This window comes from Pithys albifrons, chromosome 9 (genome assembly GCF_047495875.1).
Source record: "Pithys albifrons albifrons isolate INPA30051 chromosome 9, PitAlb_v1, whole genome shotgun sequence".
Classification (NCBI taxonomy): domain Eukaryota; kingdom Metazoa; phylum Chordata; class Aves; order Passeriformes; family Thamnophilidae; genus Pithys; species Pithys albifrons.
In genome coordinates this window covers 1,841,857-1,913,945 of record NC_092466.1, presented here as the reverse complement: position 1 = coordinate 1,913,945, position 72,089 = coordinate 1,841,857, and positions in this window count along the sequence as shown.

The following is a 72,089-nucleotide window of genomic DNA, read 5'->3' as shown; positions in this document are numbered from 1 at the left end:
TTCCTGTGTGAACTCAAAACACGCTTTCCCTTTTCCTTGGCAGTGACAGCTCTTCTGATCTTTGCCCCCCAAAAATGCAGAGAATGGTAAATGAGAACAAGAAGAGTCATGTTGAAATAACATAATATCAGGTGGGAGTAGCTTCCTGAGGAACCATGGGGAAAATGCCCCTGGAGCAGGACTCCAAGCTGTGCCTCAGCCCCAAGCCCCCACGTGAGTGTTCTCAGTCATGTAGAAAATTATCCCCAGCAAAGCTGGTCACGTCTGGAACAGCACAGGAGCTGCTTCAGGAGCCTGACACGCGGGAAGGTGGACATGGCAGGAGACAGAGCGAGAGCAGATCATTACAGGGACCACAGAGGGCGAAGCTGTGAGTGATGGCGCCCTAATGGAATGGAAAGGCGGGAGGGTGACAGCGGGGACTGAGCCACTGCTCGGGGACACCCAGCCTGGGGCAACTAGCCCAGCCCAGCCCAGCCTGGGGAAACCAGCCCAGCCCAGGACAACCAGACTGAGGAAACCAGCCCAGCCCAGCCCAGCCCAGACTGGGAAAACCAGCCCAGCCCAGCCCAGCCCAGCCCAGCCCAGACTGAGAAAACCAGCCCAGCCCAGGGAAACCAGCCCAGCCCAGTGCAGCCCAGCCCAGGGAAACCAGTCCATCTGAACCAGCCCAGCCCAGCCCAGCCCAGCTCAGTCCAGCTCAGCCCAGCCCAGCTCAGCTCAGCCCAGCCCAACCCAGCCCAACCCAGCCCAGCCCAGCCCAGCCCAGCCCAGCCCAACCCAGCCCAGCCCAGCCCAGACGGGGGAAACCAGCTCAGCCCAGCCAAATCAGCCCAGCCCACCCAAATCAGCCCAGCCCAGTCCAGGGAAACCAGCCCAGGGAAACCAGCCCAGCCCAGAACTTGGTGCTGCTGCCACTTCTGAGCCTACCCTTTTTAGGCTCATTGCCTGTGACATTTATTGGAAGTTAAGGGGACAAGGTGAAAGTGGAAACCGACAAAAAAAAAACACATAAGGATTAAAAACCCCTCTGTGTTTTGTGGATCCATGTCCACCTTCCCCTGCAAACACCTCCCTCTATATCATTATCTATTATCTATATTTCCAGAGCATTAGAGCTCAAAACTGAGATCAAAGCTCTACTGTGACAAGCACTGGCTCAACACCATCAGAGAAGCCAATTTGTGCCTCACAAGGAACCCAAAGCAAGGCTTGGAGGTGAAATGTGGGGATGGGGGTGAGTTGCCCAAGGTGTCATCGTGCCTGGGCACAGATCTGGATGGCACCGGGCTGAGGGCACGGTAATACTTTCTATTCTTTTCAGCCATACAAGTAAAGGAAACCATCCTGCTTTATTTTATTAAAGTCATATGTTACTCTGGAATTCTGTGTTGCTGTTATTCTGCCTGCTTAGTCTGGCAGTCTAAGTATATTTGAAAACCAATAAAATAAAATATTACCAAAAAACATAATACTCTAGAAATCCACTCCCTTCTGTAATTACAGTTTAATGTCTAACATACTTTGTGCTTCACATTCAGCAAACTTTGATTCAGTACTTAGACTGAAATTATGGTGCACCAGAGTAACATACATTTGCTGGCAATGAAAATGGGAAATAATTTCTCTTTTATAATTAGGGGATGTCTGCAGGATGGAGGTGCTATTTGTTTGTCATCACAGAATATGCCTGCCTTGTGTCAGGCAATCAGTTTGACATGTGGAGTTAACTTTAGGTTACCCAGACCAGGCACATGCATTTGTTCTCCATTTTCTCTACTGTCTCCCAGCAAGTCAAAACCTTTCCTGGGCATGTTATAAGGAAGGGCAATGTTTTCTTATAAGGAATTTTTGTTTGCTGCTTTTTCAATCTCTTATTCTCAAAATACTCTCATAGCAAAACCACAAAGAGACATATTCCTCATCCACATGAAGTAGGAGACCACAAGCTTTAACAATCAAAATGATAAAAATTGCTGCTGTATAATGATGGGGGGAATCTTGGGGTTTTGCTCTTTTGCCAGCATTTGTGGCATATTTCTAGACATGATGTTGGGAATATAGACCGTGTGAACCAAGTTTGGAAGGCAACATCCTTTAATTGAATGGCTCCAGCAGTAATTATTATTTGCCCTCTTGTTAATTAACAATTTACAAATGGCAGCCAGCACAGTATGGTTAAATTACTTCTTCAAGATGACTTAAAGCTGGAAAAGGGTTGCAATTATGCTCTATCAGAATTTTGTCTTTTTTTTTTACTTGCAGTTGCTCTTTGACCCTGTAAGAGAAGTCAGAGATTGAAATGAGAAAAAAAGAAAAGAAACTGTGTCATTCCTGTCCTTCCCATCAAAGTTTCCCAGTCTGCTCACAGGCAATTTCCTATCTCCAGGAGCAGACAGTAATCACAGCTGAGCAGTGGGTTAGAATCCAGTCTCCTGTACTTGTGGATGTCCAGGAAAATAAGTTTAACTCTCATGTTTCACTTCTTTACACAGCCTGGGTAGACAGTGCACACCTTCCCTCAGCACAGCCATTCCCACCAATTCCAGTAACAGGCCAGGACCAGCACAGCTGGTCAACCCCCTGCTCTTCTCCTGCTGAATTCAGTCAACAATTCAGTTATGAATTCATAAGATCATTGAATCATAAAAGGTCCAGGTTGGAAGGAGCCTTAAAGCTCATCTCACCCAACCAGTGCCATGGGCAGGGACACCTCCCACCGGCCCAGGGTGCTCCAAGCCCTGTCCAACCTGGCCTGGGACACTCCCAGGGATGGGGCAGCCACAGCTTCTCTGGGCACCTGTGCCCACCCTCCCAGCCAGGAATTCCTTCCTAACATCCCAACTAAACCTACTCTTTTTCAGTTTGCAGCCATTCCCTCTTAACCTGTCACTGCATGTTCTTGTAAATAGTCTCTCTCTGGATGTTTCAGCTCTTTGCATCATTGGGAATTTCTCAGCTCCAGTGCTCTGGTGAGGCCAAATTTTCAAAAGTGACCTCAAAAGTGGTCTCTCCAGGGACATGGTGGAGGAGCTACTGCTTGGGACAGAGACAAACCAGTGGTCATTATCCCTCTGTGAACATTCTTTCTGGGAAGGAAATGTTTAGGGAGAGGAGTAGGTCTTGCCCAGCTCCAGCTGCTGAGATCACAGGGAAAACCCAGAAGGAAGAACTGGAGCTCACTGTCTACTTAGATATGCAAATTGTCTCCATCGTGCCTGCATTAAACAAGAGCCCGTGGAGGAGTGAACTGGACAGGTAATTATCTAGAAATGTGCTCGTGGTCTTGCACATGGAGATGTGATGAGATGAGAACATGCACATATTTAGTGTACACCCTGTTAGGGGCTGCTTTTGAAAGCTTGATCCTTAGACAGGTATACAAAGAGGTGGTCATGATTATCTGGCATTTCCTCGAGATCAAGGAACACAGTCACAAGAATCATGTGTTCCCCTTTGTAATTCAGGGGTATGATCACAACACAAATGGCATTTACCAAAGTAATACAAGAAGCAGCACAGCTTCCTGCCATCCCTCCTCACATCTGTGGAGCAGGAGATCATTGTCCTTTTACCCCACACACACTATATGTGGAAAAATAAAAGTTGTTTTATTTTCCAAATGATCTCATTAATTCTTCTGCAGGATATTTTCTATTTCACACACACCAACAATTTCTTCCCAGGAAAAGAAGGGACTGGCAAGCAGAGGGAGATGCTTTGGTCAGGGTGCAGCTGCAGTTCACTGCTCCTTTTTGAGGGTATTTTCTGTAGTTTCTCCCATTTTTCTCCAAGGATTAAAGCAAAAAAAAAAAATTAAAAAGTCCAATTTCACTATTGTAACAAGCTCAGAGAGAAGTAAATGGGAGATGAGACTATGTCCTGCCTTGAAGGTTGGGCCAGGTTTCAAGGACTTCCCAAGAAGGCCTCCAATCCTCGATTTATTGGGACTGACCAAATTTATTCCTTTACTTATTTATTAAATTTTTATAAAGGTGCTGGAAATAGCTGTGCTGTCCTAGAAAATCAGGACAGTTAATCCTGGCAGTGGTCTCCCACATGCTGGTGACAGTGGCTTGTCCCTGGGAGCAGCACACCAGTCTGGGTCTATTTCCACTGGAAAAGAAAATACTGGAGACTGGCAAATTTTTTGCAGATGACACAGCATGATTATGTGCTAGAAAGAGCAATCCAAGCAGCAAAGTTTAGGGCAACATCCAAAATAACTGGCAAGGGAAGAATGCTCATTTCATTGCTTTCAGCACCCTAAAATCAGGTTCTAACTCAATGAATTCCACCAGAAAGAAATGAAGGACACAGAGCAGCAAAGAGCAGCTGAGCTGAGAATGTCACACCATGCTCCTGGTTTGGGGGGCGAGAGCTCCAAATATTTAAGGGATCTTTGGGTGAAGTTTCCATGGGATGAAGTAGAGTCTGGCTCCCCCATCCTGCCACAGAGCTTAACTCTAAATGCCAATTAAGCACCTCCTTGTGGTGCCCTGCCAAGGGATGCAGATGTTCAGGCTCCCTCCCTCCCGTCTCTCCCTTTTCCAGCATGTGAACAGCCTGGGAAAAGCGTTACCCTGACCATGCTGAAGGGTGAAGTTGTCACTTTTTCCTGCAGCACAGATGTGAAATAAGAAATCAGATGTCCCTAAATGGTGTTGGCAGCCACTCTGGTCAGAGCTCTCTGGTTTGCTAGTCTTCTTTAATTTTTTAATAATTTAATATTTTTAATTTTTTCCTCCTTAAAATTTTGACAAATTACTCATTTTTTATTTATAATGTTTTTACATGGCTACCAATGTCACATGGCACTGAGGATGTTGTAGGACATATTTATTGAGGTGCACAGAATATGTCCCATCTTCTTGTGGGATCACAGGAGAGACATCCCTGGCTAACAGGTACTGTAAGAATCGTGAAATACAGACAATGAAATTCCCAACTCTCAGCTAAAGCCAGGGACAAGGTCTCCTGTTCAGCATGGGCTTGCAAGAACAAACTAGAAAACTTCCCAGCAGAAAGATATATTTAAAAGCTTTTCTCTCTGGCAGAGGGTTAAACAGTTGCCATGCTGGACAGGAGTTTCTCCCCAGAGCAGTGGGCAGAACCTGCCCCTTCACACCTGGGAGTGATGAACAAGGTGGGCCTTGCAGCTCGTCCCTGCATCAACCATTAGCTGCATGACAAGAATAAGCTGAGGGAACCACATCCTTCAAAGATCACTCAGTGCTGTGGAACTGGCAGCAAGAGGGGAGTGCTTAGAAATTCACACCAGGGTCTCATGTTTTATTTTCACTGAGAGACAAGGAATTGTGGCACTGGAGGAGATCAGTGGTGGAGCCCTCGCCACGCTGGTGGGCAGTGCCTGCCTCTTCAAAGGAAGGTGAACCCCCTGTAAGGCCCATCCTGCTGGCTTGGGGCAGCCAGGCTCCTTCCCAAGCCTCCAACACCATCTCACAGGCTGCAGCACGGGGTTTGATTACCCTTATCATTATCTGAGCTTCCAGGGCTACGTATTTTAATACCACACAAAAAATTATCCGGTCTGCTCTGAAACCCCAGCACAGCATTTGTTTCAATGACCCCCCGTGGTCGTGAATTCAGCAGATTGACTATGTATTGTATGAAGAAGGATTTCCTTTTGTTTGTTCACAAAGCATTGCCCTTTAATTTAATCATATGTCCCTTTGCTCTTGTACAGTTCGCTGTTCTCTGCCCATTCCCTCCTCCCCTCCTTTCTTTCTTTCCTACAATCTGGACATCTCCGACCATTCCAGTGCTAGCTGTAATTATTTCTCTTAATTCAGTTATTAAAAAATGTCTGCTCGTGGCAGAAGCATTGCAGATCTTTAGTAAAATTGATACAAATATTTTATTAGGATAATTAACAACATTCAGCACATCTTGTTTGGGAGAGCATTGGAGAAGCTGAGCGGGTCTGAAATTTGAAACAGATGCAGGACATATTCATAAATAAAACCAGACCAAGTCAAACTGTGGCCTGCATAATAAGACATCACTCACTCTGTTTGCTCTGTATTTGCAGACATGTTGTTAGCTGCATTTATAACAAAAGTTAGGTGCTTATTTGGGAGCTTTCACTTCTGTGAGCTTGTGATACTTTCTGTAAAACAAGAACCATAAATCATAGAGCGCCGGTTCGAAAACTGTGCACCTCCAGATAACCAGCACTTGTCAGGAGATTGTCTGAACCAGAGGATTAGCCAAAATACAGATGGAGAGGAAACACAGACTGTTTACGTTGAGTATTTTGGACAAGAGCCCAAGGAAATTACAATCGATATGGATATAGCATTTCTGAAGAGTTATGTAGCAAAAAGTGCAAGAAAATACCCTGACAGAGAAAATAAATAAAGCTGACAGAGGCTTAATTCTCTAGATCCTGGGCTGTGGATAAAAATTAGAAACATTAAGCCATTAAATCATTTCACCAGGACTTTAAACAATAGGAGCAGACTTGTATGTTCCTGCACAAGTTTAGAGCGGTCTCTTTTGTAGACTAGATAAATATTCAGCATTGTAACTCTAACACCTCTCACACTTCCCATACACTGCATGACCTATTTCCCAGTCCTTTTTCATGTGGGACAGGTTTTAAATAAAATAGAAATTCCTCTTGCTCCTTACAGATTGGACTTGATTAAATATTCTACTGATAAAGGGTAAGCAAATGTCAGATTCAATATAATAAAAAGAGAAATGAGAGTTCATACAAGCAGCAAAGCAAACAATCCATTTTCATACTTTATTAGAAACATTTATTGCCATAATGACTGCATTATACTAAGCAAGCAGGTGGAAAGGTGCTCTGTGCAAGATATTCTCAAATATCTTTATTTTGAGGGTTTTATATCTCCAATATTTAGACAGATGTTTTATTCCCTATAATATAGTCAGAGTATGAAATGCTGTAATTTCAGTTACTACATAAGGATCAAAATTGTACTTGGAGATCACGGCCTGTCATTGTGATTTCAACAATAATGGTAGACCATTAAATGCTCAATTTTTCTGCTTTGCCTTAATATTCCCAGTGGTGAGTGGCTTTAGACATAGATGGCAGAGCTCGGCGTGCCCGGCACATGCTCTGCCCAATCCCGCGGAACGCACTGCGAGCGCTCCCTGCCCGATTTCATGAACATGCCAGTCCCATCCAGGGCCTAAATGGGAATGCCAAAGATGGCCAGCGCTGCCCTGCCATCAAACAGCTGGCACTCGTTATCCCAGCAAACAGTGGGAACTGTAATTAAACAGCTCTGTGTTCAATAAGACACCAGTGCCACCAGCGCTACCCTCGGACACAAGAATGGGGACTTGTTTCAGAGCTTGACTCTCTCTTAATTTACCAAATCAGGAAGCCCAGTCAGCAAATAACGTAACAAAAGATTTCATTATTGCCCTTCATTTAATTTAAGAAAGAATGTAACCTATGTTCAGTGCTCAGGGCCCAGCTCACATTCCTCCTGCAGCCCAACTTCCTATCAGAAGCACAAGCAGGACTCGCTTCACTCCGGGATTTTCGTGATGAATTTTTTATATCCAAGCCATTTCATTCGCAAAGATGCTTCTGCTTTGCAACCAGTTTTGAAATATGTGTCAGTTCAAGTTTAGGATAAGAAAGAGAAAAAAGCCTGACATCTTAACCAAGAAAATTTACTACCCAGTTTCTTCTTTTTATTAACAGAGATCATTAAGACGTCGGGGTTTTTTTTTTTTTACTGGCAGCATTCCACAGCCAGAGTACTCACAATGTCTAGGACACTTTCATTTTGTAATCTGGAGGATACAGTATATTAATTTTCAGGATTTATCACAAGAAAAGTGAAGTCATACTAAGTACAGTAGGTGTAACTAACTTTCATGTCAAAAAAAGCTGTAAAGAGTGCCAGAAGCTCTGCAGGGCTAATAATAAGCTAAAAGGATATAAACTTGATTAGTCTCACTTAAGAAGCAAGAAGATAAAGTAAGCTTGAAAAGGCCTTTGCTCTTCCTTCAACTTCAGTGGGTTGAAGAGAATCATGAAGCTTATCACCATGAGATACTTGCTATAATGCCAGTATAGTTATTAGTTATATGTTAATTTATACTCCACTGTGCCCAGCCACAGCCACACCAGTAGAATTTGTAATTCTGTCCAAAATCTTTGCAGCATCTCAGCGCTGTCACACTGTGTCACATTCCCTTAAGTGCACCTTGCACGGTGATATAAAAGCTCCTTATTAAAAAATTCCAGCTACTAGAGGGAAATTGTTCCCCAAATGGAGGATCGAGAATGTCCTTTCCCTGCTCTTGAAGGCAGCAGACACGCTGGTGCTACAAGCCCTCCACATCCCCACTCCTATGACAGGAATTTGGAGAAGGGAAGGCTCCAGAGAAAACTTATTGTGGCATCCCAGCACTTAAAGTGGGCTCACAGTGAGGAGGGAGAGAGAATTTTTACAGAAGCAGATACGGATGGGAGAAATGGGAAATGGTTTCAAACTAAAGGAGGAGAGATTAGCTTGGACTTCAGGAACACATTCTTGGCTGTGAAGGTGGTGAGACCCTGGCATAGGTTGGCCAGAAAAGCTGTGGCTGCCCCATCCCAGGAAGTATCCAAGGCCAGGTTGGTCAGGGCTTGGAGCAGCCTGGGCTGGTGGAAGGTGTCCCTGCCCATGGCAGGGGGTGGCAGTGGATGGGCTTTGAGGTCCCTTCCAACTCAAGCCATTCTAGGACTCTGTGGTTTGGAGATTCTTTGTTGTTTCATGCCATTACACAGCCATACTTTTTTTGATCCTTGAGAATTAAAACTAGTTAAGGAATAATACACCTTAGTGTCTTTTATTAACCCTTCCCACAGTGTTTTCACCATCCTCACTTAACCTTTGCTCTCCAAGCACTAAAAGCTTCTTGAAGTTGATGATCACTGTCAGTTGGGCAGCTCCTTTCTCACCATTCTCTCAGAAACCACGAGTCTCACCCCCAAGTAAATTAGTAGTAATTGCATTGAAAAATGACTTCTGGTCACTCAAGAAGAAAATCAGTCCTGCTTGCCACCCAAGCCCAGGCAAGAGGACACAAACTGGGGTTTGGACTCCAGCAGAAATAATGTGGGCAATGACTTTCCATTCCCAAGTGTTTCCCAAGTAGGCACTTTGTGAAGGGAGCTGTATCCTAATGAAGAAAAACAGTATTTTATCAAATGTAAATTGTAGTTAATGGTGCATATGGTTCTGCAGGCTGGTATTGATTATTATGGATTAAGAGAAGGTTTGGGGTGGAATATAGCTGGTGTATGTGGTGACATCTGCAAACCAGGATCCTCCATCAGGTGTCACACTGGTGTGGCACCACAAGTGCTGGGAGGTGTGGAAGAGGCACCAGGAAGAAAATGGGAACTGGTGCAGGAAATGCTTCCAGAAAGGATGGGCCAGGCAGGCAGGAAGGAGAAGGGAATGAGACTGAGAATGGGAGGGCAAAGAGCAAGGAATATGAGAGGTGATGGAGCAAACAGACCAAAGGGTGCAGAGATGGGCTGAGAACATGCCTGGGTGAGCTGGTAGCAAATATTATTTCTTTAAAAATAGAAAATACATTTAAAATCATCAAAAGAGTGTTACTGATTGAGGTCATACCCTGGAAACCACCAGGGCTTGGGATTCCCCAGGAAAGGCAGAGAGGAGAAAACACATCTACAAGACCTGCACAGGCAGGTTAATGCATTTATGGGGTCCAAAAATTTCCATGCTTGCAACATTACAGGCACAGGTCCAAGATATTTTCTCCCCACCCCTTATTAAGACCTTAATTATCATATTGTATCCAATTTTTATATGTACATTTTTGCTAGAAAGTGATAAAACTGCTGCTGTGAATTAAGGCATGATCTGTAGAACAAGTCAAAGATCTCACTTTTAAGGGATATTTTAGTTTGTTTTGGACAGAACATAGAAATTGTATTTGTATAATAAATTACTCACTGCATAAACCACAAAACATGAAAAAAAATGTAAGGATGGTGGATCTTGGCAATTACCAGATTAAATGGTCTCAATAAAACCATATATAGAGTGCAAAGGTTACAACACTTCTCTATACAGTCAAAACTGCTAAAATAGTTTTTAAAGCTTTCTTTTTATTTTTTTTTCATTTATTACATAGATCTAATATTTTTATTGCATAGATCTAATATTTTTACCAGTAATTTGCATGATAATCTGTATGCAGAGCACCTGGGAGGTGCAGGAACTCCTTTAATCCCAATAACCTTGTCCAGCTTGCCTCCAAAATTCCTTTCAGTGTAAGGTGAGTGATTTGCACTCACAGCCCAACTCCCAAGTGACTAACTCTGCCTCCAACCTGTCTCTGCAATGAGATGGACCAGCACATGACATCCAATTCAACCCAACTCAGAAGGGTCCAGCTTGATCCAGACTTTAAACCACCCAATTCAGGAATGAAGAAGACAGTGATGATGAGGAGCTGTAGCTCCTATTTGTAGTTGACGATGGAAGAGTAACATTGCAGCACTTGCTGAAATGTGTGGGTGGTCAAAACCAGAACACAATGACCAAGGAAGTGGTGAAATCACCATCCCTTGAAGTGTTGAAAAAAATGTGTAGATGTGGCACTTGGGGACTTGGGTTAGTGGTGGGCCTGGCAGTGCTGGATTAATGATTGAACTCTATGGTCTTAGAGGGCTTTTCCAACCTTAGTGATCTGTTCACTCAATGCAGTGCAATAAAAACCCATGCTGAGTTCAGCAAGAAACCTCCTTGGAAGTCACAAGCTCAAGTTTCAGGATGCCAGGCAAGAAAGATTTAATAGTTAATTACCTGGAGTTTGTGCAAGGCAGTGTGTGTGTGCTTTCACAGCCCTCTCACCACCCAGCTCCTGATGCCTTTGAAATTCCAGCGTGTTTCAGCTGGAGGGATGCTGGAGGAAGGAAGGCTCACTCAACACCACAGAGAGCGTGGCCTGCAAAGCTCTTTTTTGTGGTTGGTTTGGCCCTAATTTGCCAGGAAAACACAGTAGGTCTGGCAGAGGGAAGAATAAGTCCCCCCTCCAGAGAGCTGAGAAATAGCTTTGAGAAGGTATAATATGAAAAGTTCTCAGAATCACAGAAACACAGAATGGTTTGGGTTGGAAGGGATCTTCAAGATCATTCAGTTCCACCCCTTGCAATGGACAGGGACACTTTTCACCAGACCATGTTACTCCAAGCCCTGTCCAATCCGGCCTTGGACACTTCCAGGAATGGGATAGCCACACCTTCTCTGGGCCAGGTTTGTCTGCTTGTAAGATTCAGCCAGACAGGGTGCTGGGCCACCTTGCGTAGACCTTGCTTTGCCAAGATAGGTCAGACCAGCTGATTCTTGAGGTCTCTTCCAGGCTGGAATTCTATGATCTCCTGAAAATGCCACTTGGAGATGCCATGCTGTGTGCCCCATAGAGAGGAGCCAAACCCAGATGGCCTTACATGCTTTGGAAACCCAACCATGACCTGGCCATTGGTGACTGAGTCCTGCCAGCCCTGTCCCTATCTGTCCCCAACATCTCACAATGATTTAAGCACCAACATTCAACCACATAATTAGCAGAAGAAACAGGTTTCTGCTGTAAGGCTGTGATTAAATTAGCCATTTATGGATTTCTGAGAGAAAGGAGACTAAAATGTTTTATAGTGTAGTTAAAAGAACCAGTGAATGATTCCCTCATGTTGAACATTTCCTAATGTCAGAAGCAGGGTGGATGACACAGAAATCATAAATCCAATTGAGAAGTGTTAAAAATCACTTTAATCTGCCAACTTACTAGAAATTCAATAAAATGGGATGGGAGAATTTATTTGTGTATGTGCAATAGATATGTGTGAAATTAAACCCACGGAGGTGTCCATGTGCAACACACACACGACAGGGTGAGGTTCTCCATCACTCACATATCACAAACAGGGGAGAAAAGGGAGTTGGGAAGACCATCCCTGATGCCCAACTTGGGGATGGAGGGGTGACAGGAGAGGGGTGTTTTTTGGGGGGGCTGGTGGCCCTGTTGCATTTGTATTCTGGGAATGGCCTCAGCTCTTCCAGTGAGCTGCTATTTATTTTTACATGTTTATTTTTCACTTCACTCATCCTATTTAATGTACATTAACTCACATTTTGTCTGCGTGAAGCAGGACTTTTAAGAGGCATGAAATGACAAAACAGGGCTTTGTTTTCCAGCCAGATTCCCTCCGTGTACGCTCCGCCGGTGTCTGCCTCCACTTCCAGCTCCATCATCACATCCAACACAGCCTGGGGCAAAGCTGGAGAAAAACACCCAGCGCATTCAATTTACAAACAGAAATAAACACCTTTCCGGCAGGTTCTACATAATCACTGAACAAAACCAGGGGAGTAAAAAAACCACTGGCAACACAACATTTTTTATGTAGTTCGTGCGTGGCAGTGACCCCTTATTTTCTTGAGGAAATAACGCTATTACGGGAAGATGTCTAGCACTGGGATCTCAATCTCCTTCCCTGCTTCCCGAGGAGCTGGTGGCGTGGCTGGCATGTCACACCTGGGCAGATTGCCTGGCTGGGGGGCTGCTCTGTGCCCCGGCAGCACCGGCACTGTGTCCCCCACCAAAGCCATTTCGCGGTGCCGCTCGGCCGCGGGACGCGCAACATCCCCGAGCGGGCGAAAATGAGTCCGATATGAAAATGTCTGAGGCAATAAATTAAGGCACGGCAGGGGGGTGATGGCTTAATCCCTTCTAGTCCAAACAGTCCCTGACACCCATTACTGCTCCAGAGGTGGGACACCGTAGCGGTACTGGAGCGAGAATGATCATTCCCCACTGATTTGAGGCGTCGCAATAGGTCTGTAATGCGATTCCGGCAGAGAACCTGTGCGGGGTTTTATGGTGTTTGTGCACAGAATCCAGGTTAACCTGCCAGTGTGTTTTCTTGGGCTTCCTTGTTTTGATTAACCCAGAAAGAGATGTTTTAAGTTTAAGCAGAACTTCATTATTTCAAGGCTTTGTTGAGCGTCTGGTAATAACTGCTCATTAGCCATGCAAAGGCTAATAATGTATAGCCAACACTCACATTACCATCCTGACTGGATACATTATTTGTAGAATGATTAAACAACTAAGATAAAATCAACATTAGCAGTCAGCACCTAACAGTAAGGATCTTTCTAGTCATTTAATATTTACTGTGAAGAGCCCTAACACCTCTTTGCAACTAATCCACTGAAATGCATGTTTAATATAAAATATATAAAATGCATTTTTTAATATAAAATTAATTTTTGTGCATTTTTCAAAATGCATTTTTTAATATAACTGACGTCTATTTGTGCAATAGTTTCTTCCAGGAAAATAACACCAGCTTGGTTTTTAGCATTGATGGCAGATAAACAAAAATGTTGTTGCCAAGGACTTTATTGCAAAATTAAATGTCCTGGGAAACACATTTAATTTGCTGCTTTCCCTAATACTATGCCAAGCTCTCCTTTCAGGTACACCCATGTAAACCTACACTTGAGGTTTTACTGCAAGGCTGGCTTTCTTGACTTGCTGTTGCACATATATTGAAACTGAAGAAACCTATGAGCTCATGGACAAATTGAGAGAGCTCTTAGATAGTTCTTTCCCCTTTCTTCCCCTTCTTGGCTGAAACTCAGAAATATGAACACTAGATGAAAAGTCAGAATTCAGAATTTGAGCCCGTTTCATGCATCCCACATTTATCTGCTCAGCCCAACACTAATTTTTCCATGAAAACAACCAGCAACTTGTGACACCGAGATCCTCTGACTCCTTCAGTTGGACAATAAATAATTATGATATGAAATACATAGATATGTAATAAAAGCACATTCATGTTCTGTGGGTCAACTGATAGGGTTGGTCACCAAATTCATTGCAAGCAGCTGCAACCTGCCCATAGTGCCACGGTCTGGGAAGAAATGGATTTGGCTCCAATGCTCAAGCAAATACAACATAAACCCATGCCATGGGTTGAAATATCAGGTTGCAGCTTTATTTTTGTCCAGGTATGAAATAACCATAACTGTGTGAAACTCTTACCTCCTGTGCATCTGTGGTGTTGATAACTCACAGGCTGTGCAGCCCAGTATCATTCTAGAGGTATCTGAGGGGCAAGGAGTGAGGATATGGAGCCTACCAAGCCTTCAGGTGCTGGCACTGCTTCTAAACCTCAAATTCCAGCAGCTCACGGGCTTCTCCTGGCTGGTTCTTGATGATGGTGCAGGGTCAGTACTGCCGAGGGCTGGGTTGTGGTTCTGCTGACAGGGACTCATCACTTTCCCCTAGAACTGCTTAAAAATCAAGTATTAGCATTATCCAAATGCTTTCCAAATCCTAAATGCTAAGGAAAAATACAGAGATGTGAAGGATTTGGGCCAGCAGGATCTCTGCTCACCCAGGACAGCCCCTCTGCCATGCACAGGCATTCCCGACCCTGCTCCAGCAGGACACGCTGCTCTGAAAGCTCAATTCATCTCCCCGTGATGGACACTTTAGAGCAGTGTTTCTCAACTGTTTAAAGTTGAAAGAGCATCCAACCCTTTTGAAGAAAACCTACAGATCACCTTGGGAAGTGTCACCACAACTGCTTCCCTCTGCAATCCAGAGCCAAAACTCTGTGTGTTCACCACTTGCCTTTGCTCCCTGTTTGGTTTTCTGTGTGTGAGAGTAAATGGAACAGTTTGGTCACCCCCAACAGAGTCCCAGGCCACTTGTCAGTGCCATATGGCTCACCAGTGGTTCCAGAACCATGAGAAAATAAAAGCAGGCTGCAGTATTGAAAAAATTATGTGTGTCCCCATTTATACCTAACAAAATCTCAGCCATAACAGATTTGATTCTTCACCTCTTTGCAGCACGTACATAGTGGTTTGCACTTGGAAAAACCAGAACAAACTCGACATTAAGGCTGCCTCTCTGACAAGGTAGTTTTATATACTCAATTACCACCGCATTATCTTTCATCTCTACTATGTGTGAAAACAGTAAGAACCAAATATATTTCACTTAGGGTTCCTTCATTCCAAAGAGTTTGCCTTTGTCTTCCTTTACCCTATGCACTGACAGCAAACTTCATGAATTAACTGTCTCCTGGTATAACTCATGCATGGAAATCCAATATAACCTCTTGGCTATGAGCAGCAACACTCCGCTTATCGTACACTAAAAGAATTTTTACTAGTTAATTAAGATTTGTTTGCTTAATTTTTTTCAGGCGGGTTGGGGATGTTGCTCCTCTGTCTCTTGGCTGGGAAAATCGTGATGTATACGCTGTATAAAAGTGCCAAAAGAAGAAATGTGTAAGACTGCAGCGTCTCTGGCAGTAAATCTTTTTTGTAATCCTAACTTCATATTTCCATTGAATTGTTCCTCTCGAGCTGTGCAGACAGTTGAAGTATTTGAGTGGAGTCACATATGCTTTGGTGCTGCTAACAGCCCTAAAGTTACCAATCCAGAGGCACACACAGGGCCCAGGATGTTGGCACTCCTCAGGCTGCAAAATATTACAGCACACCTTCTCTGCTGCTTGCTTTCGAAATTTCCTTTGCACTTTGTTTACTATATATTCCAATAGTGTAATATTAAACAAAAACAGTGTGTCCTGTGCCAGAATGATTGATTACTACACCGTGGCAAGGTCACCTCCTAGGAACAGGCTGAGTGCAGTAAGGGCTGTCTGACTCATACAGTTAACACTATATCCGCATTGTATGAATGTCACCAGCAATCCAGTGATTTATTGCTTGGAAGGCTCTGTTCAATTTTTTCTGCCTGACCAAATTGCACATTTTCTAGAAAAAGAAGCAAAAATATTTCAGCACATGGATTACCCCAAGTCCTCATTTCTCCCACTAGGTTCAACGAGTCTTTTCAAAGATGCTGATCATCAAAACCTCATATTTTTCACTTTTTTTCCCCACTCTTTTCTGCCAGATATTTGGAAAAAAAATGATTATTGCACTAATGAAAAGGTGCAGCAGAAGACTGAGGGGTTTTTAATCAGATTTTGGTAACATCTGTGGGCCAGGAATAAGGGCAGCTGTATGTTCTGTTTCTTAATTTTAGTAAGATTTACTCTGGGTATAAAATGTTAGCCTCAGGCAAAATTTAACTGGCTTAAAAGAAAAGAAATGATAGTCTTACAGAAACTACCCAACTCAAATTGTTTGAAAACGGTGACTGAGATTAATCCCTTTCGCTCTACAAAATTCCTACTTTCTGACAAAGAAGATATAATTATAGATTGAGAGAAATGACTTTCAAAATTAACATTCCAGCAGACCCCAACATAATAGATACATTCATTCCTCGTGTATCTGCATGGAAATCAAAGGAGATACATCATGTTTGAATCCAGGCTTTTATTTTTAGAACATCCAGCACATCTGCAGCACATGGAGGGAGAGAGGGAAGAGCCCCACACCCGGCCAGGGAACCAGGCTGGGGGTCCAGAGACTGAGGTTCAGCCCTGGGCTCTGCAAAACCCAGGCCAACAAAAAGAGGGTGGGTTTGGGAAGGTGTTTGGGTGCCTGGAAACCGAGGTAGGTGGAGTAGAGATGAGTGTTGTGGCATTTTCAAAAATCATTTTATTTTCTGTAGGCACCTGCATTTCATCTGCATCTTTAGGTGTTGTTCCATACTTTAAAAATCTGCTTTTCATCCTTCTGCCTCATGCCACACTCTCAGGAAAAAAAACAAATCAACAGGAAATCTGGGTTTAATACAACCCTTTACCTCAAAGAACAATAAAAAAATCACAAGATGATGTATCTTAACAAACACTACATAAGGCATCAATTAATGCTGCATCTATCAAACTGTATCTGACACCAGAACTGAGATACATCAGCTCCCCTGAACCCATTACAATGACTCTGGTTTTTCTGTTATGACAATAAGTGTATCTTTGCAATGAAACTCCCATTTCCTCCCTGCCCTTCAAAGCATCATCTCAGAGACCACAATGTAGGAAGCAACAACTGGAACCATCTTGAGATATTAAAAGAGTTTTTCCCTGCTCTTGTTTATACCAGTGGGCTAATTAAGTATTTTAATTTTAAATGGGAAAGAAAAGTAATTTGGGGTGAAAGAGTGCAAAAGGCTGAGCTCAGATGGGTATGTTGTAACTTTGGTCTATTAAATGCAAAAATGTTCCAGCTCGAGGATGAGTTCATTGACTCAGCTCACTCAAATGAACAAACAGAAGAAAGTGAAGTGAAACAAAGGCAAAGTCAGCTGCATGAGCTCAACACATCCAAAAAACCCACAGCAGAGGGAGGACCACGGAGCCACCACACGGCAGCACTGCCAGGAGCTCATCCTGCAGCAGCTCCATTACCACCTGCACGTGACTTGGGTCATACTTCATCTTCTAATTGATATCTGCCATTGCCTCATAACTAACGATGACTAATGGTAATCTCCAGAAAGACAAATAAAAGCTAATGCAGAGCGGCTCCGTGGTGCGGTTCCCTTTGGAAAGCTCCCGGGCCATTAGGAAGCAATTGGAAGTGGAGATTGATGTGCCCTGGGGGTTGCTCCGGGGGATGCGGCGCATCTCCAAACCCCCGGGGCCCCGGGGCAGCTCTCCCGCCGCGCTGCTCCCGAGCAGGGCATCATTCCCAACCCTCTCCAGCTGTGCTAACCAGGGCCACACCAGAGCACAGAATCACAGAATCACAGACTGTTCTGAGTTGGAAGGGACCCACAAGGATGGAGTCCAACTCTTAAGTCAATGGCCCACACAGGGGATTGAACCCATGACCTTGGCATTATTACAATCAAGTTTGAACCAACTGAGCTAAACACAGCCAGGCCATGGCACTGCTCTGCCTCTGCCAAACACAGTCCAAGATACCCAACCACGCCAAGGTGCATCCACCAAGGAAGGCAGCGTCCCACAGCCACGACACCTGGTTTTCTACATCTTACATATTTCTGCTTGTTTACCAACTAGCACCGTGCAACAGTGTGACTTCTCGGATGCAAAAGATTAAGGAATGAGGTTGCCAAGAGCTGCAGACAGCCAGTGACAATAAACACATCAACAGGTACACACAAAAGCAGCCTCGGTTTGTAGCAGCTTGATTAAAGATGCTGATTTTTCATGAGACTCCTCTACAGCGTTTCAGAAAAGTTATGCTCTTTTAATTACAAAGTTTATGTCACCCGGCGCAATTTTAATGTAATGAAACATTAAACTGGACCTCATGCCTGATGTAAGATAAAATTATTCATTGAATATTAGACCACTAGGCCACCTACTGTTCTTTTACAAATGGTTGAACTATCACGGGGTTACAGAACTTAACATGTAAATTGCAGCAGAAGTTATAATTTCTGTTGCAAGTCCCAAAAGACTGTCATTTAAGTCAAATATATGAGTGAAATTTTGCCTCTGTGCCATAATAATGCAGGGAAAATGACCAAAACCTGAACATTTTTAAAGTAATTATGAACCCAATAATAATGCATTTTTAGTTATTTAATCAAGAGCCTTAAAAATTATTAATAGCAAGTTCTTCTTATAAAAATGGAGCTTTAAACACTGGCATTTAATTTTAGGGATAGCAATACTTGATCTAACCCATTAGTGAGATCTTTTGTAAAGTCAAGCAGCCTGTGCCTTTCAGAGCAATTCCTGCTCGTCTTCGAGTTCATTACTCTCACATAAGCGAGAGCAGCTTTATAAAATAATCTTTCTTAAAGTGAATTTAATATTTAGCTGCACACTGAAAATCTTGAGTAAGTTGAGTTAGATTAAAAAAATCTGGGCCTAAAATCCCCATGTAGGGCAGATTTGCATGGATCCCTCTCAGAAGCCCCTTCAAATCCACAGGATCGTTTCCCTTCATCCCCAAAGCCTTCGGATCGGGTGTATAAATAGGAGAGGGCAGTTGCAGGGAAATTATTCGCAGCGCCTGAGCTTGCCAAAGAGGAATCTGAGCAGTGACTGTGCATCACCCTGAATCTGTAATAATAGCACCTTTCCTGTCACTCTTTGTCCCTTCATTTTGAAACGTGATTGGGTCAGGAGCAGGCAATTTACATTTTTATATAATCTTTGCTCAGGTGATTCAGCCGCTCTGACGTTCGAGCATTCTGTGTGCAGCTCCGGGTTTCACCTCCCTCCCGCTGCATTTCCATATGCTGGGGGTCTGCCATCCTCGCAGCTGATACAGATCTATTTAGCTTCTCCCCCTTGCCATACCTGCAGCCTGTAGCAGGTTGTCAGGGAATGAATTTTCATTTTCTCCCCCGTGAGTCCATCACGTGGCTGTCACCAGAATTTGCTCTGTCTGAACTCCTCCATCCCCCTGATTTATGGCTGGTTGAGGAGAGGTTGGAGGGCTCTCAGTGTAGCAATAATCTGCACCCTGGTCCGGCACCCATCTAAAGTTAGGATTTCTGACCTAAATATTTAGTCCCTGTGGTACAGCCATCATTTACCAAATTATTAAATAACTTTTTGTCGGACCGAACACCTTTGGGATATTTTTCTAGGTCAATATTCATCAGGAGACCCCGAATGTAAAGGTTAAGTGCACATTTCCTCTGCCAAATAAGAATGAATTTCAAACCTGATTGATTCTGGTCATGGAAACCGTAAATACTTACTCCAAATGGTGGATAGGTTACTAAGTCCACTCATTTCCACATCTGATATCGATAATACTCTGCTTCCCCCTTATCAGCCCCTCTCATATTTCACCGGCGCGAGCGGCGCGTGGGGAGCCGGCCCAGCCTGTCGGGGCTGGCTGATGGCCCCTGCCTTCCCCCTCACCATTCTTCAGTGGTCCTTGAATCTTTCACCCCTGTCACTCCTCTTTCATCATTATCTGAGGTGATCGGTCAGCCCTGTGCCACCACCTGTCTCTTCGATCCGATGCCAACAGTGCTCCGGAAAACTGTCACTCCCGAGCTCCTTCCATTTATAGTGAGTCTCATTAACACCTCTCTTCCCTCTGGCCATGTGCCACTACAATTTAAGATGACTGTTGTTACTAAACACGCACAAAAAAATATGTTAAAATAGCGTTCAGAGCCTGATTTAAATCTATTAAAGCCTGACAATTTGGAGCTAAAATCTCCCTCAGTGTCTGTGCACGGTTAGGGGGGTGCATATATTTGATATGAATGCATTTATACCTGTATAAATATATATATATATATATGCATGTATTCCCCCTCCCATGGCTTCCCAGGCACTGCACCTCGTCTGGGAACACACGGCGTTGCCGGCCCCCAGACACAAAGCCCCAGTAAAGAGGATTTATGCCGGGGACATAAAGGCGGCTGCAGGAAGGGAGAGCATCGGTGACAGAGCCACTCAAGTGATCCTGGGGAGACTCAGGACTGGGCCAGTCCTGCCCCACTGGCCCTGAGCCCCCAAACATCCCTGCATTTCTGTGTAAGCACAAGAGCATTCCTGCTCCAGAGGAAAACATGTATGGATTAACCTCTCTTCTTTTACCTTGATTTTTCTGTCCACAGGCAAATAATACCTCAGTAATAACTTCAGTCCCAGAGCATTTCCTGAGGAGGACACCCTGAACTCATCCAAGCTACCTTTACAATAAATTGATTTCAAGCTTTTAGGCACCCAAAAATGTTTCAATGATGGAACTATATGAGCAATATTGGGAATGTGGACAACCTGTGCCAGGGCATGGATAGGTTGGATCTCAGGACAAGGTTCTTCCCCCAGAGGGTGGTGGGCACTGAACAGGCTCTCCAGGGCAGTGGGCACAGCCCCAGGGCTGCCAGAGCTTCAGGATTATTTGGACAATGGGACAGGGCCAGGGTGGGATTGTTGGTTGTCTATGCAGGGCCAGGGGTTGGACTGGATGATCCTTGTGGTTTCCTTCCAGCTTGGGATATTCTGTGATTCTATGAAACTCTGAGCTGTGCAGGTGCATGGCAAATATTTTGCCACTTTGTTTATATAATCTCAATCCCTTTCATGAGTTACCAGAGCAGATCTCAGGTGGTTTTAACTGGCAAGTGTTTTCTCTGTAACACCTTCACCCTTAGAATGAGTCTTGAGTTTCTTCTCCCAAACTCTCTGACAACAGCCCTTGTTTAGAAGAAACAAATAAAAAAATGGGTTGCAAAGAGTGAAACTAAAAGGTTTCTCCCCTTCTGGGTGGCCAGGCCAGCACAAAAATCATTTTTCACAAGCCCTACTACCAGGGACAGGCAGGGACACACCTTTGCAGGTCACACATGCTCCTGTGTCCTTGTGGGTGCACATTCATGTGGCCACCACTGTCACTTGTAGCACTGCTGGGGATGCCCTGGAAATACAGATGATGGGGTTTGTGGGAGTGTTGATCTGCTGGAGGGCAGAAAAGCTCCATGGAGGGATCTGGACTGGCTGGATCAATGGAACAAGGCATTTGTATGAGGTTCAACAAGGCCAAGTTCTGGGTCCTGGCCTTGGGTCACAACACCCCCCTGCAGCACTACAGACTGAGGGAAGAGTGGCTGTAAACCTGCCTGGTGGGAAAGAACTTGGGGGGCTGGTTGGCAGTGCCTGGACATGAGCCCAGGTGTGCCCAGGTGGGCAAGAGGCCAATGGCCCCTGGGCTGTGCCAGCCCCAGTGTGGGCACAGCCCCAGGGCAGGGACTGTCCCTGTACTGGCACTGCTGAGGCACCTCCAGCCCTGGAGGCAGTTCTGGGACCCTCAGACAGGAGAGACACTGAGGGGCTGGAGCTTGTCCAGGGCAGGGAATGGAGCTGGGAAGGGGCTGGAGCAGCAGGAGGGGCTGAGGCAGCTGGGGGGGCTCAGCCCGGAGAAAATGAGGCTCAGGGGGGACCTTCTGGCTCTGCAATCCCTGTCAGGTGGGGGAGCCGGGGGGGGTGTCCAGCTCTGCCCCAGGGCACAGGGACAGGAGGAGAGGGGGCACGGCCTCAAGTTGCATGAGGAGAGGGTTAGGTTCAATATTAGGAAAAATTTCTTTACCCAAAACTTCTTCACAGCTGCCCAGGGCAGGGGGGGGGTGGAGTCCCTACCCCTGGAGAAATTTGAAAACTGTGTGGATGTGGCACTTGGGGACATGGGTCAGTGGTGGCCTTGGCAGTGCTGAGGTAATGGTTGGATTCCGTAGTCTTGGAGGGCTTTTCCAACCTAACCAATTCCATGATTCCATGACACAACTACAGCCTTCTTTCAGGATGACCCAGTGCTTACCTCTAACCATCTGCATAAGGTCTGGGCCTTCAGATTTCAGAACTTACAGGTTATTTCTGCTGATAAAATGACATTCAGAAAGCTCATATTCAGTGGGGTGGGTGGCAGGGGCTGTGCATTGTCACCTGCTCACATAGGCCATGGGACACATGGGTTTGGTTTTGCACATTTAATCTGTTCCAGTGCAATCAACAATTTACATGCAAAATAACACTGGCACGGTGTTAGTGGTTCTTTTGGAAAATATACCCTAAATAAAGTTTTAAAACTTTATTTTAAAATCAAGTGATGAGAAGGATTTTATAATTTTTAAGTCTCACTATACTAAGAAGCTTAAACATGCATAGTGGCTTCCAAATTTAGAAATATAACACAGTACTTTCCATTGGCTTGGATTCAACCTCAGGTGTGATCACCCCAAACTCAGCCACAGGACAAGAATGTGAATTTAAAGCTAAAGCTGAATTTTGCTCCTGGTTTGTGTTTTAATATTGAGCAGCATTTAAATATTGGACACCCAAGCTTCAGTTAGGCTTAAACCATGAAGAGGAGCTCCATGTACAGAACTCCTGGAGATTAAGATCTGCGAGAGAGAAGGTCAAGAAGCACCAAAAGGCCAGGAGAAAACAACCTTTTATTCCTTATTTTTTTCCTGAAATTTAGAAACAGCATAAATTCATTTTTTTATCTCTTTACACCTACCAAACACTTCCATACAGATTGAGATCAAGAATGCCAAGTCTGAGTGGGGAGAGAATTGCTTTTGCCAAGTTACCCAACATGGAAAATAAAGCCTTGTAACAGAAGCACTCCTAGGAGGTAACACCATCCTCCAGGCAGGTTCCTGATTTTTCCAAGCCACACTCCCAATTTTCAGCTCTTCCCTGCTTATACACAGTGTTTACCTTGATAAGGTTGTATTTAGTGATGGTGCTGTTGGATCTAACAACGAGTTCTCTCTCTGTGCTCAGGATAAACCACTGAAATAAAGCATTTCCACCTCTTGCTCTTCACTGTCTCTCAAAAAGCTCCCTCAGGTGTGGACTGAGTGTCCACCTGTGCCCACAAGCTCTGCAAGGCAAAGGGGGTGTACAATGGAGGGAAATGAGAGCTCAGCTCTCACAGTGGCTCTCAGGCAATTCCCATAAATTCCATCAACAGATGGATGTGCTCTTTCATTCCTTCACATTTCTCTCTGCAAACTATGAAGCTCTGGCACTGCCAATGCCCATTTCAGTGTCATCACATATTTGCCAAGTGAAGCAGGTTGTGAAGTGATTTTCAGCATTCAAAACGATCTGATTGAGAAATTCACAATGTGGACATCCAAAGTCATGGTTCATATTTTTACAAATATTTTCTTCTTTTTGATCACTTGTCTACACCTAAGGCTTATGAATACAAGCAAAAATGTTGCAGTTCTTTCATATTTCCATTGCTAAAACATGGTGGGTTGAGATGGGATGTGAGGAAGAAATTCCTGGCTGGGAGGGTGGGCAGACCCTGGCATGGAGTCCCCAGAGAAGCTGTGGCTGTCTCAGCTCTGGAAGTGCCCCAGGCCAGGCTGGACAGGGATTGGAGCAACCTGGGCTGGTGGGAGGTGTCCCTGTCCTTGCCCAGCCTTGCAGACCTCATGGCACAGCTTCAGTGGTGTCTCCTCACAGCCCTCTCACTGCACCGAATATTTTGCAGAATCTTCTGTCATATCAATGTTGGAAATTGCATTTCTGGCCCTGAAGTTTGCTTTCACTTTATTGATCATGCAGTCTGGTTCTGTGACCTGGAACGTGTCTGTCAACAGCTGTTTCTCAGTTTTAGAGTGTCCAAAGTTGCAAAGTTACTGTCACAAGCTCAGAGACAAGTCAGGCTTCGTGGCTACCCCAGAGTATTAAAGAGCATTAGATTTGCCTGTTTGCCAATCATCAATTATTTATTTTTGTGGTGTTAATAATCTAAACAAAGCAACTGGAGATTGCTTATCAGGCTTCTGATATCTCACTGTCAAAATACAGGTGCTTTTCTCACCTTTTTTTTTCCTCTAGATCAGTAAAAACTTGTTAAAACGTGAATTGCAAGGACATATCTTCAGCAAGGAAGGAACAGCAACAGTATTTGATGATGGTAATTTAAATTATGCTTTTTTGTTGCACTGAGTTAATTTTTAACCTAGTTTTCAACTGGCTTCTAATGACATATATCATATTTTACGTGTCTCTCAATTCAGAATGAGGTTGAGGTATCAACCCTGTGTATACAAATGCAAAACCCCACCCAAAATCTGTCCTTATGTAGGCTGTGGGTAGTACTTTAAAAAGAAAAGCAACTCCCTATTTGCAGCCTTTTGGTAAATCATCAGCAGATGAACATCCCATACCAAAAGTGAGTTGTTTTTAAGCACAAATGAAGATGAGGAGGGATGGCATGAAGAGCAAATGCCAGTGCTCCCATGAGCATTCCTGCTGCTGAGGGTTTCAAGGCTGAACAAGGCGTAGGTGAGGGCACCTCCCTCTCTCTCCAACCTCTTCACTTTGAAACAAAAACAAAAGGAAAAGGTTGTGTTTGGCTCAAAATCCTCTGCTCTCACAGGTCAGTGGGTTTATGTCTCTGGGCATGACAGATCTGGGCAGTGCCTCTTCTTCAGCTCCCATACAGTGAGAATAATGAATCACCACTAATTTCTATCATGAAATGGGTTATCAAGAATTTTTTCCATAGTTTCAGAGAAGTGGATATTCCAGTAAGCATTTATTTGATGCTCAGTGTAATAAATCTTTAGGTTCAACCCTACTATAAATAATCATCATCAGTAGAAGGAAATAATTATATTTTCCTCATAGCAATAGGATCCTACTTGCCTTGACAAAAAATGCCAATGCTAACCATGGCACACCTACTGACCATGGATTTATCAGGAATAGGGTTGGGAGAGTTTCACAGACCCTGGTACATGAGGACAAGTCATGTTCACCACACTCAGATCCAAAAAATATTCATAAGTTTTCCCTTTTTCTTTTATATTCTCTCCAATTCAGATTTTTAAAAAGCATATCCAGAGTCCTGATTTTTGTACTTTCCCATTGTCCACCTGAGTCTGTTTCCTTGTGTCTCCATCCAACGGTTCCTGCAGACCACAATTCCAGGAGGTGTCTGAGGAGCTTCAGGACTGGGGAAAAAAAGAAAAGCTTTAACTGGAAATTCAGAATACAGGAAGCCACTAATGGCACTGCAACGTCATCCAAAGGTGTCCAAGGGTGCCTGGACATTGCAAAGCAGCTTTCACTCTTCATCTGGTCTCTCTTGCATATTCCACCCAAATCCCAGCTCCAAACCCATTTGTTCCTCCCTGTGATGGAGGCTCTGACCTGCTGATTTGTTTATTTTTGTTGTTGATTTGCCCATCTGCTGATGTTGGTTTTGTCATTTGTTTACTTCAAGTTAATGTTTCTTTGATTTTATTGCGGAGCACTATGAGGTCCTAAATGATATGGGCATGTATAAAAATAAATGATGGTTATTTATCATTATCATTATTGCAGTTGGCCAGGCCTTTTGCTCACTAAAGACACTGCTGTCTTCAGGGGCCTCTGAGATTTTGCTTTTAATCTTGGGGGGATTTCTGATTTCTGGGATAGATCCCTAAAAATGAGCTGTCTTGGAAAACTGTGAGCTTCATTTTCCTGAGCATCTGATGAGACACTTTAATGACAATAGGTAGAAACAACCCAATCCCCTAAATCTCAGCCTCCAACACAGCATTGGGCTCTTTTTACCATTTTAATTATTAGTCTGAAAAACAAAGAACAAATACACATTAAATCTGTGAAAGACTTGTAGAAATTCAAGCTGTCCCCAACTACAGTGGGTTAAAGAGGAGGGAATACAGTAAGTAAAGAACTTGCCTGACACAGGGAAATGGAAGAAGGTTAACCAAGTTAATCTTCCTCTATTTCCTCCCCTCCTCGCTCAAAGCCTCCAGGCTGAACCATCATTAGGAACCATATAATTGACTCATCCACAGGATTTCCTTTTTGTGTTCTGAATTATGGCAGATTTTCCACATTCTTTTTTATTTTTTTTTTTGTTAATTTTAATTTTAAACATTGAAAGCATTTAAACAGCAGGAATCCTTCCTCTACAGGTAGAATATTTGTCCTATTAGTGAAGAGCACAGAGGCATTTCCAATTCAGGACACCACGTATTCCCCAGCACCATTAAAATCTGCTGATTAACCAATGGCCCAATGGATCTCCGTGTGCTATACAGCTGTCACATCAGATGTTTTCTCTGCCACAATTGGTGTGTAATTTTGCTGGGTTTAAGAGCAGAAGAGGGGAATTTCCTTGTGATGGTACAAATAATTCATCACGGGCTATGGCTCGAGATTGTTATGAGGGAAAGAAATATCTCACAGTTATACTGTAGTTCATCCTACACCTGACAAGAGAGTGTTTGGCACATATAGTGGAAGCTTGATAAAATGGTTTAAAATCAGACACCGAAAAAGAATTGCAAAAGAAATTCTTCTTCAAGAATCATTTTGTGCTGAATTATTTCTTTTTTACTTGAAAGCCCTGTTAATACACAGAGAGCATAGCAGGGCTGCTATTAAATGTGGGCAAAAAATCTCTCATTTCATAGCGAGACACCTTCTTTTTTTTTGTTGTTTTGCTTCCCAAACTGATTCGAAGACTGGAGAGAAGCGTGTCCTGTAGCAAACAGCCTAAAACAAATGTTGGGAGCTCTGCTTCATTATGTGGTACATTGTAGTTTTATGCATGTACGCTGTGTGAACAAGAGGGTTAAAAGTTAAACAGTAGCCTAGGGCTAACACACTTGCAAGCTGAACAGGTACAAAATAGGCTTTTGTTGCTTTCAAACTATTACTGTATGTCTTTAGCAGGAAATAACAGAGCGGGCATCTGTGTGCAAAAATGGATTTCCTCCTGTTCCAGGTAGTGTGCAACGGGGCTGCTTTAATGGCTGCAGTGCCCATATGACCTTTCATCCAAAGTCATAAATTTGTCAGTGTCTGAAAGTGGCAGGATATCATAGCTAATGAGGCCAGTTTTTAGGACTTTGTATATCAAGAGTAGCATCAGGAAAAGGAGCCTCACGTGGGGTTGGGGGAAATCGTTACAGGGAAATAAAAGAGCAGCCTTACAGTTGCACGGAAAGTAATGAAGAAAGAGCCAAACCCGAGAGCTCAGGTTGTTCTGCATTTCATAAAATGATAAATAACTCCTAGTCATGTTTATGTATAATGAATTACAATCCTGCTCCGTTTACCTTAGTAACATTTTACAGGGGTTGTATTTTACTCCCAACTACCAATTATGTCATCATCCTGGCATTTACCTGGACGTAATGACACACAGCAAAGCCATTCCTGTAACATAACTCACTGCTTAAAAGTGTTTGGAAAGCCAGACTGCATCCTATATACTCATAATGACTTGGAGATTGCTATTAAATTTTACAGATTAAAGTTTACTAAATCTTAAAAGTCTTCGCGCTGCTTCCAATATTTCTTATTAATCCTAAAGGAAAAGATGCTCAGCTATTGAAATGTCAAAAACTGTGGGACCCTCCCTAAAAATAAACAGAAATAACCCAAGCCAGGGGCAGGGAACTCATTAAACAAAGGCACATAACAACATAACTAACCCTGCAACTTCAGTGCGTTGATTTTAATGGTTAATTTGACCCTTCATGGGGTATTTCATCTGTAATCATTGTTGGGTTTTGCAGAAAACAGGCTGGGAAGGACACTGAGGCTTCTCAGTGCAGGTTGCATTTCTGCAGGACTCCAAAACCTTCAGTCAGAAATATCTCCTGTAACATTATCTTACATTTATTCCATTTCATTTCAGTTTGAGAAGGATGGCATAGAGATCTTTTTATAAGCCTGCAAGGTCACCAAATTTAAATTAAAGTGACCTCTTTTAAAGCACATTACTAAAAGTACTATGTGGAGGGAAATTTAATATGAATGGTTAAAATGCATGGAATTCAGATTTTACTGTCAAACAGCTCAATTAAACAAATTGAATTTTTAAGCAACAAAAGGGAATTGAATCAAATTAGGAACAGAGTGGGATCTGAAATGTGGACATTTATGAGTGATAGTCACAGGGCCCTCCAGCAGTGAGTTTTCTTTATTTGTTGCCTCAGCAGTTAGAGGGGTTGGCAGGCTGCAACACAAAAGGATAAAAATGTTCACCATTGAAACACAGTTTTTGGCTCCCAATAAATCATCTGTCACTTCATCACAGCCCAGTAGATAATGAGCAATAAAGTTTTCACACTCAGGCAATGAGGAAGCAGCCACAAGAAATACAGCTAAAGCTGCTGTCTCTCTGTTCTGTAAACTCAAGGTGCTTTGTGCAATAAATGACCTCTGGATTTCTAGAAAAGAATAATTCCAGCCTCGGTAAAATAAACCATTTGATGCACTAAAAAAAGCCAAATCTAATAACATTACTTAGTTCCTTTAATGAAAGAAATAATCACATTATATCTATGAGCTCCAGCCATCTATAACAGGAAGAGATTCCAGGGTATTACCTCCGAAGTTGTCTCTATTGCCAGCAAAGCACATTGCTGGAAATACAATAAAGCTGCACAATAATTTCAAGTGGGATTGTTTGCAGAGATTCAGGAGACATTTGTGTTTGGGACCTGATCCTGGGAGGGTTTCCCAGCCCGACTTCCCTCCCAGGGATGGATGTCCAGCCCTTCCCTGGGGTCTTGCCAAGCCACAAAGAAACTCCAAGGCTCTCCCAACAGCGAGATGCAAACTCATCAGGGCAAATTAATTGCAATGTCTTGACTCAGAAATTTAAAGTGTTAATTTTAGCAGTATTTTACCTCACTGTTGTTTTGGTGAATATTTTGCTTAGCTCAGTTGGTTAAAACTTGGTTATAATAATGCCAAGGTCATGGGTTCAATCCCCTGTGTGGGCCATTGACTTAAGAGTTGGACTCGATGATCCTTGGGGGTCCCTTCCAACTCAGAATAGTCTGTGAAAGTTTGTGAAAAACTGTTACTCTTTAGCTGAAAATGACTGGGTTTGGTTGGTTTTAAAACTAAAGTTTCAACCCACTTCAGCTTAGTGATAATGCTGAGTATATTCAGCCTTCAACTTTCATATCAAAGCCATTTCAGCAAAGGTGTCTGGGATGGCCACGTACAAAGTCTGGTTCACACGCACAATGTATCAGTCAAAAAGTGACAATTCAGCCCATAAAGCACATAAAACACACACTGATTCATGTTTCAGCTTTATATCAGCATTTGAAGGGACTTGAAGTAAAATAAGATCAGATATTCTTGTCATATGCAAATGGCAACTTAATATTTGCATAATATGTCAAGGTAGAAAAATGCAAATAAACTTTGGAAAAGTCTGTATTTTTGTCATTCTCTTATAGAGCTAATTAGCAACTTGAAAGGAAATTGAGAGCTGCTCTTTTCTGAACTGGATGTCAGCTAAAAAAGGCTCCAAACTCTGCTCGTTTCTAGACCATGTAAGATGAGCAATTAACACCCCCTTTTACTGAGCCTTACGCTGATCCAGAGCCACAAAGGCTCTTTATCAGCTTCCCAGGTTGGATAAGGAGACACAGCCCTGTTGGAGGAGAGGTAACAAAAATGTGAATGGAAAAGGTCATATTCTGCTATTAAATGGGGTAAATCCAAGCCAAGTTCCTTGAAATAAAGGAAAACTTGAATTTACCCCAAAGCACTTTAAAGCAGAACCAAAAAAAAACAACACAGGTGGATCTTTGCACTGCAAAAATACCTGAAAAAGCCTTTTTTAGGAGCTTCAAACCTGTCTTAGTTCATTACAGGCTCTTAGCACTCTGTGTGGAGGTTTGCAGTGTATTTTTTCATGCTATTTAGGATGTATTATTTATACCAACTGCATGGAATACACGAGGAGAGTTTGTTTAGCAACAGAGTGAAAAAATGTTTGCTACAGGGGCAGTCTGGCAATATTGCTTGTTAAGACATGCTATTTGTAAGCAAATTTATATGAAAAGTATGCAATGTCTAATACTAAACTACTCCAGCCCCAGACTGAAGGGTGATTTTACAAACGTCCTGCAGCACTCAATCATTCCTTCATTTTAATGTCTTTATTTTATGATTTTGTTGATGAAATACTACTTACCCAGTGCTCAAAATTCCTTTTAGGCTGCAGGCACTGGCTAGTTGACACGGCAAGCCATATTTTACAGCTATATATTTCAGCTTTCTCTGTCCAAGTTGGAGGACACAGTAGCCAAGATGGTTTTTCATAGTAGAAATATATTTTCATATTTATTTATTGATTTGACTAATGTATCTATTTTTCAATTCACATGCTTATGTTTCAATCCATTAAAGTGATTCATGGTCAAATAATATGTTATTGCAAGTACAAAGAGGAGATAAAACCACTGTACACTGGCTATAATACAAGAATAAAAATAATAAAAATCCATTGCATGATTAAATATAGGTTTTAATCCCCACATGATCAGGAGTAAACTGATGTTTTTAATTATTCTTTCTTTAAAATAAGTTGGGGATTTTTTTCTCAGTAAAATGTAATTACCAATTAAATAAGTTCTTAGGAATAAATAATCTTACCCAACCTAAGTGTTCAACATAAAGCATCACATTACTAGCAAAATAAAAATACTGAAAAGGCTTTTAATTAGTTAAAACGAGAACTAAATGACAACTGGTGGAGGAATTTGAGCCTGTCACCTGTGGGGCAGGGCTGGAGGAAAGCCTGGATTGGTGGAGACCTGGACCTGCAGCTGGGGTGGCTCTGAGCATCACACCCAAAATTGCTGGGCTTGGCCCAGTTTTTGGGACACAGGCAAGAAACTCCACCAAAAAGGCAAAGAAACGAATCCATCAGGAGGGGCAGCAGTCCAGCTTCCAGGGCAGGGCCCAGCCTTGCCCTTGGATTACTCTGAGATTTTTTTGCCTTTTTTTTTCACCAGAAATTGCCTCTTCTTCCACCAAAAATTGACTTTTCTTCCATACTTCACTCCTGAACTAAGAAACCTTTATAGGAAGCAAAGCCAAAGCCAGAAGAGGCCCTGAAGGTTGGTCAGAGAGGGATTCTGGCGCTTCCAACCACTGGGAGACTCCTGATCTGCAGGAACAGCAGCCAAGCTCCGCTGTGGGATCACAGAATCCTGGAATCTCAGAATGGATTGGGTTGGAAGGGACCCCAAAGCCCACCCGGTGCCACCCCTGCCATGGGCAGGGACACCTCCCACCAGCCCAGGCTGCTCCAAGCCCTGTCCAACCTGGCCTGGGACACTCCCAGGGATGGGGCAGCCACAGCTGCTCTGGGCATCATCAGCAATGTGGACATGAATTTGTCATTCCAGGGTCAGGAGGACAAACCCTCACCCAGATCTTGCTCTGCCCAGGCCACCCACCAGAGAATGTCAAACCCTCAGGGCTTCGTGCTCAGAAAGGATCATTTATTGATGGACCTTCACCTTCTCCACAGCTGGAAAATGTTTTGCTTTTTTTCCAAAAGAAAGGTTTTTCAAACCTGTGTGATTTTTCAGACCTGTGAGTTTTTTCAAACCGATTTATTGTGAATTTATTGGCTCAACAAGTGGATCTCAGCCCCCAAATCCCTGAAAAGCAGCATTTCTCCCAGGTTAAGGCACCTGCACTGCTCTTGGGAGTGTTGGACAACACAGATGTTGCTCATGCCCATCTCTCATGTCCTTGTCTCATACAAACAGTCACTTGCCTACAGAAAAATTTTACAAGCATAAAGCAACATATGATTCCATGATCTAAAAGAGGCAGCTGGATCAAGGATCTCTAAAATTTTATATGGAAATCAAGCCCAAGGGCTGAACACCCACCATCAGCTTTCAGGCCTGCCAATTGTCACAGACTTTGGCTGCAGCACCAGAGGGAAAAACCCAAACTTCATGTTTGTAGAGGAAATTAAGAATTTTGGGTGTTCTGAGCCTGAGATGTCAGACAGGGGATTCTGCTGCTGAAAGGTGTTTGCTCAACAGTCACTCAAAATCCTTGGTTCCTAATCAGGGATTCAAAAAATTTATTAATTATGTATCAGTAATCACTTTTGGAAATAAAAAATTACGAATTCCAGGGGGAAGGTTTGGGAAGGTTTGGGAAGGGAAGCTTTGGGAAGGGAAGGGGAAAAGAAAAGAAAAAGGGAAAGAAAGAAAAGGGGAAAGAAAAAGAAAGGAAAGAGAAAAGAAAAGAAAAAAAAAGAAAGGAAAAAAGAAAAGAAAAAAGAAAAGAAAAGAAAAGAAAAGAAAAGAAAAGAAAAGAAAAGAAAAGAAAAGAAAAGAAAAGAAAAGAAAAGAAAAGAAAAGGAAAGAAAAGAAAAGAAAAGAAAAGAAAAGAAAAGAAAAGAAAAGAAAAGAAAGGAAAAGAAAAGAAAAGAAAAAAGAAGAAAGAAAAGGGAAATAAGAGTAAAAGAAAAGAGAAAAAAGAAAAGAGAGAAAAGAAAAAGAAAAGGAAAGTTATTTCAATTCTGTTTTCTGCATTAAGAAGAAAAGCAAAAGCAAAAGCAAGTCAAAGTGGTTTAGAGAGTCATTGTGGAGGCTATGATGCTGATGCTAATGGTGAAGACAAAAATGAACAAACCCCCCAATAACCCTAAATATCAGTAAATGGGGAATATAACAAGCCTAGGAGAGAGCAGAGACTGAAATACAAAGGCCAGAACACAAACCCAGAGAGGAGGGAGATCAGAGCCCATAATGAACAGGTGGGGTGACATCCTCGGGCACTCCAATCCTGCTGCATTTAGTGGGAGGTCTGTCTGTGCTGGCTCAGGAATTCTGGATCAGCCATGGGAAACATCCCCCTTGCAGGAGCAGGAATATCCCACACTGTGGGAAGTGCAGGGGCAGCAGGGAGGATGCAGAGTTGAGCAGGACAGGAGAGCACCTCGACCCACTGGAATTCCATCTCATCCCTGCATCCCAACTCCAGGAGAATGGAAAGGTAGTTTAAAGTCACCTTAGGGCCCCCTGGGAAGCTGAAGCACAGAAGGCTGTCAATGTGTTGAGGTAGAGCAGCTGAGAGGCTCTGGAGAGAGAGAGCTAAATGAATAGAAACTTGTTAAATGATGTGAGTTAATGAGAGCATTTTGGAATTAACCAGCTTCCATGACTTTAAATAAAACCCCAATGTCATTTTAAATTAGATTTTGTACATTTTTGAAACCAGTATTTATTTATTTATTTTCTCCACGAGGTGCATTGGTGGGAAGTGTTAAAATTTAATGTCCTCAACCCACTAGTGGTGAAATATTGGTATTCCTTCTTCAAGGAATTCAGAAAGAGGGCAACAATGACAGCAATCAAGAGATTACCAAGTGATGGGGAGTCACCCCAGTGTTTTGGGGATGAGAAGAGAACGGAGATGATGGAACCACCATCCTCTGACCCTACATTGTCACACTGGTCATTCCAGTCCTCATTCCAGTGTTTTGCCCAGTGCATGGACACACAATGGTTTTGGAGCCTTACTCTGTGCTCTGACCAATGCTATGTTGTCATCTGGAACTGGAATGACTGCTCTTGCCATGATGGCTCACCTTGATGGCTCACCTTGATGGCTCACCACTCACCTTGTCCTGCTTTATGGCCCTTAGGAGAGGTTAAAGGGCTGTAAGTGTTAATTTTAAATTTTTATTATTAATATTATTTAGGCCAGCTTTTATTATTTTTAAAGCCTCTCACAGCCAATATTTGGATGATGATAGAACATGTTTGGAAGAAAAATCATGGCTGATAAATGAACTCAGTTCCTGCCCCATAGTTGTGCTGCAACCCAGAAGATTTCTGGATATGTGTTAAAAGGTAATTTTCTGCACCAATTTTATTTTGTCAATAGCTATGCCTTCCTCAAACCACCTTAGAAATAGGTTGTTCCAGTGGGACAGGCACCAGTCTGGAGCTGTGCTGGCCAAGGACCAAATTTCTTTACTTTTGCTATGTTCATGGAGAGCCTCAGATCAGATAATTTCTGAAATATTACGGCAATTCTACTTCAAAATCTTCCACATTTATTTTTTTCTTGCTTTATTTGTATTGTACTTTCTTTCAGGTTGAAACTGGGGGTGTTGGCACTGCCAGACTCAGAAGACCAGAGCGAAATTAAAGACTGTAGTGGTGGCCCTGGCACCACAGCAACAGATGATACAAAAATATTTGACTCAAATAGAATCCCACAATCCCAGACTGGTTTGGCTTGGAAGGGACCTTAAAGACCCTCCTGTTCCACCCCCTGCCATGGGGAGGGACACCTTCCATAGATCAGATTGCTTAAAGCTCCAAATATAATGAAGTTGTTCCCAGTGTGACCATTAGTTGTCCTTCTACAACACCTCCCAGTCTGCACAATTACTTTGGTAGCAAAGAAAACACCTGTGATGGTGGCAGGGGGTGTCCAGCCAGGTGACCAAGGCAGTTGTCACGTCAGAATCCCACCAAGGATGAGATACAGCCCCCACAGGTGGGCAAGGAGAGTCCTCTAAGGCATGTCTATGTCATAATTAGCTTTGTGATGCATCAACACTCACCAGAATCTCACACAAGCCTGTAGGACCCAAAGAAACTGCTCTGGGAAAGAACCCAGTTCCTTAAATAGTTGCCAGATCTTGGGTGTTAATGTTGGACAGGACAGCAAGAACATGGGACTTGTGCAGCCAAGACTGGGGAAAGAAGCTGTAAACTGGTCAGAGAATGGAAGAAGGAATGGGAAAGGAGGATGGGATGGGGGACATGCCAAGCCCCACATGTCCTGTGCTCGCTGCAGGCTGGGCCCACCTCACCAAACAGACCCACAGTAAACTTAGCACCAAGTCCCAGTTTAAAATCTCACAGAGCTTTTATATGATAATTACAGTTATTATAACTGGCCCATGAAATAAACACCTCTCCCAATTATGCAAAAGGCACAAGGGCCTTAAGAGGCAGAAATCTCACAATAAGATTGACTTTCCCATAACGACGTAGAGGGAGAGAGGTGCAAGATGAATAACAATAATATGATGGTACATATAATGTATGTTTTAATTAGCTAAAGGTAATCAAATGAGGTTTGTCACGATTATATTAAGGTCAGGTCTCCACATGGTTTCATCAACAACATATTAAGACAAGGGAGGTGATGCCAAATTGGGGTTTAAACCTAATCAACATAATTAAACAAAGCAAGAACATGTGTTTAGAGCTACACCCATTTTACTGATCTCTCTATTTTAATTACTCTTGTAGAGTAAATATTAGGCCCAAAATAACTCATAATTAAATTTTTCCCATACAAACAGAAAACACAATCTTCTTTCAATTTACTATTTTTGTCAAATGAATGTACAATATCCAGGTCTTTTGTAGTAGAAAGCATTTCAAAAGTGTGCTCAAATTATGCTAAACAGTTTAATACATTCCAAAGTATTGACATACTGACTTTTAATGTGTGGGAAACGGGAAACTCCACTGGCCTAAAAAAGTCATGGGAAACCATAAAAACAAACTAAGCATAATTTAAACTGATTGGATGCTTCCTTGTAAGAAGGTCTTAGTTTCTAAATACAAAATGTGGACATTGAAATGCGGTCAAGTTATGACTTAAATTAGAAAAACATGTTTTCTTAGGTTTCTATCTTGCAATATTTGGCACGACTCAGACACTGGGGAAAGAGTTATGTCAGGAACATTTTCAGGACTGCATAAGTGGCTCTGCCTGGGCTAATGTTGAAATGGGACTCAGGCACTCAGGAGTCCAAAGGACATGAGTTTGTAAGGGCTTAAAGATGTTCAAACCAACCCTGCCTAAAAAAGTTATAAAATCATTTAAATCTTTCTTAAATTCTGACCTGAAGGAGATGACAACCCATCCACATCTACTAGAAGGTTGGACTTGATGAACTCAGAGGTGTTTACAAACCTTGTGGTTCTGTAATTCTGCAATTCTACACTGCACAAAAGGCTATAGATATTTTTATAAGTACCAATCTCTGGAACAAACCTGATATCCACTTAGGTGAGCTGTGTCACCCCAGTGCAAGGCTGATGACTCTGGGGGGATTTCTTCTAAGTTAGTTGTATAAGTAAAAGCAGAATCAGGTCTGTAAACAGAAGTTGTAGCTGAGCATCACAAACTGGAGGCCTATCAGTCCTCCTGGAACTCGGGATTAGTGGAAAGGCTGCACTTTGCTGAAGAATTTGAAACTTGTTTCACAGTCATAGAATGGTTTAGGTTGGAAGGGACCCCAAAGCCCACTCAGTGCCACCCCTGCAATGGGCAGGGACACCTCCCACCAGCCCAGGCTGCTCCAAGCCCTGTCCAACCTGGCCTGGGACACTCCCAGGGATGGGGCAGCCACAGCTTCTCTGGGCACCCTGTGCTAGGGCCTGCCCACCCTCCCAGCCAGGAATTCCTTCCCAATTTCCCATCTAACCCTGCTCTCTTGTCCTGTCCCTCCAAGCCCTTATCCAAAGTCCCTCTCCAAGTCTTTTGGAATCCCTTTTGGAATGGAAGAGCTCAATAAGGTCTCCCCAAACCCTTCTTTTCCCCAGGATGAACAATCCCAATTCTCTCAACATTTTCTCCTATCAGAGCTGCTCTATCCCTCTGATCAGATCTGTGGCCTCCTCTGGACTTGCTCCAATAGCTCCATGTCTTCCCTGTGGTGAGTCCAGAGCTGGAGGCAGCACTGCAGGTGGGCTCTGAGCAGAGCAGAGGGGCAGAATCCCCCCCGACGTGCTGCCCACAGTGTGGGATGAGCCCAGGACACGGTTGGGGCTGCCAGCACACATCCCCAGCTCATTGTCCAGCCCCTCACCCAGCAGCACCCCCAAGTCCTTGGCAGAGCTTCTCCCCATCCCTTTAGAAAGACTAAAGCTGGAAAGCAAATTTTCACCTAAAGGGAGCGTAACTGAAACCCACACAGGGTGGGGGTTTTCCCGATCCAGGTCTCCAATATGGCATGACAAGAGTTAAAAATGTGGGAGCAAAATGTTCCTAAAGCCTCCTGTAAGTGAGGGAGCCCAGCCCCGAGCGAGCTCCGCTGGCAGCGCTGGCACGGCAAGGACCCCAAATGAGTTAAGAAGTCTTCCACTCCATCATGAAGAATTGTTCTCCAGAGTCCCCACCAGTGGGGAAATGCTTAAAACACTTACCATATGTGGCTAAGAAGGGTCTAATTTGTCCATTTGGAAATTTTGCCTCTTTTGAAAGGATAGTTAATTTCAAGTAATTTATTTCATAGATGAAGCTTTCTTTGGAGTGGTTAATATATCACCCTTGGTTGCCTGAACAATTAGAAATTGTCACCAAAGAAAAATGTCGCAGTTCATGTAAATAACTATTTACCTAAAGGAAATGGGAATCCACAAGAGTCAGCACACTTTAATGAGCCATGACAATAGCAAAAAAAAAAAAAAAAAATCCAATGGTACAGTGCATCTGCTAAAGCTGACATTGCTTATGGTAAAAATTGGCCCAAACAACTCTTATTTGTTGTTTTTCTTTCATGTCAGAAATAATGCAGCTTGAAATTTTCAACAGGCAACGTGAGTCCAGACCATTTGTTACTTCTAATGGTCTAATTGTTCTCCTGGCAGAAATAAAAAATTAGGGCACTTATGTCATTTACCTAAATTTCTAATTAATGCAATGGTAATAGAGAAACTGGAGCAGAAGAAAGAAAAAAAAAAAAGTAAGTTGGGTGAAAAATGTTTCTCTTGGCCTTTCTACAATTTGTCTTTGTTAACTTTCCTACAATCTCTCCCTCTTAAACAGCAGGTAGAGTGATCTCTGCAGAGATGTTCTGGAGTTTTCCAAATGGACAGAAGTATTCTGGGCATTGAAAAATATGATTTTTTCCACCTGAACCATTGAACAGATGCAATAAAAGCTCCAAGTGCAGCACAATGTCCTTTATGTTGCCTCAAAGGAATGGGCCATTAAAATGATGTTAGAAATATTCTTCAAAAGCAGCTAAAAAATCTGCACTTCAGGCTGCAATTCCACCTCGAAGTTTTCCACTGTTCCTGTGTGCCCTGATGTCCTGGTGTCCAACATACCCTGTGAAGAAAATCACAGCTGGAAGGATGCAGGATGCAGAGAAATGCATCAAAATGCATAAACACACCTTAGAAATGGCTCTAAAAGTGCCTGGGCATCACTTTGTCCTGCAGCACTGTCCACCAGCACCTGGATATTTATTGTTGGAGTGACACGGAGGAGGCTCCGTTTATGCCCATCATCAAGAGATTTACACCCACTTCTTTGAAGTGATGCCACATGTTGATCTTGACACCAGTAATGACATTAAAATATTGTTATCAGCCCATACAAAAGCACAAATTGAGGAAATTTTAAAGGACCTCCAGAGAGGGTTTGTCCCATGAGGTCTCCAGGAAATAAGAGATGGAGATGAGCTCCCATTTCTCAGCCATACTTAGATCCACCTATGCTTGTACCCAACAATCATGTGATGGGTTTCCTGGTTACTTTGCAAGACTTTTCCAGTGGAAGAGATACTCAAGTAGAGCTGTAATTAAACTGTAAGTAAAGTGCAAGTAAACACACCTGAGTGCTAGTAAATTATTTTAATTTTTTTCTTAATGTCTGAGGAGCCTCCCTTAAGGACCAAATGGAAATGAAGAGAAGGGACACCAAGAGGAAGGTCTGAGGTTTAAACCTCCACCAAATGTGAGCAAGAATCACAGACAGATATCCAAGGTGAAGGTTCCTTGCAGTGGATCACAATACTCCACTCTTTCTGAACCCAAACATTCCCAGCAAGTTTTCCCTGAATTTTTGGGGTTTAAAAACAATTTTTGCTTTAAAATTACATGAAACTCCTACTCATCCAGTACCTGGAGCATCCTGTAGTATCAAGGAATAACCTTAATTCTCTCACTAGATTATAGCCATGATATTTCAAGAGTGAATAGCAAACACTGATCCAGTGAACCTTTATTTTCTGTCCCCCACAAGCCTTTAACATGCCCAGAGTGGTCTCACATGGTGACTGCAGGGGGATCCCACCACTGCCTGGGGCAGGGTTGGGCACAGTCCCCCCCCAGGATGGCACCCCAAGGGTTCCCCCTTTCCCAGGCAGGAATATGAGCTGCCTCCCCAGCTCATCTTCCTCACTGGGCCTTCCCTTTCCCTCTGCAGCCTGCGAGCTGCTTTGGCAGGAGAGGTACAAACACAGGGCTCACAATAGCCCTGGGAGCTGGCAGGAGTCAAACTCCAGCAGCACCAGCAAGTCCTGCTAAAATAAACATGTTACAGGCAAAGGTCATGATGCCTGTTAATATAAAGACTGCGTGGTGTATAATGCATTCAAATGCCAGAGTGAGAGAGGGAGATAATATGATCCATTTGCCAGATTCCTCCTTTTAGTTGTAACACGAAGCCATTCTGGGCTGGAATGACCCAGAGATGATAATGAAGCGGATGATGATGCCATTGCCTGTGATAATGGTGTGACAGGGAGAATACCCTGGAAAACTGCACGAGCTGATAAGTGTAAAGGTATAAACAAACCCAAACAATATGGACTTATAGACATTAGCACGGAACAAAAGAGAGGAGGGGAAGCAAAGCCAACTGATCAACATTAAAAAAATAAAAGACTTTGCAAGGGTGACTTTTTCAGCGATTTTTGGTATCGCAGCTCCCAAAACCGAAACAACAGACGGCCAAGTGTCTCCTGCTGGGGGGGACCCACCTCTCCGTGCCCAGGAACAGTTTGTAGCAAACAGCCCACGATATGAAAATGTATTTAATGCAATTAATAATTTAAGAAGTGAGAGCATGTGCTCTTGGAGAGTTAAATGCTTGTCAGAGTGATAGATGCACGCTTCACCACCAATACATTTCGTACCAAGAGCAGAGGGATTTTGCAAACTTGTGTTGACCTTGGGTTGTGGTGGAGAGGAGGCAGATTGCGAAGACAGGCCTGGGTACGGCGGCAGAGAGCGGCAGCTCTCAATTTACAGCCCTTTCCCCAATTAAAGGACTGTAAAAACATTAAAATTAATGCAGTCTTAACTCCAGAGCAGGCTCTACTTTCTTAATTAGTGCATAATTATTCAGTTTTTGATATCCTGGAAAATTATCACATGGAAATTATTTTAGGCCCAGTAACAATAGCAAAAACCTCTCTACCCCCCCAACTCGATTAACATGTGGAAGTAATTAACACTTTATTACAGTGAAAATACTATTACTGCTAATGTTTAATGACTTTTGCCATTGCATCATAAGCAGGAAATTTAGAACACTACAGAGCAATGGTCTGCTATAAATACAGTCCAAAGATTATAAACCAGAGTCAGATGATTCGCACTAACAGCGTTTAAGACAGGGATATGACATACAATCCGTTTCCAAAATGTCACATGCAGGAAATATAATTTTCTTGATAAAGTCCACTCCATGCAGCCAAGCAGGCAGTGCAATAACGTTGGATGAGTTCGGTGTAGGCAGCAGCGCTCGAGTCCTTGTAAAAGCCTGTTGTTAATCAAATTGAAACATAAAACCCCAAGCATAAAGTTATTTTCTCATAACAGTTTAATAGAAATTTCCAATCAAACAAAGGCCAAAAAGTGTTATTACAACATGAAGTTCCTTGTATAAACAACTTAAAATGAAGTAGGGGAAAGTTTCATGGGATTTATGGATTTCTTTATTTTCGTTATTTCGAGGAAATGTCTACTGTAGATCTCCTATAAATGTCTCAAGAAATTATGCACCAGCTTTAGATGATTCACACCAACAGCAATTAGGATGCTGAGCCCACAGGAGTGTTGAAGAGGTCAGTGCTCAGGAAATATCCTTTCATTCCAGCCACTGTGATGGAGCCAAACGTGCCAGAGACAAAAGGAGCCCAAAAGGGTTGGAGACAGCTCTGCCTCGAGCTGGGCTTCTCCACGGCTGAGACAAGGGGACAGCAGATGGGAAGAACGAGGGTGATGTTTGGTGAAATGTTTCACTATCAAAATGTAAATAGAGAATTGTGTTTAATATTCAGCACAGCCTCGTGGAAATTCCCAAACAAACAACGGCGTGAAGCAACGCAAGGCAATCGCTCTATAAAAAGAAAACCAAAACAAACACAGAAGGAAACAGATGAAGAACAAGGATGACCCTGGTGAACCTGCATAAAGTCACTCTTTGCTTATTTGCTACTGTTTATGCTGTTGGGCTGAGAATTAATGAAGCTGAGCACTAATCACGATTCAACCCATGGAATTATTTTAAATTTTAATATTCTGTGTGCATAGCTCACTGGGCTTTCCCCTTTTAAATGTTTTCCTTTAAAACACATTCATTGATCTGGACCCGTTCCACTGGCGAGCTAATACAGTTCATAAATTAAGGAACTCTTGTTTTAGAAACATCTCCTTGATCCATGGGCCGTGGATATGGAGAGGAAGAATTTGGCATGAGGATGGTGAATATAAATTGCTATTTTGGAAGGGACTCTCACCAGCCAATGTCTGGAGCCAGCAGGCAAGAAGAATCCACCTGAAGTGGACACAGCTCTCCGCTCTGGGATTAACTTGTTGCAGTTGCAAATGAATCATGAAACCAGCTTTGGCAAACCTGAGCCTGGGCCCGCTGTGGAACTGAAATAATGTATGTGAAAAACCTGAACTGGATTACGAGGCCATCTGGAATGCATTCACCCTCTGCATTAGGAGTAGCAGTTTCCTTGACAGAGGTTGTGAAATATTAGAATTCCTAATGGAAGAAATATGGCAGTGCAAAATGACACAAAAATCACACAACCTCATTCCCTGACACGGAACAGTGAAAATGCGAATCTTTCTCTCAAGGGTGCTCTATCAATCCTTTGCAAACAAGGCACTTCAGCAGGAGAGGAGGGGCTGACAGGGGTTAACCCTTCCCCACCACCTCCATGCAGGGCCAGAGTCAGCTTCCCTCTTTGGGGAGGCCAGAAAGGGGGAGGGAGGGATGATGAAAAGCATAAATTCACATGGGGAACTCCTCGCAAAGCAGGGGGTACCTCCATCACAGGCAACCCAAGGAGCAGAGAATCCCAGGGACAGACTTCTGCCACTCCCACACTCCTCTGGGCTGGTGGTGAGATGCCTCCAACCCCACTCCCTCACCCAATGCTACCTCTGGGTGATGCCAAAGGCAGGGAGGAGCTGTGACAATGAACCCGGAGACAGCAACAACCAAACACCAGTGGGAAGATTTGAAACTTAGAGCAGAAACTGTTGCAATATCCCCTCAGAATATCTTATTTTTGAACATCTGTGGTGCAAAGTCAGCCTAGACTTTGGAAGACTTGACCCACAGTTTGCTGCACTAATACTCCTGCCCCTTGACTAATTATTTATATCCAAATGAGAAACATTTTCCTGATCATAAGGATTTACCAGTGAAAAGTCTTAGGCTGGAACCCACCCAAAAAATTTACTTGCACAGTTGGCCACACCCACCAAGGAACAGCTCCACATTCCTCATGTTTTCCTCTTAAAATCCCACTTTCTTCCCAGGTCAGCCACCCTATACCACAGTGATGGGTGTCTCCAGGAGTATGGAAGCAACAGAAACCTCGTGGCACATGTGGTGGAAGCCGATATATCAATTAGTCATTGTTTAATGACAAAACTCTGTTAATTTGCACTAAGGAGTGAAAAGGAATCAGGTTCTCAGGTTTTTTGAGTCAGAGAGGAAATGACTGAATGAAACAATAAACAATAAAAAGCAATCGCAGATAATACTCTGAAAGAAGTAATTTGGCCACCTCATTCAGCATCATTCTGTTTAAGACAGAAGCTTATTTTAACTCCAGACACAGAAAAGGAGATAAATCCAAAGCTGCCACTTTCACTGCTGCTTTTTCAGAGATGGAAGTGCTAACAAGGAAAAGAAAACCACATTGGGGCTCTTCTCAAGTGTGCAGATTCAGGACAGCTTTGGCAGCAAGGAGGCCAGGGGTGCAGGGATGACGTGGGAGGTGGCACAGACAGCACCACCACTGGCATGTTTGAGGGCACCCACCAAGTCCTTGTTGGGTGGGATTTGTCCAATAGATTGATTGTGTGGATTACACTGGTGCATTCCCAGCCAGAGGTGTTTGGATCTGTAGGTCTCCTCACTGGATGGCTGGCTGGCTGGCTGGCTGGATGGATGGACGGATGGATGGATGGCGGGAGAGAGGGATGGATGGAATGGATGGATGGAGGGATGGATGGGATGGATGGATGGAGGGATGGATGGGATGGATGGATGGGATGGATGGATGGATGGATGGATGGATGGATGGATGGATGGATGGATGGATGGCTCTGAACCAGTAGAGTAGGATACTGTTTGGAAGGGGTTGCACACCTGGGCAGGTATAGGAGCAAAATTAGAAATAATCCAGCATTAAATGACTCTCACTACCACAGAGCAAAGGTTAGAGGAGATGAGATGTCCTGTCTACACTTCTGCCAGGCTTTACAGCAAGGGTCAGGCCAGTGGTTCACCACTCACTCTCTCTGTGGATTCACTGGGGTCCTCTTGTATAACACAGAATCATGAATTCATAGATGGTTAAGCATTGGAATAGACCTTAAAGACCTCTTTCTAGACTAGGTTGCTCAAGACCTTATCCAACCTGGCCTTGGACACTTCCAGGGATGGGGCAGCCACAACCTACCTGGACAACCTGTGCCAGGACCTCCCCACTCTCACAGTTAAAAATTTCTTCCTGATATCTGACCTAAATTTTCCCTCTTTCAAAGTGGAGCCATTATTCCTTGTCCTGCCACCACATTCCAGATGCAGAGTCCCTCTCTGACATCCCTGGAAGCCCCTTTATGCACTGAAAGATGCTGTGAAGTCTCCACACAACCTTCTGTTCTCCAGGATGAGCAGCCCCAGCTTCCTCAGCCCATCTCCATAGGGGAGGTGCTATACTCTTACAAGCACCAAACTGATTTAGGAACCCCCAAGATTTTTGGCTTCAAGTGCTTTTTCAAATCCCATCCCTTGTCTCCCTCGTTGTCATTTATAAGGCACACAAAGCTACTGTTTATTGCTACTTCCCTGCAGAAAAGGGAATAACTCCAAGATAGATTTTCTGTTTAGGAAATAGATCTGGGTTGAATTATTCAAAAAGGCTAACAATATCCAGCCCCAGAAAACCAAGGAAAGGCATAGAAGACTCCAGAGCTAAGGGGCTTTTACACAGCAGCCAATTGTTATGACTCCTTTTAATTAAATACAAATGAATTAATTGATATGAAGTACTGCTAGGCAATTATTTTGCTGACATTTTGTCTCTTTTGAGACACACTTGTTTACTGTATCTCTCAGCTGCCAAATTTTACCACCATTCTGCACTATTTTAAACATATATTTAAAGACTTAAAGCTAAGTTTGTGCTGTCAGAAACTTTTACATTAATTTCATATTTGTGTTAATGGTACTCACATCAGGCCCAATAGTATTTACATTTTTTAATCCGTCTCCCGTCCCTAGGCCATCATTGTACATGAGATATTGCATCTTAATGAATTTTTCTGGTTAAAGATTTTTAAATAAATGAATAAATAAATAAGTAATGAAACACTGATTTTTATCTCACTGTGCACAAATTTACTGGTTGTTTTTTTTTTTCCTTTCTGGTTTGCAGTGAAATATTTTCATCATTTTCCAAATATATGCATGAAAGTACAAAAATGATGGTTGGCTTTGGAACAAACCTGCAGCAGCAGCCAGCAGTACATTAGCCTTTATAGAGTGGGTAAAATTGAAGGGTTATCTGGAAAACCATAACTGGCCAAAACAATTTTACATCCTCTGATTATTTGGGGGAATTGCTGGGCTCCAGTTACTTCATGACACATCCCCCAGCACGTGTGTGATCCATTTTTGTAAGTCAGCAACATGTCCCCCAGTGGTTCAAATGTGCAGGATGAGATCACAAGTGACCTGAACCCTTTAGACAGAGGAAAAACATTTCAGGAAAGCAACCACAGGACTTTTAAACTGCTTGTGGTGTGTCATGGGCTTGACTCTGTGCTGGTGAGCAGCTCCTGGAAGCAGCAAGTCCTGTAGAGCACTGCTGGCTGTGAAGTGAGTTGTGGACATCCAGGGCTCCAGGACAGACAGAAGCTGAGCCCCTGCCTGTCAGGGCAGTAATAATGTCAGCTGCCAGTTGTAGATCTGTCTATCTAGGTGATTCTTTTCTGTTGTGTACATTGAAATAAATAGCAGTCTGGAGAGTAATTAATTTGCAATTGGTGAACCGAATTAGCCCCATGGAGCACAGAGAGGCTTGAGAGACAGGTAAGGTGAACCTGCACACACATCTAAAGGACTAAAAAATGTCAATGCAATGCAAGTATTGAGATATCAGTTTTCTTAAAGCCACTCCATATCTGTTGAACTCTGGGCTGAGTGCAGACAGAGCAATTCCTTCCTCTAATGCAACTCTGCTGCTAGAAAATGAGCCAGGTGGCCAGACAGGGTGTTTTACCCCACCATGGTATCCTACCCCCAACACAGCACCCTTAGAATCAGAAGGATGTGCTGAAGTTCTCTATATATCACACAAAGAACAAGTCTACAGCACTGCAGCAATTATGCAACCAAATAAATGCATATTTTGCTGGTTGTTTAATCGTAGTTGTGGTATTCCCATCCCTTGCCATGAGAAAGCAATGGATTAGAGAATTATGTGAGTAAGTAATGGATTAGAGAATTCTAAATCCCAGAATCCCAGAATCCCAGAATCCCAGAATGTGCTGAGTTGGAAGGGACCCACAAGGACCATGGAGTAACAACCCTCAGCCCTGCCCAGGACCATCCCCAAGAGTCACACCCTGTGCCCCAGAGCATCATCCAAACACTCCTGGAGCTCTGGCAGCCTTGGGGCTGTGCCCACTGCCCTGGGGAGCCTGGTCAGTGCCCACCACCCTCTGGGGGAAGAGTCTTTCCCTGGGATCCAACCAGTCCTTGCCCTGGCAGAGCTCCAGCCATTCCCTGGGTGCTGTCCCTGCCCTGGCACAGCTCCAGCCATTCCCTGGGTGCTGTCCCTGCCCTGGCACAGCTCCAGCCATTCCCTGGGTGCTGTCCCTGGTCCCACAGAGCAGAGCTCAGTGCCTGCCCCTCCTCTGCCCCTCCCAAAGAAGTTGTCCCTGCACTGAGGTCTCACCTCAGTCTCCTCATGTACATGAAGGAGATATAAAGTCACCTGCTTTAGATTGCATAAGTTTTTACAAAATGTCACAATTTTCAGCCTCTTCAGCCCCAAAGGCTGGAGTTCTATTTTCTCTGGGAGAGGGGACCTTTGTGTGTTCATAAACTCTTGGACTTGAGACTTTGCTATGTCTTGACTGTGTCTGGTTTCTCTTAGGCCATGGTTTGGGCTATCAGCAGCTCCTCTAACCCTTCCTCTGATCAAAGCACATGACTGGGGGAGCACAAACTGGCTGGAGGAGGGTGCTTCTGGTTTTCCTATTTATCGCCCAACTAGGCATTTTTGCACATAAATCATACTTAGAAGATTTAGCAAAAGGCATCAGTCACTTAACAAACTGTCCCATCTTTATCTGGAGGTAACAGATGACTGCTGACTATCTGTGCCTGTTACCAGAGCACACAGAGCTCCTGATGAAAGGCAGAGTGTGACCAAAGTTACCGACATGGCAGGAGAAACTTGGCACCACTTCCAGCAGCCCCCTAAACACAGATAGAGGAGAGGTGGGTGAATGGAAACTGTACAGACATTCCCCCTTCACAGCCCCCCAGGGACCTCTGACAATGACCAGCTCTTTTGAAAATTCAGGCACTAGTGATTCCTGCCACTGCCTGGAATGAGTTGTTGGAGCATGTCCAGGGCAGGGAATGGAGCTGGGAAAGGGTTGGAGCATCAGGAGAGGCTGAGGGAGCTGGGAGGGCTCAACCTGGAGAAAAAAAGGCCTGGGGGACCTTGTTGTTCTCTACAACTCCCTGACAGGAGAGTGGAGCTGAGGGGGGGTCAGACTCTGCTACCAGTAACAAGGAACAGGACAAGAGGAAGTAGTCTTAAGTGGTACCAGGACAGGTTTAAGTTGGAGATTAGGGATAATTTCTCCATGGAAAGTGTTTTCCAGCCCTGGCACAGCTGCCCCGGGCAGTGGTGGAGTCCCCATCCCTAGAGGGGTTGAACAGACATGTAGATGTGGCACTTTGATGAATTACTGGTGGACCTGGCAGTGTTAGGTTAATGGTTGGACTCAATAATCTTAGAGGCCTTTTCCAGCCTAGATGGTTCTGTGATTCCATGGAGAACACAGCAGAGTGGGGTGTGTGGATAATGCCATTGCTGTTGTACAGAACAGGGATAACTGCTCAGAGCTCCACCTCGGTGCTTCAGACATGGAACTACAGCATCTCTTGGGGTGGAAAGCTCCATGTCCTGCTTTAAAATGAAACCTTTCATGTGGTTGCCTTCTCCTGACCTGACTGTGTCCAACACCAAGCCTTGCTGGATTCCTTCCATGCCTAAGCCAGCAGAGCAGTTCCTTTGGCCCACCAGGGGAAAAAACAACTGGTGTTTCTGAAGCTGAATTTTCACCTAAGGTCTCCTGAGCCCCCATGCATGAATAATGAAGTAATTGTGGGTCCTCACTCAGTGCTCTGCTGTGTTCCCATCTCTGCCAGTGCTGCTGCTGGTCCCATTTCCACTGCAGCATCATCAGCCTGGGCAATACCTACTGACAGATAAATTGTCATCCCAAACCCAGCCAAGACATCCAGGAACCCCACAATCATAACTGACCTGGAGGCTGAAATTTATCTCCAAGCAAGACATCAGCAAGATATTTCAGCCGCTTCCCATTATTTTCAAACTCAGCTTACCCTGTCCCACTTATGTTTCTTAAACTTGTTAGCAAGAAAAGAGAAGCCTCAGTGAATCCAACCAGTCTATGGGCAGTGACTGCAAATTCTGCTGCATGGATTCCCAAATTACCTGCACAAGTTCACACAAATTTGTAGGATGGTGTTCCCACACTGGGATTTTCTTCCTGACATGTCCCATCTTCCCCAGAGCTTGTGACTGTCACACCCAAGAGAGACAGTCCTGCTAATCAGAGGTACCTTGGCACTGCAGCTTTATGTGTGTATTTCAGGGCTTTACAGTACAATAAAATTTACAGCTCGTATAATTAAGAATATGCCAGATTAAACAAATTAAAGCTCAGCCTTAAAAGCGAAAGCTCTATCAGATCAAGGCATTATGCATGAAAGAAATTTCAAATTCAAATCAACAACATCTGAAGGCTCAGAACACAAAAGCCATATAGGAGTCACTGGGAACTACTACCAGACCTGTTCTGTAACCTCAAGGTACAATTCATGGCATGGGGCATGAGAAGGTCACGAAGATTAATTGAGTGCAAGGGTTAGTTGGAGATTTGTGGGGAAGCCACACTTCCCCCTCCATGAAAGTAAAAAATAACTTGTACTGAAATTTGCATTCATGAAAGGCTCTTTGTCTCTCTGGGGTATTCCTGGGAGTGAGAGTGTGGAGATGAGGAGAAGGGAAGCCCAAGCACCCATCCTGGGGAGTAACTGCTGGAAAGCAGTATCAGGAGGGACTTGAAGAGTCCCCTCACCCAGGCTTCTGTGTTCTGCTTGGCTCTGTGTGATGTTTGGCTCCAGCAGCACCTCCACAAATGAATGCAACTTTATTTAAGTGTTTCCCAGTAGATGCACTTTGGGGTAAGTGACAATTCCTGGCTGTGGAAGAGCAAAGCAGGGTGGAGATGTCAACCTGTCTCCACAGCAGAGGGGCTGCAGCTCCCTGAGCATCTTCATGGCCTCCTCTGGACTCCCTGCAACAGGTCCATATCCTTCTTCTGCTGGGGTGCCAGAGCTGGACACAGTGCCCCAGCTGGGGACTGACCAGAGCAGAGTAGAGGTGGAGAATCACGTCCTTTGACACCCTGGCCATGGTTATTTTGATGCAGCCCAGGATATGATTGGCTTTCTGGGCTGCAAGGGCACATTAATAAGTCACATTGAATTTCTTGTCCACCAACACCCATAAGTCCTTCTCCCCAGAGCTTCTCTCAGTCCAGTTTCCTCCCAGCCTATACCTGTATTTGGGATTGCCCCAGCCCTGCACTTGGGCTTGCTCAGCTTCATGAGGTTCACACAGTCCCACCTCTCCAGCCTGTCCAGGCCCCTCTGAAGCCATCCCTTCCTTTCCAGCATGTTGAGCACCACACAGCTCTGTGTTGGCAAACTGGTTGAGGGCACATTCAATCCCACTGTCCATGTCCAACAAAGGTGTTAAACAGTGACACTCCCAGTCCTGACCCCTGAGGACACCACTTGTCTCTGGGCTCCACCTGGACATCAAGGCTTTGACTGCAACTCTTTGAGTCCAAACATCCAGCCAACTCCTTTTCCACTGAGTGGTCCATCTGTCAAATCCATGAAAATACAGAAGAAATAAAATGAATAGAAATAAACCTTCAGTCCCCTTTTATCCTTTACCAAATTTTCCCATTTTTCAGATAATATTTTTTTACTCAAGTTTCTCTTCTCCTTCATCGGGAATTGATTTTTTTAAAATGAAAAATAGGAAGTTTTCAGGCTTTTTGCTGTGTTAAATTCTTCACAAGATAAGAACATGGATGACTAACAATATGAACACCAGGTCTTGGAATTCAATACCAAATATTATATTGGGCATCTCATCATGTGAGACGGTAAGAAAAAGAATCCTGCTTTGTGAAACAGAACACAAATGACAGAAATAGAATCATAGAATCATAGAATTGATTGGGTTGGAAAAGACCTCCGAGATCATCGAGTCCTGGATCTGTGCAGATGTCCCCTCCTGTTCACCATCATTCTTTGCACACAAGTTCAATGAACAAAAAGTTATGTGCTGCTTCCAAATGACTCTACTATAGATTTTTACAATCTTCTGAGAAACTTATTTTAGCAAAGCTCAGAGGTCAGCAGCAATCTCCATTTTCCCATTTGTTCCCAAAAAGCTGTGCATGACATTGGCATTAGGTATATATATTAGTATTTATAAATCTAACAGATATTAGTTTCTGTTTTGAAATCGTGTTTCATATGCAGTTGGTGCTGGATTTCAATAAGCATCTAATTAAGATGGATTTTTTCATCCAGTGCTCTTGCAAATTCTATTTATCAGAGCTGCTTCACATATTGCAGGCTATCAAAACAGCAACCAAGACTGCAAGCTCAGCAGAAAAGTATTTTCAGGCAAAAGGGGAGAAAGGGGACCAAGAGAAATGATAAATTTGGGTTCACATAAAGCAAGAGTTGTGATGGTGTTTAAAGAAGTACAGTAGGTGTTTGGTGCATCTTATGGCACATGAGGACATAGTTAGTGGGGAACATGGTGGTTGATGGTTGGACTTGGTGATCTTAGAGGTCTTTTCCAACCTTAATGATCCTGTGGTCACACATCTTTCATTTGTCATTAAGGCCTTATCATCAGCACGGTGTTAAATTGCTTCTGGATATCCCAACAGCAATTTCCAATTCTATGGGGAACATGAATCTTGTGAAATCTTTTTTTCTTCTGTATCTTCATGGGTTTGACAGATGGACCACTCAGTGGATGAGGAATTGGCTGGATGGTTGCACTCACAGAGTTGTGGTCAACAGCTTGATGTCCACATGGAGACCAGTGGCAAGTGATGTTCTCAAGGGCTTGGGATTGGGACTCATTTGGACCATCAGTGGGTTTTTCCTCACTTCCTTCTGGAAGTTGAGGAGGAGAAACAGTAAAGTCCACATGGCAGCAAACCCAAAATGTAGACAACATGATTTACAAACACAAGAGGTTTGGCAAAAAAACCCCAAGACCTGAATCATGGATTTATGAAGTTCTAGAATTGCTTTTTCTGTTTTAATTTGGGAATAGAATTACGGAGACTTTGTGTTTGAACCACTGAATATTTGCATATGGCAAGTGTGGGTCCCACAAAGAAAAACTTGATTACCAACAGTCAGCAGATTGTTCTCCTTGTTGACAAAAGTAGAAATCCCACTAAATGCAGCTAAAACATCCAGGACTTCCCAAACCTCTGAACTAGCAATATTATTGTTTTATAGCACCCAGGCTATTTTTCCCATCATTTAAACATAGAAAGAAAATGTCTTGTTTCCTTATTTAGCAGACTTGGAAAACCATTATCAATCATCAAAAATATGTATTAGACACATTTATTCCCCTGACAAATTTATGCCAGAAAACTGATAGACTTATTATAGAACCTCTTCCCACAACACCAAAAAAAAAAAAAAATAAATCCATAGTTCCATGTGCTTCACTCTCAGTCTTACAATTTGGGAAACAAAATCTTTATCCAACAGCACAGCCCTTGGAGCCAATATCTGAGACAAAAATCTTTTCTCTGCTAAGTTCACATATTGAAAATACCATAAAGGTATTATCATCCACCAGGACTATGTGAAACTCTAAAAAACTAACTGTATTAAATGGATTTTTTTAATCCCTGTATGTTCCAGTAATCAGTAAAGCAGATTTAAATCTGGGTGTTTCTATCACTGTTAGCAGAGAGGAAGAGCCATAAGGCAACACATTTTAAGGATATCATTTATTACACTGTGGTTTTGTTTTGTGGGGTTTTTTTTTTCCATCAATGGTGATTCTCTGCTCATCAGGATTTGTAATAATACACTCATTGTATCTGATGTTGGGAATCCATCCTTTGTAATACTTCTTGACATAATTGCAGCTTTTGACACACTCAATCGTGGGATCCTTCTAAACCATCTTGAAAAATATGTTGGTCTTTCAGGTTCGGTTATTCAGCAGTTCAAATCTTATTATAACCATCGACTACAGTTTGTTAATATAATTTCTTCCCATTCCTCCTCTTACATTGTCATCTGGAGTCATCTGTTACAATGTCATCTGCAGTCCCACGGGGAGCTGCTCCTGGTTCCATGTGCTCCTTTCTCTACCTGCTGCCTTTAGGAGCTACAAACCCAACTACAGACTCTCTCATCCCACTCCTGCTGACACTCAGCACTGTCATTTTCTATTCGTGCCTATTTATTTGATCAATATTTTAAGGCTTCTCCCTCCTGCTCAGCTATTTAGATGAGACCCAGTTAAAAAAAAATAATAATAAAAAAGAATGTTTTTTAAATGTTTGGAAATTATACCCCAGACACAGAGAGGCAAAACAAGTTTTTGATTACATACCTTTTTCACAGCCAGGTGATTCATATTATTGTGCTTTTCAATTCCAGAATTGCTTTATTTATTTATAAATTTCCACATATTTGAGCATGTAAAAATGCCCAGCAATACCATAAAAACTCAACTAGAAGCTATAAAAAAGGCAGGAAGTAAAGAAAGAAAGAGAAGCAGAGGGAAAAAAAAATCAGTTTAGAGTTGCATCCAAATTTCACCAGCCAGATTTCTATTTATGATGCTACCTCTGTACCTGTCAGTCTGAGCTGTGGTAGCACAATCTCAACTTTAATGGATAATGTTACCACCTATTCCCCATAAAATCCAACAAGGAGCTGCTTTTCCATAAACACAGGGACCTGTGACTCCCACAGAGTTTGGTGGGTTACACCAGACACCCAGAGATTCAAAAATCCAACTAATTCTTGATATCCCAAATGCTTCTCCTCCCTCGTTGCTGGCAGTAAAAGATTAGCTGGAACAAAATATATCTTAAGGAATAAGAAAGAGAAGTATCCATCTGTTTTCCACCTGTAAATGGGCAATTTCTAATTTTTCAGAGAGGGAAATGGTTGGAATGTTGTACAGAGTCATTTTTCTGTTCTTTCAGCTTTTGTCTGGTGTTCTCAAATTGCTCTTAATAAGTGAATTGCCAAGTCTAAAGAAAACAACTTGTGTTACCAACACCAAGTGTCTTCTTAAATAAATGTATTTCTACATCCAAATCTTTGTAGAAGACATCAAGAATTTAAAAATAAACAAAAAATAAATAAAAGAGGGATATTTAGTCATATTTTTGGTAACTATTGTCCATTTCTTCTGCAGTCTCTTCCCCACAATTTTGAGAGACACTTGGCCACACCTGTCCTGTTATCCCCCTGAAACTCACACCTTGAGTCACTTATTCATCCTCATCCTCATCCTCTTCATCTCTGTAAAGAGAAAACTCAAGGACATCAGAAGGAGGGAGAGGGAGTGGAAACAGAGTTTGAGCAGAAAGAGAAGATCAAAAAGAAACCCAAAAGGAGCTGAGATCTTTACAAGGTTTAATATAATGAGTCTGTATAGAAAGAGCACTAAGAAAATTAAAATAATTTCAGCAAATTGTGATTTTGATGGAGCAGGAGCCTCACCCCTGTCCCTGGGGCAGAGCTGGCTGGCACCACCCTGTGTGCCAGTGCCCTCACCCCTGTCCCTGGGGCAGAGCTGGCTGGCACCACCCTGTGTGCCAGTGCCCTCACCCCTGCCCTTGGGGCAGAGCTGGCTGGCACCACCCTGTGTGCCAGTGCCCTCATCCCTGTCCCTGGGGCAGAGCTGGCTGGCACCACCCTGTGTGCCAGTGCCCTCATCCCTGTCCCTGGGGCAGAGCTGGCTGGCACCACCCTGTGTGCCAGTGCCCTCACCCCTGCCCCTGGGGCAGAGCTGACTGGCACCACCCTGTGTGCCAGTGCCCTCATCCCTGTCCCTGGGGCAGAGCTGGCTGGCACCACCCTGTGTGCCAGTGCCCTCATCCCTGTCCCTGGGGCAGAGCTGGCTGGCACCACCCTGTGTGCCAGTGCCCTCACCCCTGCCCTTGGGGCAGAGCTGGCTGGCACCACCCTGTGTGCCAGTGCCCTCATCCCTGTCCCTGGGGCAGAGCTGGCTGGCACCACCCTGTGTGCCAGTGCCCTCATCCCTGTCCCTGGGGCAGAGCTGGCTGGCACCACCCTGTGTGCCAGTGCCCTCATCCCTGTCCCTGGGGCAGAGCTGGCTGGCACCACCCTGTGTGCCAGTGCCCTCATCCCTGTCCCTGGGGCAGAGCTAGCTGGCACCACCCTGTGTGCCAGTGCCCTCATCCCTGTCCCTGGGGCAGAGCTGGCTGGCACCACCCTGTGTGCCAGTGCCCTCATCCCTGTCCCTGGGGCAGAGCTAGCTGGCACCACCCTGTGTGCCAGTGCCCTCACCCCTGTCTGTGTGGCAGAGCTGACTGGCACCACCCTGTGTGCCAGTGCCCTCATCCCTGTCCCTGGGGCAGAGCTAGCTGGCACCACTCTGTGTGCCAGTGCCCTCATCCCTGTCCCTGGGGCAGAGCTGGTTGGCACCACCCTGTGTGCCAGTGCCCTCACCCCTGTCTGTGTGGCAGAGCTGACTGGCACCACCCTGTGTGCCAGTGCCCTCATCCCTGTCCCTGGGGCAGAGCTGGTTGGCACCACCCTGTGTGCCAGTGCCCTCATCCCTGTCCCTGGGGCAGAGCTGGTTGGCACCACCCTGTGTGCCAGTGCCCTCACCCCTGCCCCTGGGGCAGAGCTGGCTGGCACCACCCTGTGTGCCAGTGCCCTCACCCCTGCCCTTGGGGCAGAGCTGGTTGGCACCACCCTGTGTGCCAGTGCCCTCACCCCTGCCCTTGGGGCAGAGCTGGCTGGCACCACCCTGTGTGCCAGTGCCCTCATCCCTGTCCCTGGGGCAGAGCTGGCTGGCACCACCCTGTGTCCCAGTGCCCTCATCCCTGTCCCTGGGGCAGAGCTGGCCGGCACCACTCTGTGTGTCAGTGCCCTCACCCCTGCCCCTGGGGCAGAGCTGGCTGGCACCACCCTGTGTGCCAGTGCCCTCATCCCTGTCTGTGTGGCAGAGCTGGCTGGCACCACTCTGTGTGCCAGTGCCCTCACCCCTGTCCCTGGGGCAGAGCTGGCTGGCACCACCCTGTGTGCCAGTGCCCTCACCCCTGTCTGTGTGGCAGAGCTGGCTGGCAGCACCCTGTGTGCCAGTGCCCTCATCCCTGTCCCTGGGGCAGAGCTGGCTGGCAGCACCCTGTGTGCCAGTGCCCTCATCCCTGTCCCTGGGGCAGAGCTGACTGGCACCACCCTGTGTGCCAGTGCCATGCCCTGGGCTGCACAATCAGATCTGCTGCCTGGGATCTGCACGTTCCACACAGGAAGGGGGACAATTCCATGGCACTGAGGGTGGAAGGGCACACACCTTCTGCTTGTCCAAACCTCCCACCTATTTGAACCAGCTCCAGGAACCCTTTTAATGTCTGTTCCAAAGTGATTCTGCTCTGTGGCTGAACCATGTCCAGCTCCCACCTCGAGGATGGGTGAAATAACTCCTAGACTTGAAGGATCCTTTGGGAATGTTTCAAAACAAAACACAGCCCATTTCTGTCAAATATATACATTATTATTAGCCAGTTTTCCTGTTTATTTGACCAGATGCTTTGTATTTATGGAAACATATGGCAGTGAGATTAACTCCTACAGAACCAGAAATGGGCCAGAACCCATATTTGAGGTTTGCAAAACCAAACTCCAAAGCAGAACTACTCTGGACCACTAATATATTTGATTCAAACCAAGAAATTCTATAAATAAGACAATTTGAGATAAAGGGCTTCTGCTCCAAGCAGCTGAAGAAAGAAGTGATGAGGGATTCAGGAATAAAACCTACACAGCACCAGAGACCAACCAGCATAACCTGGTTTTGAAAATCCCAGTCAGGGTTCACACTGACCAACAGGAACTGTCCAGAGGGGTTTCTGCTTTTAGTCTGTGCACTGATTCATTAATTTTTCAAAAGCTTCAGACGCTCTCAAGGCTCAGGTGAGGCCTCAGACAGAACTGTCATGGCAGAGATGAAATGTTTGTGGTCAAGCCAAAGAAGAGTTGTGGCAGACCATGGAGGAAATGAGCCCTTTGCCAAAACAACCCCAGAACTCCAAGTGCTCCGTTGCCTTTCCATGAGAAAGGGTGATCCATGTACCAATCCAGGCCATGGCTTCAGTGATGGGAGCCCAGTGCAGTGCAGGGAAGCTCAGGAGGTCCTTAATTCTCCCTCACTGTATCCAAGCATGGTAATGACATAGAAGGCAGGTTTAGATGGAATATTGGGAAGGAATGCCTGGCTGGGAGGGTGGGCAGGCCCTGGCACAGGTGCCCAGAGAAGCTGTGCCTGCCCCAGCCCTGGGAGTGTCCCAGACCAGGCTGGACAGGGCTTGGAGCAGCCTGGGCTGGTGGGAGGTGTCCCTGCCCATGGCAGGGGTGGCACTGGGTGGGCCTTGGGGTCCTTCCAACCCAACCCATTCTGTGATCCATCCTCAATCCATGTGACAGGTGCTTCCATACCCTGGCACAGTTTTAAAACGTGTTTTGTTAAAATTAGTAATTTGTCAGCTTATTTTGTTGTTAGGAATATTTCCATTTTTCACAGTTTAATGATTACATTTCATTCCTCCTCTCTTCTGCTGTGTACAAATTCAGTGGCACTCCTGGGAAGGCATAAAGAGAAAAACTTACAGATTGGGTTGTTTTTCATATGCATTTTTATAAATTTAACAGTTTAAAAGCAATATCAAAATAAGAATGAGATCATAAAATCATAGAATGGCTTAGGTTGGAAGGGACCTTAAAGATGACCCAGTTCCACCCCTACCATGGTCAGGGACACCTCCCACCAGCCCAGGTTGCTCCAAGCCCCATCCAACTTGGCCTTGAAAATAAACATTGTGGTGGGAGAAAAGGGAAAGAAAAAAACCCCTCCTGTTTATAAATGCAGTAATATTTTAAAGTTATTTCCTTTTATATCACATATATTTGAAATTCCCACATTTGTCAGGCATTGAAAGCTTTTTTTGACAGGGCAAGACTTTTAGTTATATGCAATATTTTATGGGTTCCATTTGATCACAACATTGGTGTCTTTAATTTCTGTGTCCAACCATATCACAGTAAGGAAGGATAAAAAAATCAGTGTAGCCACACACAACCTTCTTCACACTGCATTTGAAATTCTTCTCTTGTTGATAGTGTTGTTCTGTCACAGAGCAACCCTAAAGCAAATTAAAAAATTAATGGATCAGGCATGAGGATAATTATTGTGGAAAAGGCCTGGACTGTGCCATTTCCAAATAGACCCAAAAAGATTGATGCACAAATGACCCAAGTGGGCCCTACGAGCTTATTCAATAAGGGTCCTCTCAAATTCCATCTGTGAACATTTGGTCGGCCCTTTTATGGCCATGAGGCCATTCCTCCAAGTTCATATTAATTTTTGTGCACATCTGTACACTCACCTAATCCCTGCCCACATGCCACTCCAATTACAATTAAAAGCACAAGTTAAAAATTGGGCAAATTTTAATCACAATGAACTCTGTAGGGTTATTAAAAAAACTATGAAAATTTTTAAATTTTTTTTTTTTTTATTTCCACATGATTTCAAGAAGAAACTAAATCCTAGTGGTGATCCTCCAGCCATTGTCCTCATGCTTCTGATTTTCCCTTGGATGCAGAACAATAGGAAGAAGCATCAGTGGACTTCAGGAGCTCTCAGAGTTCAGCATTCCACTGCTGACAGCGTGGCAAAGGATTTCACTGCACAGATCTGGAGTTTACCCTGAGATCAACAAGTAAATTACTGGTTTGCTGCTCTTCTTACGATCCCTGAACGAGTACAATCAGCATCATTATTTGAAGCAAACAATTGCAAGGGCTTTAAATAACAAATGCCCTGCTCGGAGCATTTACATTTTAAGCACAGCATATTAATAGGAAGGGAGAAGAGGAAGATGCCAACGAGAAATGTCAGCTGGTTTAATCATACTTAATATGAAAGGACTGCTATAACTTTAAGAATGCAGCTTAGCTGACTTTGGAGCTTAGGTTTTTATTTTTCTGCTTTATAGCATGCTTCAAAACTACTTGGACAAATACAAAACAAGAATTACAGTGCACCATAAGTTATTTTAATATCCTGTAGTGGTGTATACTTCCAATGAAATCCCAAGACTATTATTAAGGTTCTGTGTTTGTGTGAAAATGTCAAGTTGTTTCGAGTGACTACATACTCTAAATTATATATAACTGTTACTTTATAGCTAATAGGCACTAAAATTACTTTAAAACAGAAATGTAAAGTTATATTTTCATCCTTTTTGACAGATAATAAAGCTTATTTATGAGATACATTTTCTCAAGTATTAAAATATATAATGTTTACAAAAACATTAAAAATACCAATACTTGATATTTAAGCAAGAAACAGAACCATCAGGAAGATATTTTCCTGCCTGTATCCAGCGTGAAGCCAAAGAGATGATAACACAGTAATTTCACTCGTGAAAGTCATTTGTTAAACCAGCAAAAAAAATAAAACAAGGCTGAGCCTCCAAATGAGATTTCGATGCTTTTCCTCTCCCTGCCCATCATTAAACTGCAGGTATGAAATCCTTGTGTGCATCTCTGAGATGAAACGATGCCACACGACACTCCCACCCTCTATTTTAAATTGCACCCACTAAGACTCGTTGCTTAATTGCTTTGCTGTTGTGTCCCTGCCCGAGGAGGCCGAGGGGGAAAAGAGTTGCTCCTTTTAACAAGCACCACGGAAAGGGACATGAGCACGAGGGTAATTTCTCCCCTTGTAAACTGCAGGTAGGATGGAGAATTTATGAAAGGCGAGATTGCTGCTGGCAGGATGTGCCCTTAAGTGTCCACACCGCTGCTCACCCACCAGTTAGTCAAAGGCTCAAATAAAAAGCCTTCACATGCAAATTATCCTGGTTTATTCCTCCTGAGCACTTAGTAAATAAAAACATGTAAAAGTCGAGATGTTTCTTGTTCTCTGCAAAGTGTGAGGGATATCGGTCGCCTTCAGTCCTGATCCATCAGGGTTGGAGGCAACCTCCCCAGAAGGTTGTGGAGCTAATTGCCAGCCCTCTGCTGTGCCTGGGATTGCCTCTTCTGCTGAGGGGCTGGGGCTAAATTTATGCTGCCTGGTTCTGCTGCTCTGCTCTCCAATATTATGCCAGAGCATGAACAAAAGGAAATTACCCCGAAGCGATGGAGTGCCACAACGCATTGTCGCTATTAATCTTTTAGTAATGGCAATGCTAATTTGACATGATGCATAGTAATTTATTAATAGAAGTATTTGAAGTCCTAAACTTCAAATATTCTGGGTGAGAAAGGAGGGCTCAGGAAGTGGGTAGGGGGGTGTAAAGCTTTTCACCTCCAAAGTGCTGCCTCAGCTTTGACCCCCGTCAGCTCTGGCAGGAGGATGTGCCCCAATGCCAAGCCCCGAATGTTTGGACCAAAATAAACTCTTAGGTTTAAGTTTAGGGTTAGGTGGAATATCAGGAGAAAGTTCCCCAGAGGGTGGTGGGCACTGACCAGGCTCCCCAGGGCAATGGGCACAGCCCCAAGGCTGTCAGAGCTCCAGGAGGGTTTGGATGATGCTCTGGGGCACAGGGTGTGACTCTTGGGGATGGTCCTGGGCAGGGCTGAGGGTTGGACTCGATGATCCTTGTGGGTCCCTTCCAGCTCAGCACATTCTGGCGCTCTGTGAACCCGATGGTTTTGTGACCCAAATGCAGCCCATGAGCTGTGCAGTGCCAAGTGCCCGTTCTGGGCTCCAGCCCTGGCCAAGTTCTGCCTTTCCACAGCAGGGAGAGGATGGAGAGTTAGCGCCGGGTCCTTGGCAGAGGGAACTATTGCCAGGCGCTGGTCGGCAGGGGATGCTCCTGCACCAACCAGCTCGTTGCTGCCTGGGAGAGGGGGGCAGGTGGGGCAGAGCCCCCGGGGGTCGCAGCCCAGTCTTGGTCCCGGCAGGAGGGCACAGCGGGCTGCTCCCGGGCATCCCCGCGCCTACAAACTGCTTGGCCGCGGTTATAAAAGGGCTAATCCGTGTTCACATCGCACGGGCTTTGTTCCTTCTCCTGAGCCATCATTAACTATTAATCGGGGGTGGGTTTCTTCAAAGATCTGCTCCATTTGTTGTTTGCTCTCAGAAAACAGGAGCCCGTTTAGGAGGCAGGAAAGTGCCAGGAAGGCAGAGATGTTTGTAAACATCAGAATGGTCACATTAAAAGACTGAATGTGCTTAAAAACAAAAGACCAAACAACAAGAGGAGAAGGAAGGTATGGATTTTTTATACTGAGCTCACCAGAAAGCTGCAGGAGAACTTCATGATTTGTTACTAGAGCAGCACTGGAAAAAGTGGGGAAGCCTTAAATTCCACCTGTCTGATTAATGTCAAGGTTACGTTCGATCTACATTGGTGGCACACATGAATTTCATGTCCCCAGACCTTGCAGGAGCCGATGGAACAAGAGCCATTATTTATTGGTGATCATGGCCACCAGCCAAGGTAAAACTTGGCACAGAACATTAATAGCACCGCGTTGTCCTGGGAAAACGAGGCCATTAATGCAGGTCACCTGCACTCCAGAGTGCAGACCAGATTCAGGTGGAAGCCATCAGAAACTTCTTCTTAAACTGGAAATAAGCAGGATTCAAACCTTGCTGCATCAATTAAGAGAAAATTCTTGCAGGTGTTCTGTGGCCTGCCATTCCCAGCACCCTCTCAGGGTAATTTCACATCGACCACACTTGTCTTCAGTTTTCTCTTTTTGTGCCTTCTACGCAATGGTGATCCTTGGTTTGGTTGGCCTGGGGATGGGAGATGATTAGTAGATTTTAGAGTAAGATCTTCTGGTGGTGTATTGCTTCTTTCTCTGTGAGCCACAGAACTGAAAATATTTGCTCACAAATCTTTTTCACTGTGAATAACATTATTGAAGTGCATTACTTGAGAATATTAATGGGGTGGCTTCAAAAGCAAGGGCAGGATCTTACCCAACAGATGCAAAACAACTACTGGAAACTCAATTCTATGAAGAAACTGTAGCTCCCAACACTTATGAATGGATCATCACCACCAGCACCCCAGACAGGGCTGTCTGTGCATGGGCATCTATTCGGGCACTGTGTGTTCCTCAGCCCAAAACGGGGGTAAAGCTCCTCTTTGTGCCCTGTCAGACTCTGAGCAATCACAGGGTGGGATAGACCTCCCTGCTCCAAACAGGACGTGGTTCTCACCACTCCAATGGGCTATTTATTTGTTTTATAAGAAGTGTGAAGTGCCTGTGAATCCTTTAAACTTCAGGCACTGGAAGACTTCATTTATAACACGATCCCTTATTATTTGACTTTCCTAAACTCTCTTTTCCTTTAGTTGTTTCAATCTATCTTATATCACCATTCAAGCTCGACCATGATAAAAAATAAAGGTGTTTTCTTTTGTCATGTAGAAAATGTGATTCATTCGTTGTCTTTAACAGGCCTTCAGACCACCAGACATATGTTCAATGTTTGGCAGCAATAAAAAAACCCCAACAACAGCAGCTAAACAAATATATATATTTGTAAGGATTATAAATCAGCACAAGTTATTCTGGCACTACTTTATATAAGACATTAGTGGGAGTATATTTGAAATATTGTGTGCAATTCTGGTCACTATATTACAGGCAGGACATTGTGGAGATTGAAAAGGTGCAGTGGAGGGCAACCAAAATGATTCAGGATTTGGGAGATATGAATGATGAAGACAAATTAGCTGGGTTTGGGCTGTGTTACTTAAGGACTTGGTTGTGTGGGACTCCAGGGGGGGTTCCTGCCTTGGCAGCCCTCTGTGGATGGTCCAGCAGCCCTGGAAGCACAGAGGGAACCCCTCAGGACAGCGGGAGAGCCGGAGCTTCTCACACGGCTACAGCTCAACGAGAAATAAGTGGACTCGCAGCTACAAGTTGGGGGAGTAGTAAATAATTCAGGAGCATGAAAAAACTGACAGGGAGGAAATTATCCATCCATTCATGTACTGAATTTAAGATTAGAGGAGCTAAAAAATGCCGCACATAAAGTAGTGCTAAAAGCAAAATATTGCCTTTCAGGAAGGAAAGCGTATTTTTTGTAACTTTTTCCCTAAGATGGGGAAAATGAAAGGCTCCTTTTTGCACCTGCAGAAAAAAAATGACTTCTGCTGCAGGAAAGAAAAAAAACCCCCTAAGCTGTATACAAGAGTGGAGGGGGATGTGAGGGTGAAAGGGTAAATCCTGTTCATTGCAAGACATGCTGCTGACCTGGCGGTTGTCGGTACAACCGCGCCACAGGGACACCGTGCCAGGGCTGCACGGATGACCCAGCAAAGAAAACTTCTCCTGGAGAGAACAACAGTCAGAAGCAATCCCTTGTTCTCAGCTAACTGAAAGAAAGGCAGTAAATCCCAGAATTAGATGCACTCCATATATCTTTTGCCCTCTTTTTGTTCTGGAGCTCAGATAGATGTCCGAGCAGCAAGAACTCAGTTCAATAACATAGAGAAGGGAAATGTTAACACAAAAATATCTGTAGCTTTAGTTATTTGCAAGAGAAAAATTTCCCCCACTTAATTCTAAGTAGGTTCATGCCACCTGCTCAGGCATAAGGGCCTGAGGATGTAGCAGTTTAAGGAGAAGTGCAAGTGGATGGAATTCTAAAATGCTTTTATTCCATTTTTATTTTAAAAAAGTAAGGAATGGAAAATATGCATGAGCACAGAATCATAGAATCACAGATGGTTTGGTTTGAAGGGAACTTAAAGATCATGTCATTCCATCCCCCCTTGCCGTGGGCAGGGACACTTCCCACTGTTCCAGGTTGCTCCAAGTCTCATCCAACCTGGCCTTGGACACTCCCAGGGATGGGGCAGCCACAGCTTCTCTGCCCAACCTGTGCCAGGGCCTGCCCACCCTCCCAGCCAGCAATTCCTTCCCAATATCCCATCTATCCCTGCCCTCTGGCAGTGGGAAGCCATTCCCTGTGTCCTGTCCCTCCATGACTTGTCCCCAGTCCCTCTCCAGCTCTCCTGGAGCCCCTTTGGGCACTAGAAGGGGCTCTCAGGTATCCCTGGAGCCTTCTCTTCTCCAGTGAACCCCCCCAGCTCTCCCAGCCTGGCTCCAGAGCAGAGGAGCTCCAACCCCCAGAGCATCTCCATGGCCTCCTCTGGACTTGCTCCAACAGCTCCACATCCTTGTGCTGTTGGGGGTCCCAGAGCTGGATGCAGAACTCCTGGCTGGGATTCACCAGAGTGAAACAGAGGGGGAGAAACCCTTGCCTGGATCTGCTCCAACAGATACTGAGGTGGGTGATGTCCCACCATGAGGATCAGGGCCTGGGAAGTTGAGGCTGCCCCTGTCTGCAGAGGGTCCCATCCCATCACCCTGGTTGGGCAGCCTGAAGCAGCCCCCACCCTGGCACCTGTCCCTGCCCTCCCTTTTGCTCTGCCCTGAGCTCTCACGCTGGAAAAGCACTCAAGGCTCTCCCTAATTAAGCACATTTCTGTGCTGTTCCCAACACCTGACAGAGTGCAAAGTGTCTCAATGTGCCCCACACGGGGCAAGGTTGGCATCCCACTTGTGGAGCCACATTTCACTGAGGCTGAATCAGTCCTGTGAGTGATGCTCAGCAGAGGCTTAAGACATTTAAATAGAGTATCTGACTTCTGAGGGGATGAGTATTCCACATCTCGCTCCTGTGCACGATTCAAAATGCAGAAAAGAGAGTTCTGTGTGCTGGGAAATGGGAGGCAGGAGCCAGGGAAAAAGAAAATGCCTTGAAGGAGACGGGAGTGTGACCTCGGCGTTGGCCAGTTCAGGTAATTTTCGCCCTCCAGCAGGACTGTGCCGTGTCAGAGGCCAAATTACAACCCATCTGGTCAGTGAGACTTGAAGCTCAGGAGATTTTGTGAAGAACAGAAAGCTACAAGAGCTCTATATATCTGTCAAGGGCTAAATTACATTATGGATGAGAATGGACTTCAGTTTGGGACAGTTCAGAGATCTTTAAGTGAAATTTTCCTACCTAGGCAGCACCTGCTCAGCTCCAATTCTTTGGAGAAAACTAGAGCTACAATTCTGAAGGCAAACAAATCCCATTTTTAAATACCACTTTATTTCCTAGTATTTTTTATGTAAGACAAGTTAAATCCATCATCCCAGCCATAGTCACTTAAGAACTTTGCATGAGAGATATCATTTTTTTTCTTTAAGGGGAATTTTTCAGAAAGTTGTATAAGGAGTATTCATACCAACATTTACAGGAGCCAATACCTTGAAGCATAGCTAGAAAGCAGGCCCAGAAATTCCTGAAGTATTTAATAGACTCCAGGGATAATAGACTCCTACTGGGATAAAAATGTTTCCTTCTCAAAACCTGAACCGTTCTTAGCAAGAAGTTCCATGGGATTTTTTTTTCCTCCAAGATCTTTCATCCTATAGCTCATATTCCTCCATACCTGTAAGAAACACAAGAAAATAGTCCATGATATAGTAAATGACCACTCAAGGGACTTTCCAGCCTGCTGGAAGCCCATTTAGGAGAAACAAAGTGTTGCTACATCAGCCTTTGCCAGTTGTGCACTCCCAGTTTTTACCAGGAGGCTCCTCTGCCTTTGGTTTCCCTCTTCCAGGACACAATTACATAGGCAGAATTACTATGTATGCCATGAGTGAGACCCTTGAATAGTTTAAACAAACCCAGCACAATGTAAAAGCAAATCAGTAATCTCATGTGATATTTAAAAGCTAAACTGTATTTAGGTAATGCCATTTAACTCCTGTAATATGACAAATATATTTGAAGAGTATATTTATACTGTAACTCCATTGATTTCCACAACAGGGATGAATTAGACTTGCCTCTCTTAAGCAAATAAAATAAACATTGTACTCAATCTTTAACTTTCAAGCTAAGCATGTTCCAGCTCCAACATTCCTGTTGCCAGCACAGCCAAATAGATTTATTCTCTGATGTCATTTTTCTCGTGTCATTTTGGAATTTGATTGCAGCATATTTAAAATGTTGGTTGCAATCATAACAAAGTGCAGCATTTAAAATGCATTCAACACACACATTGTCCTTGTGGAGAACAGTTATTTGTCTCTGTCCTCTGAGGAAGAGCATGGGATGATGAGCAAAACCTGGCGTAATAAAGAAGAATGATGTGTAAAACCCCACAGAAAGAATGGCTCTTTATTTCTTAAATTAAATATGTTTGGGTGTGTTAAATATCTTATCGGATGCAGTTGGAACAAAACTGTTAGACAAATAAAGTCGTGCTTGCTATTCCATCCAACAAACTGAACAAATACAGGGAAACCTTCCCACATGAATAATTGATAAAGGATTAAAACTGTTAAAAGCATATATTTTCCATGCACCAAGGGTACTTGTCTAATAGGTTTCCACTGTGATAAGCAAAGTACATCTCCTGCTTCATAATTTCAAGATAGTTTTCAATATTAAGCAAAGATTTTTTGATTTTTTTATAATTATTATTTTCTGCTGGGGTTTTTTGCTTTGTTTTGTTTTTTTTGTTGTTGTTGTTTTTTGGGGGTTTTTTGCTTTGTTTTGGGTTTTTTTGTTGTTGTTTTTTTGGGGTTTTTTTGCAACAGAGCAACCAGCATGACAGCATCCATCTTTCTGGAAAAACAGAGGGGGGAATAAACCATGGCTTTAGGAAGGGTGGCAAAGTTGGAAAGGGAAACCACCCATTGAGGAGCAGACACTGATGGAGCACTGGGACATTCCAAATAAGCCACCACAGCTCTTGATAGAATTAAAAAGTTTTACATTTTGTCCTAAAACAGTCATAAGACTCTACCAGCTGGTCCAATTTAATAAAAAGAAAATAAGTTTGTGAAGAAAATACATAGAATCATGGAACAGGTTGGGACAGAAAAGCCCTCCAAGGCCATCGAGTTCAACCTTCCTCCAGCACTGCCAAGGCCACTACTAACCCTTGTCCCCAAGTGCCACATCCACAGGGCTTTTAAACCTCTCCAGGGATGGGGACTCTGCCCCTGCCCTGGGCAGCTGGGCCTGAGCTGGACAACCCTTTCCATGAAGAACTTCTCCCTAATATCCTGATTCCCCACTGGTGCTGAGGCTGTGGGACACCTGGCTGCTCTTCCACTGCAGAGCCACACCTTGCTGTAGCTTCACTTCCTTACTGGAGTTGTACACAGGAAATACTCCCCTGGCCCCACACTCCACTGCATTTTATTCCACTCTATCCAAAATTACTATCTTTGTAGTAAAGCTTGCTTTTATTTTTTTGATACCAAACCAGAAGCGGTTGTGTTGGTCTCATAAGGCAAAAATAGATATTTTCCCATAACCACGTTTGGATGCTGATATAAAACAGCATTTCTCTCCCCAGCAGAAACTCCTGGAGTGCCTGCTATCATTAGCAAGATATTGCTCTGAATTCTGGTTTCATAGTTAACAATAAAGGTCACAATGGTGATGTTGCCTTATTCAGTGGGTCCCAACAGTGAGTGTGAATTTGGGTGATTTGGCAGTGGGAGGACAAGCAGAGGACAGTGATTTCACAGCCCTTCAGCTGTCCCAGTGTTAAAGCAACTCTTGGAGTCACCATCCCTGCAGACCATGCCTAAGACTCTGCTTTCTCCACAACTCCTTCACTATTCAAATAAGCACCCAGACAGTGGCAGCACAGATGATAACACCAGATTTGCTTCAAGAGCCCATAGAAAGCAATTTTTTTTTCCCCCAGACTGCCATCAGCTCCATAAAAGGAGAACTCAGATGAAAATGTGCAGAGCATTTTGAAAAGCAAGTTAACAAAAGTGTGTGGTGATCCTTGATCCGGCTTACATTGTCCAGGAAAAGTGCCTTAGCTTCAAACTCACAGAGAAAATCACTTCTGAGCCAATATTTTCCCTGTAAAAATGGGTTAATGAAGATTTTTGTGGATTGACCTCTAGAAGTGAGATCTCTCCTGGAGCTGGGAGGAGCTGGGCTCTCAGGCACTGCAGTAGGATAGACCTGCCCTTGGTCTGCAGATTCCAAATTGGGAAGCAACAGCAAGTTCATCCCAAAGGATTTTAACTGCAATGGCAAAGCAGACATGGTAAGCCCAGCATTAAAAAGCAGAGCCCAGGATCCAGGCAATTAAGGTTGGACTCAGTGATCTTGGAGGTCTTTTCCAACCTTCTTAATGATTCTATAATGATTCCAATTCTGCAAAGCATCAGAAGTCAGCTGGCTCTTCTTTGTTTACTCCTTCCAAGTCCCTCCTTCTTACCCACACCAAGAGAGGTTTCACTGCCTCAGCCAGGATGGACACAGGCTCCAACCCCTCATCTGCTGGGAGCACCTCAAGAATTTGGGAATAAATGAAGTGTGCAATGTCCCTTTAAGAATCTTAACTTGCCTTCCAGTCAAAAAAAAAAAAAAAGAACCAACACAGGAGCCTTCAACTCTGGATCTGTTTGTTGTGCACAACTCATCCCACACTCCTAAAAGAGAGCTAATTTTTTTAGCATCCTTTGCTTTCAAAGCAACCAACTAAATGCAGAAAAGTGGGGCCTCCCCAAGGGACTGCCTCCTCCCTGTGATGCACATCGCCTGCAGCAAACATGCAAGTAGGACAGAAACAGAACTTGAAACTACTCAGCCCTACAGACCAGCCCATGAAAGACAAAGAGAGGTGCTGATTCCTCATGCAAGGACCGGCACCTCTTCGTTAGTGGCAACAGCAAATAATTTGTAAATAGAGCTCCGAAGAGATCGGCAAGGACATTAATATGGATGCATCAAACCCCAGTGACCTTAAGCATCGTGTGTTTCAAATGCCAGGGGAAAGTGAGGCACGGAACGTGTCACAGTGGGGAGGGTCAGGGCTCTCTCTTCGCTGCTCACCCAAATTCTCCTGGCACAGTCGGTCTGTCTGCAACACCACAGCTCGTGTCCTCCCCAGCCTTGAATTACATAACCACTCACTACAAGGAACACTTTTAAAAACACAGGGAAAAGAGAAAAAAAGGAATAATAATAATAAAAAAAGAAAATAAAAGGCCCTGGTACAAAATATATGCAGAATTTGTTTTCCAATGAAGGGCTAATAGGGCTACCTCTTAAGTCTGGATATGTAAAAAATTGCCCTTTTCACAGCTGATAAAATACAAATTAATCCTTAGAGGATTTAATATGTGCCTATTTATTACTTTCAAGTATGAAAGTAGTGCTGCAATTAATATGGCCTGCACTCCTGTATGTGCTGCTCCGTGGCATTGTCTTTGAAACAAGAAATATATGCAAAGCTTTTATATACAGCTATGTAGAGAAACACACACACACTCTCACAAAATGAATATATTTCCCCTTAAAAATGTGCAAAAGCAGGTGTGCTGGTGTGCCTGTTCAAAGGCTGAGCATCCAGAGAGTCTCTGTTGTTCCACCGCTGCTGCCGGAGTCAACGTGAACTCCAAAGCTTTAAATTAAGGTGTCTTACAGGGATGAGAGAAATTTATTTGTTTGCAACTGGAACTTGGCTTTATTCTGAGAAGTGTAAACATTTTAAAAATTAAAGAAACATTTTTCTCTCTCTTCACAGATTAATGTTTATTTAACTTCCAATCTCTTTTTTTATTTATTTTTTTAAAGCACTGTTACATGTATTCCCTCGTCTTTTCAAAATTAACTCTCGGAATGCCACCTCCAAATTCCCAGTCAAACCACTTGTGCCTGTCTTCAGACAGCAGAGTTGGCATTCAAGAAATTTCTGACTCAATTTGCAGAAAAAAATGTTCTTTACTTGCCTACTCCTATGCACATATCTTTATTTTTTCCATCTGTCTAGCATAGTTTGGCCAGGTGACAAGTTTCTAGCACTTTGCACACCTTAAACATCTGCTGACTTTGAAGTTAAAGTGAAAGGGATCCATATTTTAATATTTTTGAAAGCAATATTCAAACATTGTTCTTGCTCTTGTGGATATGTAAGATAAAGGGGGTGTGGGGTGTGTGTCTCTCTCAAATGTATAAATACATATGTGTGTGTACATATATAGATTTAAATAATAATAATAACCTCCAGGTCATTCATTTATCTGCTGTGGCTTCAAAAATTTTGTGGTGGAAACGGAGAAATGAAAATGATTCCATTTTTATCCTTCAGTAATGAATCCCCCAAATTACCATAAGCCTTGTTCTTGAAGTTCAGGGTAATGAGTCCCATTTTATTCATATTTTTGGAAGGGTCCAATATCTGTTGGATAGTCTCCCTTTGTTTATTCATCTCCAAAGTCTATATAATTTCCTGTGTGCTCAGATGTTTATTTACAGTCTCTCCAGCAGTATTTATTTAGGGTAAAAGACCACCTTGGCAGGAGTGGAGGAGAGCAGCTCTCCTGCATTACGCTGCCTCTTCCGTCCCATCTCAGCCCATGGAGCTCTTTTGACAGACAGCATGAAAAAAAATCTGCATAAGGAAAAGTAACTGACAGCTGGGGTCAGACTCTCTCTGTTTAATGACACTGCCAGTTACACATTTTGAATTGTTTAAATATGAGTCTACAGCTTCAACGATCATCATCTCGCTGGTTCCACTTTTCATACCCAACAGCCAGGAAAGTGACACGTAATTACACACTTACTGATGGTATCGCCGGGGCCGATAATTAAAACTGCCACGGGAGGATTGCTATTGCTGGTCTACAGCTGGGATGTTGTCAAGAGGTAGAAACTCCAGCAGCTTTTAACGCTCTCTTCTTACAGGTGGACCACGGTGAAGGAATGGAAAGGCCTCGGCACATCATTCACAATGTCTCGCACAAATGAAGAAAATCTATTAACAGTCCAATAAGTGAAACACAAACACGCTGACCTGAGGGTTAAACTGTCTGGGTGGACTCTCTGCTCACCGACACTCAGCATTGTTCTTTTTTTTGTTCCTTTTTGGATGTGTTTACAGGAAAAAAAAAAAAGAAGAAAAAAAAAGCATGTTAGGGATATTTTGCCACCTTTGGTAGCACAAAGGGATGTTGGGTGGGCGGCACCGGCGCAGGAACGAGCCGTGTGTGCTTCCGATGAGCTGCCCCATGACTAACTCAGACTCAAGGACAAGGAACCAACAAGCTGCCAAAGATAAACTGTTGAGGAAACACGGAAAGGTCTCATTTTGCACGGGAGGTTTTGTCAAATAACTCGTGCTTGGGTCGTCGCACCAGAGATTCGTGTCCTGCCTTGGCACAAACAGGGCAGAGGATTTCAGAGCTGGAGTGGAGCACTCAGTGGAACCCCCAAATTTATACTTGCCATTGGTTTGGTGTTTGAATATTGATAAACCAGCCCCGATTTACCTCTTTTGGAAGATTAAAATCCGAGCCAATGATGAGGGAATTAGTGCCTGGGTAGTGCTTGGTAGTTGTTTTATTTCAGATTTTCCCAGTGCACTTATCAAGCTTTATGGAAGCAATGTTGGAGAGCAAAGCCAGATGACTGCCTGACCTTGGAGGGCTCAGAACAACTGCCAGCACCAAACCCACTGGCAGTTTGCTCAAGTCAGTCCCCCACATGGACAGCTGGGATTCACTATGACCTCGGCTCTGAGCCATCCTGCCTTGAGACAAGGTGTGTTTTGGCACAAGAGCAGCTCCACATTTGCAGGTTTGATCCCCAGCCACCAAACTCAACCATCTCCTGGGCTTCAGCTGGGCTGTGGCCAAGGCAGCCTCATCTCCAGGCTTCCCACTCAGCCCCCTGCCTGCCTTCAGAGATGTGTGCTATCAGCTGCCATCCACAGGCAGCACCTTCGTGCTCCCACAGCCCCAAGAACTCTCCTGGCCCACTGAACGTGCTCTTTCCTCCTGCTCACAGCCAGTGTCCCCTTTCTGACTGCATGAAGTGTCCCCAGCAAATGTTGGAAGCAATAACAAGGACATATATCCCCAGGCAGCCTCAGAATGCCTCTCACAGTTGGCCCTGGTGAATTTAAAGCTGCAGACAAAGCCTTGATAAGTCAAAAGGGTGAACACTCAAGAGCCAGAGTCTGACAGGTAAGAATCTCAACAGCATTGAGGTTGGAAATGACCTTCAAGATCATCAAATCCACTTTGTGCCCGATGCCCACCTTGTCCCCCAGCCCAGAGCACTCAGTGCCATGGCCAGTCCTGCCTTGGGCACCTCCAGGGCTGGGCACTCCAAACCTCCCTGGGCAGCCCCTGTCAGGGCCTGACCACCATTTCCATGGAGAATTTCCTCCTGATGTCCAGCCTGAACCTCTCCTGATGCAGCTTAAGGCCATTTCTTGTTCTGCCACTCGTTCCCTGGAGCAGAGCCTGACCCCCCCTGGCTCCCCTCCTCTGTCAGGGAGTTGTAGGGACTGAGAAAGTCTCTCTCCCCCATAGTCCAAACTGCATAACTTTCAACTGTTGGTTTTGCCTTAAAAGAATAAATTGGAGTGAGCATCACACCCACCCACCCAACCACCAACCACCCACACCCACCAACCACCCACCCAACCACCAACCACCCACCCAACCACCAACCACCCACACCCACCACCCACCCACCCAACCACCAACCACCCACCCAACCACCACCCACCCACCAACCACCAACCACCCACCCAACCACCACCCACCCACCCAACCACCAACCACCCACACCCACCACCCACCCACCCAACCACCAACCACCCACCCAACCACCACCCACCCACCAACCACCAACCACCCACCCAACCACCACCCACCCACCCAACCACCAACCACCCACCCAACCACCAACCACCCACCCACACCCACCACCCACCCACCCAACCACCAACCACCCACACCCACCACCCACCCACCAACCACCAACCACCCACCCAACCACCACCCACCCACCCAACCACCAACCACCCACACCCACCACCCACCCACCCAACCACCAACCACCCACCCAACCACCACCCACCCACCAACCACCAACCACCCACCCAACCAC